This window comes from Schistocerca gregaria, chromosome 3 (genome assembly GCF_023897955.1).
Source record: "Schistocerca gregaria isolate iqSchGreg1 chromosome 3, iqSchGreg1.2, whole genome shotgun sequence".
Classification (NCBI taxonomy): domain Eukaryota; kingdom Metazoa; phylum Arthropoda; class Insecta; order Orthoptera; family Acrididae; genus Schistocerca; species Schistocerca gregaria.
In genome coordinates this window covers 641,792,725-641,864,813 of record NC_064922.1, presented here as the reverse complement: position 1 = coordinate 641,864,813, position 72,089 = coordinate 641,792,725, and the positions used below count along the sequence as shown (strand labels likewise).

The following is a 72,089-nucleotide window of genomic DNA, read 5'->3' as shown; positions in this document are numbered from 1 at the left end:
TAACTAAACTCCCTGTTATAATAAGAGGAGGAGGAATAATAATAAGAGGAACGAAGGCCACAGTGGTAATGGAAATACACGGGGAAACAGTAATCAAAACTGAAAAAATCAGCGAGGGAGCGACTAGAGGCAGAACAGACAAGTAGGTAAAGCTTCCCCACCCCTCACCTCGCGAATCAAACAAACGACAGAAGTAGGCAAAGCAGCAACTCGAACTGGTCACAACAAAATGATCCTGATTGGGTATCACAACAAAACCATTTAGTAATAAGAGAGGAGATGACAAACGAGCAGCCTCCACTGAACCGAGGAGACGCTACAAACCAAAGGCGACACGGCTTAGCCCTGTAGTACGAGGGGAGAAATGGTATGAGGGCAGTACACAAGACTACAATATAAAAGTACCGTGGTATAACAATGACTTGTATATCGAGATGAATTGCGTAATAACACAGACACATGCAATTTACAAATTGAAGATCTAGTGCAATCAGCTGTGAATGAAAACGTACAAGAATTTCCCACTTTCATATTAATTGATGCCGGAATTACGAGGAAGGTTATGGATAGCAATTTTTATGATAACATCAGTGAGAAAAAGTGTATACCAGTTTTACCCGTGCAGATCTGCATGATTTCAGGCGATGTTGGTGCTAACTCAGACATTGTAAAATGACAGGCTCAAGTTACGCTAGGTAATGCTGCCACAAGTAGCACATTCCTAGTGGTGAATGGCATAACTGCGAGATGCATAACTGGGGTAGAATTCTTCAGAGAAAAGAACGGTATAATTGACCTTTCTCATGGTGTGTGGATTTTAAATGTTGGTGGCGGAGATCGTTGTAGAACTGTTAAGGCGAAAGCACAACATGGCAGATACTTCCAAGGGAAATAGATAACGTTAATAATGAAGAAATTACTATATGTTAACGAACTATGGTCTCACTATACGGATGAAGCGAAATCACGTGAATATAACAGTAGCGATGTGGAAACTAACAAGAATTGCATTGGGGATAACATACCTCAACTGCAGTGCCTCAACGCATCACAATCTATTTAGTAAGTATATGGAAGTACATTCGGAAAATCCAGGAATAATCAGGGGATACCAGTATAATATGGAAGTGATACCGCACAAGACCTATTGTTCCTTAATCTACCCCATTCCGTGGACAAACCATGAGGCTGTAAAAAGAGATATAATGAAAATGGTTGACTGCAGGGTAATAGAACTGTCGATTCTTTAATTGTGTTCGTAATGTCATGTACGTGTTAGTGTAAACTAGTAGTAATAGTGGACATCCAGTTCCTATAACACCTGAAAAATGGTATGTAATGATACTTTAAAGAGTGAACAGAGATAAAACTATTAAAGACGTGTACAATGCTAAGTTGCAGTAAGTCTGTGGTATTGTACCAAGCAACCAATAGCACAAATAAGCTGTGAACAAGGATAGTGATTTACGCGAACTGATGTAAAATATTTGTACAAAGTTATTTGAACAAAGTTTATTATAGTGCAAGGAACATTTTACTTAAATATGTACTTTTGTCTGATTTCTATGTAAAATTGTATGTGTAGTACATAAGTGTATGAGGAAGCTGTATATCCACAGCAAAACTACTAATGGGTAGGAGAACTTTTAACCAAAACGGTGTAAGCTTATTGTTTTATGGAGTGGTAAATATAGCGTCAATATTAAATGAATGGCCAAATGTTTATTTGCAACATATACAAAAAAACAATTACAGCACTGAAATTAAGGCAGTAGTTAATACCTATGAGTTAATGACTGCAAGTTGTCAAGGAAGCTGAAGAAGCCAGAGGGCAAGGTGATCTTCGCAATAAAGCAATATAAAAATAAAAAGTACGTGTCTGCAAGTAGTAATTTGTAAATAGTCTTTCTAAGTATGTAGGGTAAAAGAAAATTTTAGCTAACAGATAATAAACACTTACGTGAACGCCTTTCTAGGTGACAATAGGTAAAACCACACAGATAGTAAAATTCACTTAGACCGAGTAGTATGTAGCGTGCTTGTGCTATCGGGAGATGTTTTGGTGCATACTGTACTATGTTATTCTTCTCGCAGGCTATTTTTACGGAGGTAATACTTTTTGCTTTTGAGAGACCAACCAGAATTGTAATACTCAAAGCAAAAGAATTCTTTAAGGTGTTTTTATGCATACATCACGAAAATAACAAACTAAAATTCAATAAAATGTGACGCAGCAAGTCTGTACGTATCACGCCGTCGGTCCGGTACGTATCCAGGGCGCGAATGTACCAATTCTAATTGTGGATAGACATATTAGTGTTAAAGTTTTGTTTTCTTGCAAAAAGTTTTAAAATATTTGAAAACTATTGATAGTGAAATGGAAGTAACTCGGGGATACTAATAAAACACGAAATTTGTCGGACTAATTTTTAAAACTAACACAAAAGATTTCAGTAAAAAAGGGAATTGTGCCAAGTCTGAACTCTAAGGGCGAGTCCAGTGACTGTACTGTTAAACGAAAGGACAATCATGAAACGCTAAAAAAAGGAAACCTAAGATGCTAGGACGGTTCTCATTAGTGACTGTGATAGTGAATTCAACGTGCTTGGACACAAAATAAGATCGGACATGACGCCTCGTATGCATTTGGCTATTTTCTGGTAAGTTCCTATGAGAGCAAACTGCTGAGGTCATCGGTCCCTGGCCTATACACTACTTAATCTAACTTAACGAACTTGCGCTAAGGACAACACATACACTCACACCAGAGGGAGGACTCGAACCTCCTACGGGGTAGGCGAGCGAACCGTTGCAAGGCGCCCATAACCGCGTGGCTACCTCGCGCGCCTTCGTATGCACGTAATTTCTGTGTGAAAGTAAAATTAATAATAATAACGAATACGTAATTAAATTCTCCAGTGCCAAAACACCGATCAACATTAATAAAAATGGACACGTAAAACAAATAGCCGCTTGGGATTAGCCGAGCGGCCTCAGACGCTGCAGTCATGGACTGTGCGGATGGTCCCAGCGGAGGTTCGAGTCCTCCCTCGGGCATGGGTGTGTGTGTGTTTCTCCTTAGGATAATTTAGGTTAAGTAGTGTGTAAGCTTAGGGACTGATGACCTTAGCAGTTAAGTCCCATAAGATTTCACACACATTTGATAATTTTTGAACAAAACAAATATCTTAAAATATTATGAACTAAGAAAGCGATGTACTAATTATATTATCATTCTTCCAATGGTGGAATAAGTCTTGTTTTGTAGAAAATTCACACTGCTGTATGAATTTTTCATGTATTCAACTACGGAAACGGCATCTCAACACGATGCAGAACAGTCCGTCACTCTGCCGGCCGAATGAAGCGTGGCTACGTCTCACGACAACCCAGCCAGAGGTCGCCCACCCGCTAACGAGCGGCATGCCGTCGTGGCGGGGCATAAAAACAAGAAGACGATACTCCACGACACTTTGTTCCTACCGACGAGGAAATACTGTTTGTAAAATATTAGTTACCTAAAAAATGAACTGAATATTGAATTGATAATCCATGCTGTCAAGTGTAACATTACACACGAACTATCTCGTTATAGTACGAAAAATATTAGAAGAATACAGCGAACTTATTAGTCATGCGACAAGCATCTTATTCTATTATTATTGCATTAAATATGTCCTTTATTAGAGACAGTTTATAAAAAATATTTCAATGCTATTCTGGGAGTCTGAGCGTTCACACTCAGATTTTGTAGTCCGTTTCCCTTGGTACCGCGCGCGAATAGATGAACGAATTAACAGCGAATGTTATCTGGCGATAGATACACGTACATAAAATTCGGACTACCCGAGCGCGTCAGTCAATTGCTGGAACATATGATCCAATGTGACAACCTGTCAATCTAAAACAGGTGCAGAACAAAAAGTAAATGTAATATCAATTCAACTGAACAAGCCCCGTTTTAATGAGTTACTCTTGGCTGAACCCTGGAAGTGAGGTCATCTGTAACCGTAACTCCCAGGATTTAGGGGGGCAATCAAATGTAAGAAATGGAATATTGTGACGTTCGTTTTCATTTATCTACACTTTGAAAATAAAACGTACACCCATCCAAGTGCAAGATAAACAGAGAATACACTATTCAATAATAGTAGAAAGACAAGGCACCGATATATGAAAAAACTATCAGCTGTTAAAAAACAGTAGAAGTTTCTCGAGGCAAGAAACTCCCTCCCGTTACTCACTCCCGTTTGTCCGTTCTTATAAAGCAAACGTAGGTATCAGTAACTAGAGGACTGTTCTTGAATAATAACTAGGCATATTTATCAACAGTGTCTATCGTTAAAGTAGTCACCTATAGAATCCTCATATTTGTTTCTAAGCTATTTATTTTCTGCTGTAAAGATGGTGTGTCAGGAAGAGCAACGTACGCTATTCAAAAGCAGTGAGACCGACCCGGAATGCGTCTTGGTGTTTGGGCACTGTACTCCGAATAGAATCTTTATCTTTACAGCCGGCCGGAGTGGCCTTGCGGTTCTAGGCGCTACAGTCTGGAACCACGAGACCGCTACGGTCGCAGGTTCGAGTTCTGCCGCGGGCATGGATGTGTGTGATGTCCTAGGTTAGTTAGGTTTAAGTAGTTCTAAGTTCTAGGGGACTGATGACACAGAAGTTGAGTCCCATAGTGCTCAGAGCCATTTGAACCTTTTTTTTAATCTTTACATACCAATGCCGATTGTTTTACTAGCACCATTTACGGTAGAAACTGAAGAAAAGCTTTTCATGGTCAATCTGCTTATCGAACAACGGTACGTTCATCAGCACCCACGGGTTGATACACTCACCAATCAGTAAGCGAAAACAATATGGTATTTCTTACGGGAATTCACTTTAATACTCAATGAGATAATTAACATGGTTGGATGTAATTCCAATACGTAGTTCTATAGCTCCTGTGATTTGTCTTTCTGACGGCAAACCTTTAATTCATGCACTGTATACTATTGAGCAGATTCAGACAACTTTATCATCTTCATATTAGTTCATTGCTGCCCGACGAAGGATACGTTACAGTGGCTTTACATTTCAAGAAGATAATGTCAGGCCGCACACGGCGGGAGTTGCTACAGCGCGTCTTCGTGCTTGATAAGCCCTACCTTGGTCAGCAAGGCCGCCGGATCTCTCCCTAACAGAGAGCTTTTACAGCGTTATGGGCAGGGCTCTCCAAGCGGCTCACGAAAAGATTTAACGTAACAATTCGACGGAATTCAGCATCATATCAGTCAGGAGACGTCTGTCAACTCTGTCAATCAATAACAAGCCGAATAACTTCTAGAATAATGGCCCGAAGTGGACGAAAACGTTATTGACTTGATCAATTTGTGAAACTCGTTCTCTTGAATATATCATCCAGTTTGTCTAAAACTGTACTCATTTCTTTGTCTGTGCTTGTACACCACATCTACCGATTTTCGTCCAATGCGGATAATTGCTTCACGGTGCGTAGTTTTTTCCTGTTCATTGAGAATAACATCCTTAGTGAAATCCGATGGATCTTTCAAAATTAAAAACTTAGCAGTCATTTGCGTAAGATAAATTGACCCCAACTCAATGTCTTCATTCAAGTCTTGTGCAATCGGATAAATGTTTTTTTTATTCTTCTGAATATATGTCCTTCATGTTGTGTGTGATATGTCATATTTTGCCAACTAATGCCCATAGCCTAGTATACTGCAGAGTTCGGCATATTAATCGACTTTAACGTCTCTTTTGATTTCCTTGTGAAGCTATAACAACGTAGATGGAAGCTTCTCACTTACAGTATCCCTGACCTCACAATCCCTGTCAGGGTCTGAGGCATGTCACAGGGTCATTATTCTTCATCTGCTGTAATATTACCTCATAGCTTAATGAGGCAGCTAAATGTGTACGGAAGAATTTAAAACTTAACTCACTTCACCTACTGCAACATACGATATAGCTTTTAATTGGAAACCCAATTCGCAACTTCGTATTCCTGCCACATATCGAACAGGGGACTACTCGATGCGCCACTGTGACCGTGGCTCGAGAGAATGCTATAGTAATTTTCCAATTACAGTAAGCGTTCAAAAACAGTACCGTCAAATTCAACGCAGTTAGTAAACCGCTTTTCAAATTACCGTACACAAGACAGAAGCGTATCTGCGGTAGTGTCAGCACAGGCGTTTCTGATGCGGTCGACGATGTCTTCACCCCTGTTAGCACTTGCTGGTAAACCTTATCTTTTAAATATCCCCACACAAAGCAATACGGCGACGTCATATCCTAAGTACCTCCCGTGCTTTAGCTGCGTAATGCGCTGGGCAACCGTGAAACCTAATAGGTTGTCGAACGTCCAGGGCAACGTCCTGCAGTAGTGCCGATACTTTCTGTTCCAAAAACTTTTGATATTTGCGTCCATGCAATGTGCTGTAGGTGAGTTTGTTCCCCATAATTCCACACTCTTGCGTTAATCGACCAAGGACGTTTATGGACGTGCGGTAAGCAGTGGGGACTGTCTACACCCCAGTAATCCGTGCTACACCGGTTAACGCTAACATTGTGTGTGAATGTAGATTCATCGGAAAATAGTACCTCGGCAAAGAACGTGGGGGTTGTTTGCGTGCCCATTCACAAAACACTACCCTGTTATTAAAATCGGCCCCATGAAGTTCTTGATGAAGCGGCACTTGGTATAGATGATATTTATGACGATGCAACATTGTGACAATGCTACATACGGATATACCGGATTCGCGGAGTAATTGCCGGGGGCTTATCCGTGGGTTGTGGTGCACTGCTGCTAGTACGGATACCTGTAACACGTCTGCTTCGTTTCCTTTTGTCGGTCTGTATCCTGCCATCAGATATAAAGGCGTTCACAACCTTCTAAAAGAACGAATGAGAACGAGCTTCCTCAGGAAAACGCTAGGCATGCAAGGTGACAGCAGCGTCAACATTTCTCCTACATTCTTCATAAGTAAGGATCATTTCCAGGTTTTCTCCTGTGGCTGCAACATTCATCAGTCACTGGCACGCCTCTTCTCCAAATGATTGGTAAGTATTCAAGTAATAAGCACAATGCAAGTATTGTAATGTTTAGAACCGCTATCTTTTCTGAGTCAGCACGGTAATTGAGTTCCTGTCGCAGTGTACTGCTTGTTATGATACGTCGTTCTTCTCTACACGGACACGGTGACGCTTTGAGTAGTCCCCAGCGCGATATGTCGATAGAATACAGCCTTGAGAATATTGTTACTCACAGCATGAACGTGGGTCCCACGTGCCACTGAATATTCAGGGGCCATTGAGCAGCAAATCGTAAATTACGATTGTGTACACATTCCTATTCCCCCGATTACAGCGCCACCTGTGGAGAAACAATGGAAATGCTTCAAATAAAACGTATGTAGATTTATCCGCAGAATCTTAATCCGCAATAAAAAACGGCGGTTCCTCTGAAGATTTCAAAGTTGCCCTACGCCACCCACGTACGGGGTTGAGGTGCGGGTCGATTGTAGTATTGTTGATACAGAAAAATTGGAACTATATTTTTTTCTTTTTTTCTGAAGTATAGTTTTTGAGAGATTTCAACTGCTTAAGCTGCAATGAACACCATATTGAACACCCTATATACAGTTACACATATCGAAACGCGGTTTTCGGCAAATGTTAAAGCGTCGAGAGGCACTTATACTTTTATTTGGTTAATGTCTTAAGCCCCGGTAACAACGTAGATATTGAATCAAGTACTTTTTTAATGTAACCCTATACTTCTTGTAACGGCACCAGATAGCTCTTGAGAAGGCAGTTATAGTGATGTAGGGTTTGTTAAGTTTGACTGTGAAAATTCGAGAAAAGTCCTAGAACGTGAGAGCACTATCGCCAGAAACACATTTGCCTGTTTACTTGTCTGCACTGCAAGTCGCTCGTTTCTGTTTCAACATTCGTTGCCTTCAGACATGTACATCAATGAGGAGAAGTTGGTACTACCACTTTCATACGGTGAGTGTAAAAGAAGTGATGTAAGAACAGGCAGCGGTATTGTGCTATCTATCCGGATCGCCAGTGTCCGACGCTGTAGGAAATTGCAAAAAATGACTCAAATGGCTCTAAGCACAATGCGAATTAATATCTGAGGTCATCAGTCCCATAGACTTAGATCTACTTAAACCTGACTAACCTAAGGACATCACACACATCCACGCCCAAGGCAGGATTCGAACCTGCGACCGTAGCAGCAGCTCGGTTCCGGACTGAAGCGCCTAGAACCGCTCGACCACTGAGGTCGGCAAGCAATTGCAAGAATGATTAAAACGTTAGTGCCGAGAACTGCCTGAACGTGAATAGAGGACAAGAAATAAAACTACAACTGACGGAGAACACTAAGAAGCAGTTCTGGCTACAGCGCTAATGAATCCACAGAGTGGTACGAGACATATTGCCAAGGAATGTGAAATCAGCCGTATGAGTGTCGTTCGCATCCTTCATCCACAGAGTTTCCATCCCCATCACACCATTATGTCACTTTCCCAGGCACTGGACGATTATATTTTCGAACGTCTTACAGAATTTTGTCAGTTTGCCCTTCAGCAACTGAGAGACGACCACACGTTTTTAGCCAAAGAAATAAGATTGACCAACCCTAGTAATCTAAATTTGCATTACATGCACTACTGTGCAGCCGAAAACCCGGAATAGCTTTGTCAGGTGCAACATCAATGGCCATGGAGCGTAAACGTATGATACGGAGTCGCAGCAAACTACATTGTGGGACCTTACTTCATCTCTGACGTTCTGAATGGACATCTGCACACACACTTTCTGATGAACATTCTGTCGGTTCTTCTAGAAGTGATTCCACTGGATAATCGACGGTGTTACTGGGTGCAACACGATGGTTGTCTGGCACACTCGCCACATGTTGCAACGCAAATGCTTTAAGAGATCTTTCCTGCACGCTGGGTAGGATTAAATACTGTTGCCAAATGCCCTGCGAGGTCCCCCGGTTTGATTCCTCTCGATTTCCTTATTTGGGGGAGGGGGGGGGGATGAGGGCACTCAAAGATGCAATCTATAACGAAACCTCAACTACAGCAGAAGATAAGGGCTGACGAATCGCCAGACCATGCTTTACCATGTCATCCACTGTAATTACATCTGTTCTTGTTCTATCGAACGATGATTGCAAATGTGCCTTTCAGTCCATGCTCAACAGCATGCTTGAATTAATGATAAAACTGTTTGTTTGAATACAAATATTATGTTATGTCATTTGGTTGGCTACCAAATCATTGTTAGTAAATCGTTCATTTCATTTATTTATTTACGAAATAGCATTGCAGAGTCAGATAAGTCGATATAATGTATTAGACGTAGCTGATAACACTGTCATTATGCGCTTGCGTTCAGCATGAAACGACGTTTCGTAAAGAAGGATTTTTATTTTTCGGTGTACAGGTGGTCTCCAAAGAACTTTTAATCAAATGGTTATTTCAAAGAATGTATCCCATTGATATAATTTAGAGCCCTGTAGGTAGAGACAGTTGTCCGATAGCACGTATTTTACTTCTAAGAAGCATATATTCATGCACTGGAAAAGATAGGCCAATTCTTAGTTCTAACGTTCAGATATTTAAAATAGCAGTTGTATTTTGCAGCATGTAAGACCTCATTATTTTTGAAGAATGAGGAGTTGATTTCTCTGTTTTAGTTCACTTTAATCTGGGAGGATATACAAATGTAAAATAGTTTTCCTAAGCCCCTTGTTATGCGCTAGATTCTAGACTGTGTCGTATTTCCATATGCAACATCGTAAGTGAATCTGCATCTGAGTGGTAAATTCGTTCAAGGGGAAATAAAACTCTATTCTCGTAGCGCAAACCTACCTTACAGTATGCAGCTAGGCATCATGTTTCGAGACGTCTGCGTGGCAGTGTTTCCACCGTAAATGCCGTTTCCTGCTACAGTGCTCTCACAATCTAGGCATTTCTCGAATTTTTCTACAATAGGTTTCTACGTCAACATTAACAAAAGATATATTACTGTAATTGTCTTCTCAAGAGCTATCGAAAGCAGTTATAGAAAGTATAAGGTTCCACTTAAAAAACGTACTTATTTCAATATCTCACTTGGTACCAGCGCTAAAAAAATCAACCAAACAAGAACATACGTAATCCTCGACGCTGCTACATTTACTGAAAACCGCATTTCATTATGTGTAATCGTTGACAAAATAAAATGGGTGTTGCGCCCTACGAGTATCACCTTATTCTTGATTGGAAATGGAAGGGAAAAGGTCGTATGATTTAGACAAAGTAAACAGTAATAAAACCGACAAACTGCAAGAACGGATTCCTGCATAGAAACGGAGGAATAGAGGTCCTATGAGCATGTTTCCAAGTGTCCAGAAAAGCATCGTTGCCACGGTAGATGGTGGAAACGAATGAAAATTCTTTTGACCACGTGTCGTGTGTTCCTTTTTCCCCTCAATTTCAGGTCAGGAATACGTCCCTGCAGTTTGTCGGTTTTATCAGAATGTACAATACGTGGTAGACATTGCTGCTACTGACATTGATAACATGTCGTTCAAATAAATTCAAACGTGGGCCAAGATTAATAAACTACAAAATATTTTACTATTCGTATTTTTGGAGCTGTGAAAGGGCTTATGTAATGTTGACCATGACGTTGGATGGGATGATTCGTTTCATGCATATTTTCTGAGTTATATACGGTAGCGTGATTGAATAAAACCGTCCCAGTTTTCATGCGAGGTTAGTCTAGTTATTATTCTCGCGTTCTGCCTCAGTTTCTTACGAAGGCGAAGCAGCTACACAGGACTGTAGTTCTAGCCTCCTCGTGGTGGTGAAATGTGTCAAAAGCTCTAGATAAGTCCAAAGCGTTACATCATGTTAATTTATAGTGCATTAAAGAATATGACTAGCAAAGAGTAAGTCATAAAACCTACCAGTTTTCGGGTCTATTATTACTTCCTATTTATTATTTCTTGGTTGTGGCGCTGCCACGACATATGGTGATTTCCCTGTCTTACCGTTGGCGTCAATGGAGCTGATTCTATCAAGTGTCGTACCACAGTGGTTGAGAAACTGGACACATTCAGGAGAAGGGTGGTTCAAACTCCCGGCCGCCCATTGAAACCTAGGCTTTCAGGTGTTCTTTAACAGCTTTCAAATGTCTTGAATATACTTTTTGTTATTTTCAAAATCGCTTGTGTTTGCACTCGCTTTTGGTTATAAATATTGACGAGATACGTTGTATCCATTTTTCAGTTTTCTATGAGTCATATAATGATAGAGCATTTGCCTCCAAAAATGACGGTATTTCGAAATGCGTAGGGCGATTTTTCAAATGAGACAAATTGTGGCCAAGAGATCTGGAAGTTGTTCAAGTGCATCAAGTGGCCGTTTCGTCTCATGCAAATTATTGGTTTCAACTGCTCCCGTAAACCAATTTCAGAAAATATGGGATGCTTCCACAAAGGACACGTCCGACATCATTTCCAGTCCTCGCTCAGTCCTACCGCGTGTTTTGTCTCTAATGACCTACTCCATGACACGTAAAAATTTAATCTCCCTTCTTTCTTGTGAGCTGATAAAAACACTGTCTCTGATTCCTGGGACAGAGCAAGGAATTCAGCCACTGAAAAACTAAACTAGAGATTACAAGTTTTCATAACAGTTATGCACTAATTTCCAACACTGAGACTGATATCCCAAAACACACGTACGTACTGAAAATGTAAATGTCTTACTTACAGATAGATGGGATTAGGTTTTAAATAAAAAGTGAAAGAAGACCAGTTTTTCAAAATTTACATTTCTTTAGGTTTAACTTCTCGACTCGTGTTACTTTATTAAAAACAAATTCATGGTATTGATACAGAAAGGGCACTTCCACAAATTTCTCTGACCCGGTAAAGTACTGTGACGCACGTCACATAATATTATTAACGTCATGGGAATTAAGCGTCACAAAATACTTAAAACAAAAGCTACTTTATAGCTTCAAGATTTAACTCTCTACTTTTATTTCATTAGCTCTTATTTCTCAAAATGAAGTTACTATTGCTGCGAATGACTTTATAAGGAGGTGACCCATCTGCAGTTAAAGTTGCAGCCTTTGAAAATGCATAACACAATTGGGCACATATAAATTTCCTAATCTAAAATTGCTTAATAAAAGGAAGAAGATAAACAAAAGAAAAAAGATGATTAAACTTCTCGTCGGTGGAAACAACAGGAAATTGCAGTGTTGTGAGTGGGTGAATAGGTGACTGACTGTGCCTTTAAGAGCAATCATCGACTCTATACTCATTGTTCACCCTTTCCCACACGGCCACTCTATCCTTCAGAGGTCTTCTTTTAGGCTATTTATGTTTGTGTTCACATCAGCAGGACTTTCGAATGAATTATAAGCCATGCAGCTGAATAATTTTTTGCGGTATGATACAATTCAAAACGTGTAGCTCACAAAGTCCTAGGTCGTAGTGTCTGCAATAACAAAGCGATCTCGTTTTTATTGTTTCACTGGTGATGTATGCAAAACCATAACAGACGAAACAATAAAGGCAAAATATATTCTTTACATCATCGTTGGTTTTTCTCTCTGCCCATAACGAGGGTAGCTCCATCTACTAGCCTCTTTCCAGCTGAAAACAAGCCTCTCTGAACAAAAAAAGTCAGAAGATATCTTACGGAATTGTTGCTTAGCACAGTTCAGTACGAATCTCGTGATTTATTTTCACACATATCCGCTTCCTTTTCAGTTTTACTATCCAGTTCTTACTTTAATCTTCACCTACATCGTCCCCTCGTATTTTGTCCCCCTTTTCCACTTCTGTTTCGTCCGTCCTCATATTTTTCTGTCACAAAACTGCCTCCTCTACTTAAACGCCGTCCAGGGCAAGAACCACAGCTGCCACACTCCATTTGCGCTACTCTTCAAGAGTATGTTTGTTGCACATAAAGGGAGTATGGTCTTCTGTAACAGGACATGAAGAGCCATGGTGATGCATCAGGCTTATAAAAGTGAACATAACTGAATACTGATGTGGGAATAAGAACGATTAAATTTTCCTATAATTTTTTAGTGGAATCCGTTTTGGCGACGGGAAACTACCAATCACTCCCAGGCAAAATTCCTGGCGCCTCCAGAGACACTGCGTCCGTCGCGCACGCTGTCGACATCCTCTGCGCGTTCGCCGTTGGCGACACCGTAGTTGACACCTCGGAAGAAACTGGGGTACAGCGAATGCGGCGAGTCGTGGAGCACCTGTTGCTGTTGGTACTGCTGCTGCTGCGGCCGCAGAAGGGAGCCGGCGGCGGCCAGACCAGCCACCAGCAGGGCCACCTTGGCCAGTAGGAGCGCCTTCTTGGCCAGTAGAGCGAGGCCTGCCAACATCACCGGTATCAGCGCCGCCACCGGCACCTTCAGTCCCAACAGGAATGGCAGCAGCGCCTGCCGCAGCATCAACTGACCTGCACAGAGTGTATCCCAGCCTGTCAGCTCTCATTGTCTCAAACCAAAGCTCATTCAAGAAAGTTGGAGAGTCTCTAATGAACGTCAATGTACAATGCCAGAACGAGATTTTCACTCTGCGGCGCATTGTGCACTGATATGAAACTTCCTGGCAGATTAAAACTGTGTGCCCGACCGAGACTCGAACTCGGGACCTATGCCTTTCGCGGGCAAGTGCTCTACCATCTGAGCTACCGAACCACGACTCACGCCCGGTACTCACAACTTAACTTGTGCCAGTATTTCGTCTCCTACCTTCCAACCCTTACAGAAGCTTCTGTAAAGTTTGAACAAGCAACAGTATCTCGTGTCCTACCTTCCAAACATTTATGGTCCAAATTTGGTGTGAATTGACTAGAGATCACATATTTCTCTTCCAGTGAACGAAACTTCTGTTAAAATTGAATGCATACTGATGTGGAATAAATGTTAGGCTTTTATGGGCAACAACAGATATATGAATTTATTTTAATTAGTTTTAAGTCAGAAACGTACTGGGACTGTTAGTTTGGTTTGGAATGGGTCCACAGCTTTCGTGCGATTATTAAACGTGGTAAGTATCACATTAACACTCTACCTTAAAACTCTTTGTTAGAGCTACTTACTAGTAGCAGAAAAGGAATCTAGACGAGTTGGAGGCGAGCCCGTTACTCACGTCGCCATATGAAGACCTCACAGAAAAAACGGGTTAGGTCCATTTAGTTAGAAAATAAGTTCATGGCAAATTCAGTTGTCCAGCCGTCTGTACTACAAGTCAGTTGAAATGTCCTTCAAATAATGTGGCAATGTACCGAAATACAAAGGCTTTTACTCTTAGTGGTAACTGAAAGAACGTTGTAAATCGGTCCTCTTGCCGAAAGACTGGGGCAAGTCCAAGGTTTGCTTCAACTGTTTGAAATACACCTGTTACGTCAGTTAGGCTGCGGCTGCAAAGATGATCGGTTGAATTTCTTACACTTTTTTGTTTCTTTACAGCAATAGGAGACTGTATACCAATTAGGTTCCTTCAAAAGTATACTGATACAATACCTCAATACTTAATAATCATATAAAAGCATTCGCTCGACGAAATATCCGTATCCGAAGACTGAAAACTTGCACATGTCAAACAAACAGTCAAGAAAGATAGTGTGAGTAATCCATTGAACTACAAGCCCGTTTCATTAACGTCGACATGGAGCAGCATTTTGGAACATATACTGTGTTCGAAGATTACCTCGAAGGGAACGGTCCATTCACACATAGTTAAAAAGGATTTAGAAAACATCATTCTTGTAAAACACAACTAGCTCTTTACTCACATGAAGTGTTGAGTGCTATTGAAAAGGGATTTCAAATTGGCTCCGTATTTCTAGATCTCCAGAAGACTTTTGACACTGTACCGCACAAGCGGCTTGTGAAATTGCGTGCTAATGGAAGATCGTCTCAGTAATGTAGTGATTTCCTGTCAGAGAGGTCACATGTAGTAGTAACTGACAGAAAGTCATCGAGTAAGGCGGGCGTGATTTCTAACGTTCTCCAAGGTTGTGTTACAGGTCTTTGCCGTTCCTTATTTTCGTACACGATTTGGTAGACAATTTAATCAGCCGTCTTAGTTTGTTTGCAGACGACGCTGTCGTTTATTGATTAGTGAAGTCACTAGAACATCAAAAGAAAGCGCAAAAATCTTTAGAAAAGATATCTGTATGGTGCAAAAATTGCCAATTGTGAGGTCTTCCACATGAGTGCTAAAAGAAATCCGTTAAACCTCGGTTGCACGATAAATCAGTCAAACCTAAAGTCCGCAAATTCAACTATAAACTTAGGAATTACAGTTACGAGCAACTTAAATAGGAAGGAACACATAGAAAATGTTGTATGGAAGACTAACCTACAACTGCATTTTATTGGCAGGACGCTTATAAAATGTAACAGATCTTCTAGAGAGACTACACTACGCTTGTCCGTCCTCTTTTAGAATATCGCTGTGTGGCGTGGGATCCTTACCAGATAGGACTGACGGAGTACATCGAGGAAGTTAATGGGAGGGTAGCACGTTTTCTATTATCGCGAAAGAGGGGAGAGAGTATCACTGAAATGATACAGGATTCGGGGTGGACATCATTAAAACAAAGGCGTTTTTCGTTGCGGCGGAATCTTCTCACGAAATTTCAATCAACAACTTTCTCTTCCGAATGCGAAAAAATTTTACTTACGCCGACCTACATAGGGAAAAACGACCATTATAATAAAATAAGGAAATCAGGGCTCGAGAAGAATGATATAGGTGTTTCTTTTTTTCGCCAGTTGTACGATACTGGAATAATAGAGAATTATTGTGAAGATTCGAGAGTAGGAAAAGGGAGAGAAGGAAACATAGTAGGTGAATACCGATTGCGGCTATGAAATGAAAGAGGAAGTCGCCTGGTAGAGTTTTGCACAGAGCACAACTTAAACATAGTTAACACTTGGTTCAGGAATCATGAAAGAAAGTTGTATACATGGAAGAATCCTGGAGATACTAGAAGGTATCAGATAGATTATATAATGGTAAGACCGAGATTTAGGAACCAGGTATTAAATTGTAAGACATTTCCAGGGGCAGATGTAGACTCTGACCACAATCTACTGGTTATGAACTGTAGATTAAAACTGAAGAAACTGCAAATAGGCGGGAATTTAAGGAGATGGAACCTGGATAAACTGAAAGAACCAGAGGTTGTACAGAGTTTCAGGGAGAGCATAAGGGAACAATTGACAGGAATGGGGGAAAGAAGTACAGTAGAAGAAGAATGGGTAGCTCTGAGGGATGAAGTAGTAAAGGCAGCAGAGGATCAAGTAGATAAAAAGACGAGGGCTAGTAGAACTCCTTGGGTAACAGAAAAATAATTTTACTTAATTGATGAAAGGAGAAAATATAAAAATGTAGTAAATGAAGCAGGCAAAAAGGAATACAAACGTCTCAAAAATGAGATCGACAGGAAGTGCAAAATGGCTAAGCAGGGATGGCTAGAGGACAAATGTAAGGATGTAGAGGCTTATCTCACTAGGGGTAAGATAGATACTGCCTACAGGAAAATTAAAGACACCTTTGGAGAAAAGAGAACAACTTGTATGAATATCAAGAGCTCAGATGGAAAGAAGGGAAAGCAGAAAGGTGGAAGGAGTATGTAGAGGGTCTATACAAGGGCGATGTACTTGAGGACAATGTTATGGAAATGGAAGAGGATGTAGATGAAGATGAAATGGGAGATACGATACTGCGTGAAGAGTTTGACAGAGCACTGAAAGACCTGGGTCGAAACAAGGCCCTGGGAGTAGACAACATTCCATTAGAACTACTGATGGCCTTGGGAGAGTCAGTCGTGACAAAACTCTACCATCTGGTGAGCAAGATGTATGACACAGTCAAAATACCCTCAGACTTCAAGAAGAATATAATAATTCCAATCCAAAAGAAAGCTGGTGTTGACAGATGTGTAAATTACCGAACTATCAGTTTAATAAGTCACAGCTGCAAAATACTAACACGAATTCTTTAGAGACGAATGAAAAAACTGGTAGAAGCCGACCTCGGGGAAGATCAGTTTGGATTCCGTAGAAATATGGGAACACGTGAGGCAATACTGACTTTACGATGCATCTTAGAAGTAAGATTAAGAAAAGGCAAACCTACGTTTCTAGCATTTGTAGACTTAGAGAAAGTTTTTGACAATGTTGACTGGAATACTTTCTTTCAAATCTAAAGATGTCAGGGGTAGAATACTGGGAGCGAATGGCTATTTACCAGATGGCAGTTATAAGAGTCGAGGGGCACGAAAGGGAAGCAGTCGTTGGGAAGGGAGTAAGACAGGGTTGTAGCCTCTCCTCGATGTTATTCAATCTGTATATTGAGCAAGCAGTAAAAGAAACAAAAGAAAAATTCGGAGTAGGTATTAAAATCCATAGAGAAGAAATAAAATCTTTGAGGTTCACTGATGACAGCAGAGGACTTGGAATAGCAGTGGAACGGAATGGACAGTGTCTAGTAAGTAGAGAATCATGAATAAATGTTCTGGTGGAAGAGAATAGATACCTGTAGGTTGAATTGACTATAAAGAAAGATGACAAGTTGATTATATTATATTACTATAATGTACAATGCCGTATCTCTGTAAAAGATAGATTAGCTGGTATTTGGAATGGCAACAGTCTGATATGAAGACATGAAGACACCATGAATACAACTAAAGTACCAAGACCACGGTATAATACGAACTGAATGAACACCGACAGAGTCATATCATTCCTAAATTATGTTCACCTAAAACTGAATCAACGGGTGTCTCTCTCATATGATGAAAACTTGAACAAATTGAAAATTTAGTTATAGAAGTTGCAAATGAAAAAGTAACAAAGAATATGCCACAGCCAGGTCTATAACTAAGCTGATCTGTTACGGAAAATAGTTCAAAAGAGTTACACAGGATGGCAAATGTATCGTCATATCTACTGCAACGGGAATTAAATACAGAAAACGTAATCTTTTGCTCAGGAGCAGTATACTGCAGCTGAAAGAAAATCGAGAAGAAATGAAATCAAAGTTTAGCAGCTAGTCAAAACTCACTGTAAAGAACGAAAGGAGCAAGAAAATCCAATAAGACATGAGACTAGAGTGTATACACGAACCATAATGAAGGTTGAAAAACATACACATATTTAATACAGAACCCCAAGGGAAGGATGTGTTTCTAGAGTAAGCATCAGATCAATCATAAAATGAGCCTGAACCATTAACAATCGACTAACTGTTAAACATTAGAGTCGCCTCTAGTTTCGGAGTCTGGTTCAGTAAACCCATAAATTTTTATCACGATAAACACGTTTGCTCATTCAGCTTATCAGTTACATCCATAGAAGAGGAATGCCGGTGCCTAAGAAACACAGCTTTAAAATGTTGTGAGAATTATCGGGTGGAAGTTTACTAAATGATACCTCGAATAAACTGAGAAAAAGCGTAAGCAAACGATCTGTAGACATACGTAAAATTAATGTAAAATTAATAATACACAGTCCAATACTTTAATATTACTCGCTAACCTTGGATGCGTATCACACAGGATTGACGTCAGAAATAGAGAAAGTCCAAAAAGAACAGTGAGTTTCGTTTCGGGTTCATTTGACAAGGGCGAAAAAATCAAGGAGGTGCTCAGTCAGTTCCATTGGCTGACGTTGCAAGAGAGGCGTTCTGCATCACAGCGTAATTTACTGTTAAAATTCGAAGTGAATATGTTCTTGGATAAGTCAACCAAGATACAGCTTACTCTTGCGTATACGTCACAGAAAGACCATGAACGTACATTTAAAGAGATTCGAGCTCACACGCAAGTTTACTAACAGCCATTCTTCCTATGAACCATAAGCGGTGAAATGAGAGTGGTGCACTTAATACTCTCCGCACACAACCTAAGATGGCTTGTGGTGCACAGATGTCCATGTAGGAGACCTTCATTCGGTGAAGCAACGTTAGCAATAATAACTAAATAATTACAATATATAAGTAGTAAAAAAAACACTGTCGCATTTCAGTTGGTTTCCATTAATTGAAACTCATGAGCATCTCAAAGGCTACTGAATACGTTGTGTTGATTCCGTCTACAATAAGCATTAATCAACAAGCCGAAGTTCTATACAGTTACATCAGAACAGACTACAAATGAAAGTGGTTCAGTTGTGCTTAGAATTTGTACTCGTCATTCTGCTAAGCAATCGTGCCATACAGGAGATGTGCGATGCAGATGAAAACAAGCAGCTGTTAGGTACACAAATACAACCGAATTATTGAAAACGCTTATTCCATTCATTAATGCTTTATTAGTCGATTCAAGTGAACACTGACGGCCTTTTACACTACTACAGCTATTCTTTTAATAACTACTATTCCATACGTTATCGGAGCGGAAATCGTTCCAAATCCTGTACTATAAATTATTACTGTTCTCGGTGCTATAATTGACAGTTTCTAGCAGATATGTATGCCAAATGGTAGTATGTGGATAGGAAAGGGAGGCCATGTGAACATTATCCTAGATACTCTGGAAGAATATCAGCCACAATTGGTAGATATGTGACTTACTACCTCGAAAATAAAAGTCCCTGGCAAAACGTATGTCACCTGCAGAAGATAACACACTACCTGCGGCCAATATCCCCTATAAGCTTGATAACGCCACCGATTCGGCAAATGAGAAGGCCCACAATTTCTTCAGGTATGCCATATCTAGCTGAAGAAATTCTGATGATGATTTTTTACCATGGAGCTACCAGACTGCTGGGATTTTGGTTGTTACGCTTCAGTCGTTCTTCCAAATAGTCCCTGATTTATTTTATGGTAATAATTTCGCTTAATTAGGCCATAAGACGCCTAATTGCTTGTTAAACAATGTGAGTTTTACACGGCTATTCTTAGAAGACTCACCATAAAGACGTAGAAGATAGGGCAACACTTTGTTACCGAAAATATGGAATTAAAGATCCTAGTTCTCATTAACGATAAACCAAATGAGTGGGTCAACGTCATGGTAAGAAAAACAAACACGCAACCACCAATAGCCTAAAATACCAATCTAGGGTGTGTCAATGTGTCAATGTGCATTTTACACGCCAAAAGTGAGAAGCTTCAAATGATTTTGCCTGTTTCTTCATCAAATCAGTGACATTCTCATCCATCACACTGAAACAGCGTTGAGTCATCCTCTCCATGGCCAATTTCTAGAAATTAGTGAACTAGGGACAGCTGTCATGCGTTTGGTCCCCTACCCTCCTTGGGTGTACGCTCTGTTGATTTTGGAGAAATGTCAGTTTCCCTGTCTGCAATGGCGTTATCCGTACTCTCAATATCTCAATACTTACTTGTTCTGACGCGTAACGTCAGTTGCCAATATGATCATAATATGTGATTTTGTGTCATTAGTGTCGGATTAGTGAGCCGCCCATGTAGGGATCACTTGCTGCGTTTTATCCTTGTAGTCGTCCATGTAATTTAGTACCCAGCCACTGTGTTCTGGTCAGTTTTGTGTGAATTCAGTACAGAATTTTAGAAAGCTTCTCCTTCTGTTAACTACGTAAGCACTGTGCCAATAAAAATCAGCTATACTCAGACCTCATTTAAATTACAAGACCCTTCAAATTTTCCTGTAACGTTTGCATGATTAGGCGACCGACTTCTCACAAATATAACCTGCGGCAGGCCTAAGCTTGTTGTTATCATGTGACGGTGTTATAATTGAGTATATAGATCGAACTCAACGAGCATTCGCCTATTCATGTTAACTCAGTTAATGGATTAGGGAGGGGTGGGTCGAATTCATCAATGATTATGAGTTTGCTATGTGTTTCTTCAGGATGATTTGTCTAACGGTCTCGTAGTATTCCAACGTAATAAAAATATAGGGGAAGGCAGAGAGTAGAATATATCGAACAAATAATTGAGGACATAGGATGCAAGTGCTCTTCTGAGACGACGAGTTTGGGGCGGGACAGGGAGCCGCGGCGGGCCGCATCAAATCAGTAAGGAGACTGATGGTTCTTATGCTGACAATGGATGTTTTAGCTCATCAGTGTAGTTCACCCAACTATATCGAAAACAATTTCAGTCAAATATTTACTATTACAACCGTCCTACAGTAGAATGAATCATTATTCCTCACCTAACCCCTCTTGATGCATTACCTTAGTGTTGGTAGGAAGCATATTCGAAGCTGAAGCTACTCTTGTTTATCACTTTTCCATTACCGGCCACTTTCTCTCTGAACCTCCGTACACATTACACCACTTCCACCCACTCATCCAACTCTCTCTCACGTATCCCGATCCTTCTTACCACTCACTTAGGTAGTCACCTCCTGCCCACGCCCTGTTGTAAAACAACGTGCATAACTGTCTTACAATCGTTAGCAACAGTCTCCTAAGGTTAGCGATATGTTCTCCTTCTCCGTAAATCTTTCAAGGAATCATCCTTCCTGTCCGTCCTGCATCATTTTATTTCGTTCGTCGATCGTTTTATATGACGACTACATGGAAACATGTTCAATGGTGAATAAATATTGTATTTTGTTATATTCTACCGCGAGGACTTCCTACTAAGTCCAATTGTACATGTTGTAAGAAAGCGAACATGGGCCTTAATTCCGTTGCAACATAGTATATGCATGTGTTCAATGAATGCTTGCGTTGTGTTATTACATGCAATACTCGCTTTAAATAAGAGTTTTTTGTAGCGAAAACTATCAAACCGACCGAAAGGGAGGCAAGTATTGGTACAGACAGCTAACTACGTCGTGCACACTTATGCAAGGATCGTACAAAGCAACGCCTGAAACGATACTAACTACGGCAATATTTAAGGACTGCGAAGTGTTATTATTATTATAATTATTATTATTATGGTGTCATCACTCTTATGACTGATATTGTGCGGTCCGTCACGAATTTCCCTCTTGCACCAACGCCTTCATAGGGTGTCGCATGCACACTACGTCCTCATTCGTTGGATGTAAACGTATTTCAGTCTCCGTCTTCTTCTATAGTTTTTACCTTCTACGGCTTCCTCTTTTGAAATGTGCTGCTACAGAAGAATGCTGAAGATTAGATGGGTAGGTTACGTAACTAATGAGGAGGTATTGAATAGACTTGGGGAGAAGAGAAGTTTGTGGCACAACTTGACTAGAAGAAGGGACCGATTGGTAGGACATGTTCTGAGGCATCAAGAGATCACAAATTTAGCATTGGAGGGCAGCGTGGTGGGTAAAAATCGTAGACGGAGACCAAGAGATGAATACAGTAAGCAGATTCAAAAGGATGTAGGTTGCAGTAAGTACTGGGAGATGAAGAAGATTACACAGGATAGAGTAGCATGGAGAGCTGCATCAAACCAGTCTCAGGACTGAAGACAACAACAACAACACGACTTCTTATGATATTATGGAAGTTATTCCCTGATCCTTGAACGTTTAGTCTATCATCCTGTCCTTTCTTCTTATTAGTGCTTTCCACATGTTCCTTCCTTCGCCGGTACTACCAAAAGCCTCGTCAGTTATTAACAGTACACCTAATTTTCAACATCCTTTCATAGCACCACATCTTAAAAGCTTTCATTCTCTTCATTTCCAGTTTTCTCACTGGTCATGGTTCGGTACCATACAATGCTGTGTTCCAAACCCACATTCTCAGACATTTCTCCTCCAGTTAAGGCCGATGTTTGATATAGTTGCCAGGATGACTCCTTTGCGGGTGCTAGTCTGCTTTTTATGCCCCTCTTGCTTCGTCCATCACGTGTCACTTATCTTGCATGGTAGTTCCATAACATTATCTACTTCGTGGTCACCAATTCCGAAGCTCAGTTTATCCCTTATGTTATTTCTGCCACTCATTTTTACTTTCCAGTTCTCCGTGCTAGGTGTGTGTCAGTACCACACCTCTCTCTCCTAAACTCCAAGATAAGTGTACTAAGTTTGAAAATTTCTCCAGGCGCTCCGTAGTTATACTTGCATGTTACCCTCTTTGCTCCTGCACCCCCGGCTAGTCAGTAGCAATCGTAGTGGCGTCCTCGTCCTTAGTATTTCCATTACAGATTGTAATTCGTATGCTTATCAAGTTTAGCTGAGACTGCACCAAGGTTATGAAAGTTGTGTTTCGCATGTTAGCATTATCTACCGTCACCCACGGTATATATGTCCTTAGGACTCCGAGCAAACAACCTAGGCAACCCGAAAGCCTTAAATCCGAAACCGATTTCCGTCCTGATTGACTGTTTTTGCACGTCTGCCCGTCACTCCCTTTTCCTAATGATGAAACGGTTGCACTGTGCTGCCTGGACTCATCAGCGGTGAACCTTCAGCCATCAAGAACTTCTTTCAGCGGGTTAAAAATATGATAATCTCAAGGTGCTACACTGTGGGAATAAATTGAGGGACAAGCAGACGTACTTCAGGTGTCCTTCCAAGCAACCATGCGCCTTTGCTTCGTTTCGGGTGTGAAATGTCTTGGAACCGGCCTTGCACACTCTTTCTTCAGCCTCAGTACTTCACGAACAATATCGTGGACCGATCTAATGTCACTCTGCTGCTGTACTTTCATGCAAACCTGAAAGGGTGCCGTCATTTTGTTTCATTGATTCCCAGCATACTGTTCGCGGGGCGTGCTTACCAGACACATCTGATAATAGTTCTAGGAATCCAACAGAATAAGAAAGAAGCTCAAACGTGGTCGAAGTTCTGTATTGTTTAACAACTCTTTCCAGTTATTTATTGAATAGGCTTTTTACGAGAGGCTTCCAATAAGTAATGCTGTACATTTGTGTCCTGAAACAGGTTGTTTATATTCAGGATTCCAATGCATCATGTTATTCCCCACTCTTTCGACTATTTTGGCCTTTTTTCCACTAATCTCCGTTCAATGCGACGGTCTTGCGACACCTTACTGCGAGGGCCTGTATGCTCACATGGTACCACTCTACTGGTCGACGTCGGTATCAGCTTCTCGCTGCATCAATAATCTCTCCATCATCACGCACTCCTTCCTGCGGAATGCACCCTTCATTGGGCCAAACACACGGAAGTCAGAAGATGCGAGAAGGGTTGTAGGGTGGATGAGGAAGAAGAGTCCAATGAAGTTTTGTGAATTCCTCTCGGATGCACAGATTTGTGTGAGGGCTTGCTTTGTAATAGAGATTAGAAGCTCGTTGTACTTCCGTGGCGACTAACACGCTGAAGTTTTTTCCTCAGTTTCATGTGGGTAGTATGATAATGAGTTGATCGTCGCAGAATGAGGGAGGAAATCAAACAGAAGAGCCCCTTCAGAGTCCCAGAAGATCGTTGCCATGGCTTTACCGGTTGAGGGTGCGGAGTTGAACTTTTTCTTCAGAGAAGAGGTGGTGTGGCGCCACCCCATGGAGTGCCGTTTTATTTCTGGTTCGAAGTTAAGAACCCATGTTTCATCACTTGTGGTGATGACCGACAAAAAAGTCACGAACAGCGTCATAAAGCGCAGTTAAATCCCCACAGGTGGTAAATTCGTTGCTCTTTATGGTCTTCTGTTAGGCGGCGAGGAACCCAGCTGGCGCACACCTTTGAGTACCCCATCCAGAGACGAATGTGTCAGCTCCGACGACAGAGACGTCCTGTTATGCAGTGAGGCGTTTGTGATCCGTCGATCACGTCGAATAAGAGTGTCCACACTGGCCGACATTACAGAAGCTACAGTTATGTGCAGCCGATTGACAGGCAGGAGATCGGACAGGTTTGCGGACGTTGTTGCGATGATGACTGCAAGCGCTCTTTTAATTGAGAACAATATTATCAGGCTTATTCTCAAATAGGGGAGAGACGATCGACAATATAGAAATAATTAATAGCATTGAAAAATTTTTAATTGATATTATCGATATGTAACCTCTCATCAGAATAACCCCCGCAGCGAAGTAGATCCTCAGGGGAATGAAAGAGTGTTTAGCAGAGGTACTATCGTTTCTAAATTCTACTATATAAACCGTGCGCAGTTATTGTTAGCTCTCTTCACTTGTTTCCTGTGATTTTAATAAGTCCATGTAGCTACGGCGTGAGGTATGCTACGGAATGGACCAGAGCATTTCGGTTAAAGTGCAAGAAAAGTGACTATATTTAATTTACACGGGACAGATTTACGTTGAAACTTACATTGAGGTCTAGCTAGATCTTTGCCGTAAGGTCACCGACTAAGTATAACTGAGGAGTTGCGTGCGCGAGAAAAAGTAGCGCTCAGTATTCAACTCTATTATATGCCGAATAACCGATAATAGTATCTGTGGACTATACAAAGAAACGTTAAATTGAATATAAGAACGGAATTGGGCACTTAGCTTTGTGAAAGTAAAAGCTTACGAATACTGAATGACTGCAACGAAGTATAGTAATAAACCAAAATCCTTGCTACAGTATTTTGAATGACGAACTATAAACATCACGGACATTTTATTTGACGTATTCCTGAGATTAATTGTAAAATCAACCCATATTTTCTCTGAAAAATGGTGCAAATGGCTCTAAGCTCTACGGGACATAACATCTGAGGTCATCAGCCCCATAGACTTACAACTACTTAACCTAACGTACTTAAGGAGATCAGACACATCCATGCCCGAGGCAGGATTCGAACCTGTGACCGTAACAGCAGCGCACTTCCGGACTGAAGCGCCTAGAACCACACGGCCACAGGCGGTCGGGCCATCTTTTCTCTGTAAACACTATGTCATCAAAAGTATCCGGACACCCCCTAAAAAATACGTTTTTCATATCAGGTGCACTGTGCTGCCACCTACTGCCAGGTACTCCATATCAGGGACCTCAGTAGTCATTAGACTGTGAGAGAGTAGAATGGGGTGCTCCGCGGAACTCACGGACTTCAAACGTGGTCAGGTGATTGGGTGTCACTTGTGTCATGTGACTGTACGGGATATTTTCACACTCCTAAACATCCCTAGGTCCACTGTTTCCGATGTGATAGTGAAGTGGAAACGTGAAGGGACACGTACAGCACAAAAGCGTACAGGTCGACCTCATCTGTTGACTGACCGAGATCGCCGACAGTTGAAGAGGTTCGTAAGTGCAATAGGCAGACATTTATCCAGACCATCACACAGGAATTCCAAACTGCATCTGGATCCACTGAAAGTATTATGACAGTTGGGCGGAAGGTGAGAAAAATTGAATTTCATGGTCAAGCGCTGCTCATAAACCAGACACCACGCCGGTAAGTACCAAACGACGCCTTACTTGGTGTAAGGAGCGTAAATATTAGACCATTTAACAGTGGAAAAACGCCATGTGAAGTGACGAATTTCGGAACACAATGCGGCGTTCCGATGGGAGGGTGTGGGTATGGCGAATGCTAAGTGAATGTAATCTGCCAGCGTCTGTGGTGCCAACAGTAAAATTCGAAGTCGGTGGTGTTATGATGTGGTCGTGTTTTACACGGAGGGGGCTTGCGCTCTTTCTTGTTCTGCGTGACACTATCACAGCACAGGCCTACACTGACGTTTTAAGCACCTTCTTCATTCCCACTGCTCAAGATTAATTCGGGGATGGCGATTACTTCTTTCAACTCGATCGAGCACCTGTTCATAATGCATGGCATGTGGCAGAGTGGTTGCACGACAATAGCATCCCTGTAATGGACTGACCTGCATAGAGTCCTGACCTGAATCCTATAGAACACTTTTGGGATATTTTAGAACTCCGACTTTATGCCAGGCCTCACCGACCGATATCGATATATCTCCTCAGTGCAGCACTCCGTGAAGAATGGGCTGCCATTCCCCAAGAAAGCTTCCAGCACCTGACTGAACGTATGCCTGCGAGAGTGGAAGCTCGGGGTCGGCCAACACCATACTGAATTCTAGCATTACAGATGGAGGGCGCCAAGAACTTGTAAGTCACTTTCAGCCAGGTGTCCCGATACTTTTGATCACGTAGTGTACAAAATGCAACGATTAGTGATCATTTAATTATTACTAAATAACGTTAATAAAAAAGTAAAGTGGTTTTCTTAATAGCGTGTGTATTAGTTAACGATATTCACAGGCAACATGCAAACTCTATCTCTGTATGACGGTAGGTTCGATTATGAAATATTACGAAGCATAAATTGTGACTTAAAAGCTATTTAGCATTTCATTTCCTATCGGACAGAAATAATACAAAATCAGAAACAATGCGGATAAGTTGTAACGTTGCAAATAGGAAGTTTAAATAATAACTAACATCCAAAGACTTTAACTATCTCGTCTTCGGTAACGCAGCAACAAATGAATGTTGATCGATTGTACAAAAAGTCAACATAAATTATTGTTACGAAAACACGAAATTTAGCCGCCATTACAATATCTTACGAAAGAGAATTCGACGATAGCAAATCGACTACATGATGGAATGCCCCTCCCAACGACTCATCGTGCTTTTGTTCACAGACAGGTCTCTGTAGATGTTCTGGTAGCGCCTATGAATGCCTGCAGTGTTCTGGATTTCCGCCAAAAGAAACAGAATGACAGCTCTATGCTAGTAACGTGCCCCTCTTACAGGCACACTTTCGAAGGCTACGTATAGCGCCGCCACCTGTAGGAACTTTATAAAACTATAGGACTGAAGCTGAAATATTCCACGATGTCCAACGACAAATCCCGCATTTTACCCAAAACAGGCTGAGAAATAATGTGTTTCATTATTTACTGAACGTCTCTCGTATATAACGTCCTCGTTACCTGATGAATCTGCTGAGTGTGAGCTTATCATAATTGTAGAATATACCGAAGAGGCTATCATTTTCGCTAGAAAGTTCTTCATACCAATTGATCTACTTCAATTCTCAGTACATCGTCTTCTGCTAAATGTAGGTTTAAATAATGGCTCTGAGCACTATGGGACTCAACTGCTGTGGTCATTAGTCCCCTAGAACTTAGAACTACTTAAACCTAACTAACCTATGGACATCACACACATCCATGCCCGAGGCAGGATTCGAACCTGCGACCGTAGCAGTCACACGGTTCCGGACTGCGCGCCTAGAACCGCGAGACCACCGCGGCCGGCGCTAAATGTAGGCTTGCTTACTATTCTGCCTCGGTATCTCTACCCACTAAAAGCTAGCTGTGGCGAAAGACAATTTCTAAGGTATGGTTGGACAACTGATAGAGAGCGAAAATGTTAGTAGGCATTATGAAAGGTGAAGCGAGTATCACACAGTCCGACAGAGCTCTCCAAATTTAAGAGATTACGTTGTTTTGGCCCTCCTCCTTTGAAATGTTGTTACTTTTCATGGTGACAGTACAGGAGAACAGTGACTGTGGGCAGTACACGTATTTCAAATCAGTAAGCTGTTGCTGTTTACAGCTACTGTTGCGTGAGAATGAATTCAGTTGGAATATTCTATTAAACTAGGCTGTACTTGTGAGATATGGCTACAATGCTGACTTTCTTAAAGGAATAGGTAACATTTTAATTCTCGTGTATCATATCAGGAAACTAACAGTGGAGCTGGAAGGCATCAATCATTAAAAGAAACTGAAGTGAGAAGATTTCATACATGGACGTCAAAGTTAGCGAATGGTTATTTTTACTTGCCCAGTGCCTTAAAAAAAGTTTATTCGCTTAATGTTGACACACATCAGTGCTCTTCTTTATCTGCTAAGATAATATTATGGCTCAAATGGTTCAAGTGGCTCTAAGCACTATGGGACTCAACTGCTGTGGTCATCAGTCCCCTAGAACTTAGAACTACTTAAACCTAACTAACCTAAGGACATCACACACATCCATGCCCGAGGCAGAATTCGAACCTGCGACCGTAGCAGCAGCGCTGCTCCGGACTGATGTGCCTAGAACCGCTCGACCACAGCGGCCTGCAGATAATATGAAAGTGCGATATTATTCATTGTTCAGTATTAACTGGTTCTTGAAACAAACAAATATATCAGTCCCAATATTAACTTCCACTTTCAAATTACTATGAAGGATGACAATAAATTATTGCTTAAAACAGAGTAGATACTCTGAACTGACGTAAAGAAAGATATAAGAAATGTACCAGAGCCAAACGTAATACTGCGTTATTCTGACGCAAGTGTTAGTGCTGTTCCTGCTGAAGACTAGCAATAATTTCAATTGCAGTCCAGGTTACGGCAGCATAACAGTCTACTGCATTACCTGCTGGTTAACGGTGCACGCAGCAGGTGGCAGCTGGCCTGCAGCGCTAACAGCGGGAAAGAGCTGAACTACTAGCGCAGTCCCAGCTGGTTACGCGCTTCACAGCGCGTGTCCCTAACGGAGCTCTGCGCTATACTACACGAAGCTTCGTCACGGTTACAAGCAGAGCTGCAATGGGGGGACAATTCTAATTACGAAAAATGCAGATATATGAGAACAAGTCAAATACGTATGACTTCGGTCTACGTCATAGACTCTCGATGAATTGTTTCTACTACTTTTCCCCTTAGACATTCGACCCACCTACAATCTTGTTGCTTTAGTTCAATGCAGTTCAACGCAGAAGTCAAATAACACTTATTTTAGTTAGTCATTTCTCACTTACGGCTTGTCATATTAATTCAAAGTAAAGTAGGTTATCACTACGAACATGTCGTATTCGTTATGGTCATTTGAGATTACGAAATGCACACAACTCATTCGAAGTTAAAGTAATTCCAAGGTTTCAGAAGATTTCTCTTGGCCATAACTCGAATACGGTAAATGGAAATCCTCTCCCACACGTTCCCACTTGGGAATGGCTCTGCCTCACCACAAATCTGCTGGTATATTTGCAAGAAGAATAAAATGGAAATAAAAACGAATTTATTCAGTAACCCGCTCAGCTCCCACGAGTTGTGAATGAAAGATGTGGAAAAATAAAGAATATAATATTGCGGTGGCGAGCATTAACTGTTGAGTGTGACTTTCAGATGACAGCAAACAACACCCAATTTCGTGTGATGTTTCGCAGATGTCATAACAACTCATTGAATCAGTCGTCAAAACTCAGTGACGTCTACGGCTTTTCAAACCTGATAGACTGGCGTAATCCTGTCGCAGGTCTGGATGTTTTATTACGGCTGCAGCTTATCTGAGCGCCTTTACCACCGAATATCACTCCTGAAATAAGATATAACCTCGGTGCACATACAAATGAATTGCTCATATCTACTAATAGTATGTAACCAAACCTTTGCGCTTACGAAGATATGGCCTATAAGGGTAATTTCAAATGAGTCGACATGCATTTTGACCAAGGAGAGGGTTTGGAGCGTTTAGAGATACGAAAAACGGAGTGAAATACTTTTTACTATACCACATCTTCAGTTCCATCATCGCAGGCGGCATAATTGTGTAATGCAGCTGGGCCGGGACTGTGTTGCTATATAGAAACCAATTAATACAGTGTGACGAATACCGGTTCACTCATATTGCATGTTAGCTAATTGCTGGAAAATAATTTAACTTAAAGTAATCCATTTTTAAGGAATTTGTTGAGATCTACGACTGTAGTATAAAATTTACAAAGTAATTTTTTGATTCAGTCATTTCTATTTAGAGACACTCATTTGTACGACACATTTTGGCAGCATAAGGTCCTTTACCATTATATGTACGTTAATTTCTGATTATACACTCCTTTGAAGTATGATGAGGTCTATTTGCTTGGTGTGCAAGTGAATTTAACTACCGAAGTTTGGACAGAAAGTTTTATTCATGTCAGTTTGCATCACTGAAGAAAATAATGCCGGTGATATCTTTACTTGCAATTTCGCTAGTTATTTAAAAAAATGAAGTTCGTCATGTTTTAAAGTAAGTAAGACGCGGTTAATAGGTCATATTATTGATTTGGATTTATACTATCTTCTTTTTCTTGAAATCAGAACTGTAGTATTGTCGTTGCTGGTGTTATCCAGAACGTCCCCAAGAGATTATTTGTGTTTTTAAATAATATTTCAGCTAAATTCAAAAGTTAATTCTGCATCAAGTTCTACTTGACATCCGTTCCCTACTAGTATTTAATATATTTATTTAACACACAAAATATACTAATAAACGGACCTGGCTCAGCACTCCAGTGCTTAGAATTAAAGAATTTATGTACCGTACGTTTATCTTAGAGAAAACAATTATAATCTTTTTGTACAGTAATTTGATTTCACCAAACTGGTAAAACAGAAGCATTGAATATTTCATATCGGCTTAACACACCATGATTAAGAACATTTCATTTAAGTTTTTTCTTGAATGAGTTATTTCGATAAGCCAGTTTCTGAATGCAGATTATTTGTCACTGGTAAAACACTAAAGCGCCTATTCTGTCGTTCGCCTTCCTGGCATTTGTGTTAAGTGATATAGGGTAACTACGAAAAAGCTAAATCCAGATGCCCATGAAGCTTTTGTATGTCCATCCTTTTAGCAGGACGTCTCTGGGAAGACAGCCGTTTACTGTCCTGACAAAAAATAAAAATACTTATAGCCGTCCTTATGATTTTTTTGCCGCTACCAGTTTCGACGCTTCATTGTGTCACCTTCAGGCTGTTTTGATGCGGTACAGGTTGATACGATCCCCATGCATAACCCATCAGTAGCCAGCATTACTGGATTCGCAGGTAATGTATCAGCTCTCCAACCATCAACTGATGAGTTGGTTGGAGTGCTGACACATTATCTGCGAATCAAGTTGTGCTGGCAACTGATGGGTTATGCATAGGGATCGTATCAACCTGTACCGCATCACAACAGCCTGAAGGTGACACAATGAAGCGTCGAAACTGGTAGCGACAAAATAAAATAAAATCTTAAAGACGGCTTTAGGTATTTTTACTATTTGTCATGACAGAAGACCATAGTGACTGTACCAAATTGTTCACTAACAACCAAAATACTGTCATAATGAGTATGTATAAAGTAGGGTTAATGATTTTTAGACCAACAGAACACAGTAAATTGTCGATGACTGCTGCACTGAAGCAAAAGTAGCGAAACTTTTTAAATATTTTATTCTTGTCAGACACATAAAATACAAAGTAAATCGGACCGGATATAAGCGCATGGGCGAAAAGCAGGCAACCTAGTAGCATTTGGATCTGCGTGAAGTAGTTCTGCACCGTTCCAGAACGCGAGACACAGCTGGCAGAGAGCAAGTGGTCCGTGATTTGCCTTTCTTCAGAGTGGGACAAATAGTGGAACACAATATCTCGGATCATGAATGCTTGACTAATCTTTTTGTCTAAGCTCCTTCTTACCATACTCGCAGCAACTTAACGACGAATGCCTGAAGAATACCGGGGTGGAGAGAGGGTGAGAAGCAAATTGCCAACTGATACATCTTGGTGAGTGTTGTAGGCTACACGTGCAGTAACAAGACCACACGTCTAATTTAGTGGCTTGTCGACGGTTTTGGAGGAGAGGGCACGGGTAATCTGCCACTAGTAGTACAATGATAATGGTGTGGTTCTTAAAGTTCGTAGCTGAATGATCTTTCTTCGTGATGCAACTAATGGCTACCAATTTTAGCCTTGCGTTTCAGCAGTCCTACGTTTTATGTTAACGTGAAATCAAGTGGGATATCTAAATATTTTAGTGTAGTATTCACCTCCATTCCTTGCCAAGGCACTGAATTTTCGATGGGTCTCTCCAATTTCAGATGGAAAGTACATTCATGAGTTTCAACTGGATTGCGGAGAAACTGATTAATAAAGGAATAAAAGAATGGATGAAGTGAGCTTCCCATTCTATAAAAAGCACAAGTACCTAAAGCCAGAATTTCCACGAGATCTCTGGTAGTGAATTGTTGGTATAACTCATCATCATTTAAGACTGATTATGCCTTTCAGCGTTCAGTCTGGAGCATAGCCCCCCTTATAAAATTCCTCCATGATCCCATATTCAGTGCTAACATTGGTGCCTCTTCTGATGTTAAACCGATTACTTCAAAATCATTCTTAACCGAATCCAGGTACCTTCTCCTTGGTCTGCCCCGACTCCTCTTACCCTCTACTGCTGAACCCGTGAGCCTCTTGGGTAACCTTGTTTCTCCCATGCGTGTAACATGACCTCACCATCTAAGCCTGATCGCCCTGACTACTACACCTATAGAGTTCATTCCCAGTTTTCCTTTGATTTCCTCATTGTGGACACCCTCCTGCCACTGTTCCCATCTACTAGTACCTGCAATCATCCTAGCTACTTTCATATCCGTAACCTCCGCCTTGTTGATAAGGTAACCTGAATCCACCCAGCTTTCGCTCCCATACAACAAAGTTGGTCGAAAGATTGAACGGTGCACAGATAACTTAGTCTTGGTACTGACTTCCTTCTTGCAAAAGAGAGCAGATCGTAGCTGAGCGCTCACTGCATTAGCTTTGCTACACCTCGCTTCTAGTTCTTCCATTATGTCGCCATCCTGTGAGAATATGCATCCTAAGTACTTGAAACCGTCTAACTGTCCTAACTTTGTTCATCCTTTTTGGCGCTCAATCCGTTTATATTTCTTTCCCACTGACATTACTTTCGTTGTGGAGATGCTAATCTTCATACCATAGTCCTTACATTTCTGATCTAGCTCTGAAATATTACTTTGCGAACTTTCAACCGAATCTGCCATCACAACTAAGTCATCCGCATATGCATGACTGCTTATTTTGTGTTCACATATCTTAATCTCACTCAGCCAGTCTATTGATCTCAACAAATGATCCATAAATAATATGAACAACAGTGGAGACAGGTTGCAGCCTTGTCTTACCCCTGAAACTACGTTGAACCATGAACTCAATTTACCGTAAACTCTAACTGCTGCCTGACTATCCATGTAAACACCTTTAATTGCTTGCAAAAGTTTGCCTCCTATTCCATAATCTCGTAGAACAGGCAATAACTTCCTCCTAGGAACCCGGTCATATGCCTTCTCTAGATCTATAAAGCATAGATACAGTTCCCTGTTCCACTCATAACACTTCTCCATTATTTGCCGTAAGCTAAAGATCTGGTCCTGACAACCTCTAAGAGGCCTAAACCCACACTGATTTTCATCCAATTGGTCCTCAACTAATACTCGCACTTTCCTTTCAACAATACCTGAGAAGATTTTACCCACAACGCTGATTAAAGAGATACCTCTGTAGTTGTTACAATCTCTTCCGTTTCCATGTTTAAAGATTGGTGTGATTACTGCTTTTGTCTAGTCTGATGGAACCTGTCCTGACTCCCAGGCCATTTCAATTATCCTGTGTAACCATTTAAGACCTGATATTCCACTGTATTTGATGAGTTCCGACTTAATTTCATCCACCCCAGCTGCTTTATTGCACTGCAATCTATTGACCATTTTCTCCACTTCCCCAAATATGCTTCTATTTCCATCATTATTCCTATCCCATTTTACCTCGAAACCTGAAACATTACTGATCGTATTTTCACTTACATTGAGCAACTCTTCAAAATATTCCTTCCATCTGCCCAAGGCATCCACAGGTTTCACCAGCAGTTTTCCTGACCTGTCCAAAATACTTATCATTTCCTTCTTACCTTTCTTTCGAAGACTGCTAATTACACTCCAGAATGGGTTTTCCAGCAGCTTGACCCATAGTCTCCAACCTGTTTCCTAAGTCTTCCCAAGATTTCTTCTTGGATGCTGCAATTATCTGTTTGGCTTTGTTTCTTTCTTCGACATAACTTTCTCTGTCTACCTGAGTTCTAGTATGTAGCCATTTTTGATACGCCTTGTTTTTCCTTTCACAGGCTTCCTTGACTGTCTCATTCCACCAAGCTGTTTGCTTCTTCCTGCTTTTACGCACTACTGTTCCAAGACATTCTTTAGGCACTTCTGGTACTGTGTCCCTGTACCTTGTCCATTCCTTTTCCAATGACTGTAATTGACTACATTCAACTAACTGGTACCCTTCTTAGATCGCTGTCATGTACTTGTGCCTGATTTCCTTATCCTGAAGTTTCGCCACTCTTATCCTCCTACATATGGACCTGACCTCCTGCACTTCGGCCTCACAATCCCAATTTCACTGGAGATTAAATAATGATCAGTGTCATCAAAGAATCCCCTGAATACACCTGTGTTTCTCACAGCCTTCCTGAATTCCTGATCTGTTATTATATAGTCAATGACAGATCTGGTTCCCCTGCCTTCCCACGTATGCCAGTGAATGTTCTTATGTTTAAAAAAGGAGTTTGTGGTGACTAAGCCCATACTGGCACAGAAATCCAAGAGTTGTTTGCCGTTCTTGTTGGCCTCCATATCCTCTCCAAATTTACCCATAACCTTTTCATACCCTTCCTGGCGTTAAAATCACCCACGAGCAGAACATTGTCCTTGTCCTTTACTCTAACAACTACATCACTGAGTGCCTCATAAACACTATCCATCTTATCTTGATCTGTCCCTTCACAATGTGGATGTACTGACACAATCCTAATTTTCTTGCTAGACGCTGTCAAATCTATCCACATCGGTCGTTCGTTTACATACCTTATTGCAACTACGCTGGGCTCCATTTCTTTCCTGATGTAAAGCCCTACCCCCCATTGTGCTATTCCTGATTTGACTCCTGACAGGTAGACCTTGTGTTCTCCCACTTCATTCTCACCCCTTACCCAAATGTCACTAACAGCTAAAACGTCCAGCCTCACCTTACTTGCAGCCTCTGCCAGCTGTGCCTTCTTCCCAGAGTAGCCCCATTGATATTAATAGCTCCCTATCTCATTACCATTTGTTTGCCAAGTCGTATCTTAGGAGTCCCTGGTTTGTCAGTTAGAGGTGGGACTATGTCACCTCCAAAGGTCTGAGGCATTTTGCTCTGATTGTTGCCAGCATCATACTTAAAGTACCAGGGAAGCAGGTTGCTAGCCTTACTTGCCCCGAGTCCCACTGGGTTTTACCCCTAACGGTTGGGGACTAACCGGTGGATATGGTAGTCTTTCCCGTATGAGCACAAAGATGACCACGACTCAGAATATGTCCGAGATGCCCAGACGTATTCCAAAGTAACTGGTATCTCGACTGTCGGGACCACTTACTTGGCCACTCATACGTTGCCCGTGGTTAATGAACTAGGACATGACTAAAGGAACCCACACCATAAACCACATGCTATAGCTATTAAAAAAAAGAAAGCAGTGGCCAATGTGTTTCCTCGTGGTAACATATTCACCAAACATTGTTGTATATTATGTATTACCTGAAAATCTGCTTTGTACCTTCTATTTCTGATTAATTTTTCAATAGACGTTCAGAGCTAGTATCATAAGCAGCTTTAAGCGTAGCGCCTTGCATCGCGCCTGTAGAGGTCGGACAATAGCAGATAACTTCATACGGACAATGGGTCACAGCTTTTGTAATAGGTGTGCACTTACCATAGAGTAGATCCAATCAATAATGATTGTGGGCGAACAGAGTCAGAATCTTACCGGCTATTAAATTCTCATTGCCCAAAATTACATACTCTGGGAACGAAACTTTATCATTTGTGAACATTGCCCCCTTTTATTAACTATCTCTGATTTAATATAATTAGTTCATAGTGTTAATGGATGTATGAATATCAAGTAATATAATGAATAAATATTTCTATGTCTATTAACTAAGTAAACTGTAGCATGGGAAATGTGTCTGTACAAGAAGAGTTAATCATACACTTAGGGAAAATATGTAAATGGTAAATCGTCACTTAATGGTGCTTGGGATACAGGAAGCATACTATAAAAATTTAGTTATTTAAAGAAAAAGTAATCTGATATTTGTGGGTTTTCTAAATATGTCATTTGCTGAACTGTTCAGTAAAGCTATTAAGTTTCGTTTAATGCCACGTAAAATATATGGGACAGCGTGTTTTAATTCTGATATTCAATTGATTACCAAGAGTCTCTTCCAGTCATAAGCCAATGCATTCACATGTGTTTAGTAGTCTAAAAGAATTTTTGTGTGGAGTCTAAAGGCAGTTAAGAGCTCAGGCACCATGGTGATAGGGCGCGTGTATTAGATGTGAATAAGTGGAATAATTTTGCAGAGTTATGAATGAAATTTGAACTTGAAGTAGTGTAAAGAAATTATGAAAGAGTGACTAAAAACAAACGAAATTCTGGTTTTACTGCGTAAACCGTGACTTTTGAATCAACTGAAATCTGTGTGACGTATTGTGATAGCTGCGACCAAGAACTGAATTAGTTGAGCGGGAATTCTGTCAGACATAATACATTTCGTATTCTTTCTGGGAACAAGTTTGGTTAATTGCCCCTAGCTCGCTATAATTTACATAAATGTGGTAATATAAATGTCATCTATAGCTATCACAACTTCCTGGGTTGAGCATTGACATGCTGATTTTAAAAAACACAAAAAAATTATTTAAGGCGCTGTGGTTCTGAAACGAAACAAAAAAAATTATTCTACAATTTTCTATTAAAAAGAAATCAGTTAGGAAAACGAACAATATTTCGGTCAGACACTACAGAAGAAAGGAAGAGTTGCAAGGTTATAATGAATATGATGAAGTGTGGTTGGATGCACGAGAATTAGTAATGGTCAGAAATAAAATATAAGAAGAATTTTGATAATCTCATGAATTAGATAGAAGATACGGATAATAATCTTAGAGGGTATTGCACTCTTTGCAATGCTAGGTGACTGACCATCAGCAGTCACTCGAGTTACTGTCTATATTACTTAATTTTCCTTTCATGTGATTAACCTTCTTTTATCATTCTGAACTATATCTGTCTCCCTAATATTCTTTAATAGCAAGAGAATATTAGAAGTATTAGGGGGTGTTGTTTTTTAAAGTCATTTTAAGAATACAAAGAGTACTCAGATAAGACGCAAAATGATAAATGTATTTTGTAGAATATAAATAACTAATGCAGTTGATCAAAAAGTGATTAGTAATGAAACAAGTGATAGAATAAGGGATTTTTTGTTAAGATGTGTGTTATCACAATGAAAGATAAGCCATGAGTATTGAAATAATGGTACGAAGATTACTTGGATGTGACATATAAAGAAGTGTAGTAAATAGTATGTGGAGATTAGTGATGGAATAAGATAAATAACTGCAGAAGGGTGCTTTGTCATGTTGAAAAAGGATAACAGATATTGAAGAAGATGTAAAGAGTACTAGATATGCTTTAAGATATTTATAATTAGTACCAAACATAAAAGGGCATTTTGTTATGATGAAAAATAATTAATTAATTTTGATAAGGTGACATAAAGCTTACCAGATGTAACTAACAAGAGGAACTAATTATTATATTTAACCTAATGTACCCTAGACCTTGCCACTGGGGGTTGGCTTGCGTACCTAAGCGATAAAGATAGCTGTACCGCAGGTGCAGCCACAGTGGAGAGGTATCTACTGGGGGGGTCAGACAAATGTGTGGTTTCTAAAGAGTCAGCAGCCTCCATTAGTTGCACCGGTAAAAGTCTGGATGATTGACTGATCTGACCTTGTCATTAACGAAAATGGCCTTGCTGTGCTGGTACTGTGAAAGGCTGAAAGCAAGGAGAAACTGCAACTCTACTCTTTCCAGAGGGCTTGCAGCTCTACTATCTGATTAAGTGATGATGGCATCATCATGGGTAAAATATTCCAAAGGTACGATAGTTCCCCATTCGGATCCGCACTACTCAATAGGATATCTTCATCAGGTGAAGTAAACCTGGCGTTCTAAGAATCGGAATGTGGGATGTCACGTCCCTTCATCCTGGCAGGCTGGAAAACTTGAAAAGCGCAATGGAGATGCTGAAGTTACATATAGTGGGAATTAGTGAAGTTATGTGGCAGGAGGAACAGGACTTCTCATCAGGTGAGTACAGGGCCAGAATTACAGAAACAACTAAGGATAATGGAGGAGTAGTCTTAATAATCAATAAGAAAATAGGAATGCAAGTGAGCTACAGTGAACAGTACAGTAACTGCATTACTGTAGCCAAGATAGACACAAAGAGAACGCCCATCACAGCTGTACAACTTTATGTGCAACTAACTCAGTAGATGATTGAGAGACTGATTGAGAGACTGTGTGAGGAGATGAAAGAAGTTACCCAGACAGATAAGAGAGACGAGAATTTAAGTGTGGTTGGGGATTGGAATTCGATGGTAGGAAAAGGAAGGGAAGAAAATTTGTAGATGAATATAGATGGAATGAATGGAAATAAAGAGGAAGATGTCTCGTAGAATTTTGCACGGAGCGCAATCATTGCTAACGCTTTGTTTAAGAACCATGGAAGAGTGCTGTACATGTGGAAATGACCTAGAGATATTGTATATCGCATCCATATTTTAAATTAGAAGACATTTCCAGGGTCAGATGTGTTCTCTGAACACAGTTTAATGCCTATGAACTGTGTATTAAAATGAAAGATATATCAAAAAATTAGGACATTAAGGAGATGGGACCTAGATAACTTAAAAAAATAGAGGTTACTGAGAGTTTCAGAGGGAGCATTAGGTAAAGCTTGATTAGAATAGGGAAAAGAAATACAGTAGAAGATGTATGGGTAGTTCTGAAGACGAAATAGTTAAGGCAGCAGAGTGAAACAGGTAAAAGATGATGCCTAGTAGAAATCCTGGAATAGCCCAGGAGATACAGAATGTAACTGATTAAATGAGGAAATATAAAAATGCAGCAAGTGAAGCAGGCGAAAGGGGATTCAAAGTTCTAAATATGAGGTCGAAAAGAAGTGAAAAATGGCGAAGCAGGAATAGCAAGACAAAAAGTATAAGGATATAGAAGCATATTTCACGAGGGTAAATACAGATACTGCCTACGAGAAAATTGAAGAGGCCTTTGGAGAAAAGAGGAACAACAGCATAAATATCAAGAGCTCTAATGGAAAACCAGTCGAAAGCACAGAAGGGAAAGCTGAAAGGGGGAAGAAGTATCTAGGTCTATACAAGGGAGATCAACTTGAAAGACAGTATTACAGAAATGAAAAAAGGACTTCGATGAAGATAAGATGGGAGATATGATATTTCCAGAGAAATTTGATTAAGGACTGTCAGATTTAGGTCGAAACAAGGCCCTGGGAGTAGGTGACATCAGAACTTCTGATAGCCGAGAAAGATAGCCAACATTGAACTCCTCCACCTGTTGTGCAGGCCTCATCCTTCAAGAATAATGTAATAATTTCAATTACAAAGAAAGCCTATGCCAACAAGTGTACATATTACAGCACTATTAGTTTAACAAGTCATGGTTGCAAAACAGTAACACGAATTCGTTATGGCAGAATGGAAAAACTGGTAGAAGCTGGCCCCCGGACGATTGTTTTGAATTCCGGAGGATGAAGGAACACGAAAAGCAGTACTGATCCTACTACTAATCTTAGAAGGTAGGTTAAAGGAAGACAACGCTACGTTTACAGGATTTGTAGACTCAGAGGAAGCTTTTGCCAATGGTGACTGGAATACATTCTTTGAAATTCTGAAGGTAGCGGGGGTAAAATACAGGGAGCGAAAGACTGTTTGCAATTTGTACAGAAATTCGCCAGTTTTTGATGCCGGGGACACAATAAACATATTACGAAAACTAAGTTATTTCAAGATTGTATTAATGATATTTGTGGCTTCTCTGAATGTGTTCGTTTATGAAATTGGTTAGTAAAGGTATCACGTTACATTTCGTACAATGTAAAATATATGAGATAGCGCGGTTTAGATCTGATCTTTCACTGCCTGCAACATATCTCAGGCAATAGGAAGACAATACATTCTGTGGTCTAGAAGAACTGCTGTGTAGAGTCTAAAGGCAGTTCAGAGATCAGGAAGCATGTTGTTAGGGTGTGTGAAAAAGTATTATCAGCTCTGTAAAGTGTAATTAAATTTGAATTTCGAATGCTGCGAAGTAATCGCGAAAGAGTGAGTAAAAACTAACGAAATTCTGGTTTTTTTTCTGCGTAAACTTTGAATTTTGAGTGATCTAAAATCTGTCTGGTGTGTGCTGCTAGTTAACACCGAGAACTGAACCTTACAAGGGATCGCAATGTGGAAAATATGAGTGAGCATTCTGCCATCTTCTCCATGACCTCCCCTCTGCCCTTTCCTCCATTTCATCTCTCTGCCTGCCTCCTCCAGCCCCACTCTCCTTCCGTTTTCTCCTCCGTTTTCTCCTCCCCCCCCCACTTCTCTCTCTCTATCTCTCTGTCAATTTACTCCTCCCTTACATCAGTCTGCACCTTCCTCCGCTGTCCATCTCATTCTCCTCCCTTTTAATATCTCTAATTCACCCTCCCTTTGTCCATCTCTTCCCTCTCCTTCTTTCTTTTCTCCTCCCTCTCCACCTCTTTCTATCCAACTCATTCTCCACCTCTCCCTGTCATCCCCTCTCTTCCTCTTCTCTGTCCATCTCCTGCTCATCCCTCTCTTTATCCATGTCCTCAAGATCACTTTCAGTGTCCATTTACTCCTTCACCTCTGTCTTTTAATTTCCTTCTCCCTCCGTCTGTGTCTATATCTTCCTTTCCCTGTCTCTGTGCATCTTTTCTTTCCTTTCTGCATCCATCTTCTCTCTCCTCTCTTTGTCCATTTCCCCTTTCCCCTCCCTCTGTCCATATCCTCCTCCTCCTCCATATCTACGCCCATCTCCTCCTTCCATCTTGCTGTCTCTCCATCTCCTCTTCCCTGCTCCTCTCTCCACGTTATCATCCTTACCACAGGAGGAGACTGTCATCTTTTATCCTCACAGTTTTATTTCCAGATTGTAACTGCAATGTGTACCAAATTTTGTCTAAATAATTCCAGGGTTTTAGGATAAGCTTTTTATTCATGACTTTGCCCGCATGTGCACGTGTCGGATATATTTAGCACGTTTAAGATATTTCACAAGTATTTGAACTCATATTTCACCTGTACCCCAGCGAATTTTGCCATGCAGTTTCATTTTGATGTGGCTCAAAGTTCATTACGTCATATCTCGTGAACCGAGTACTGTAGAATGATATAATTTTGCAAGTACATAAAGTGGTATATGTGAATACTGTATGAAAACTGCGTCCTGAGTATAGTTAGTAGTAAAGGAGTAATAAATTAAAACTTCATGTGACAATTTTATTGCATGAAAGCGAAAAAGTAATTAACCTGAACTTTTTCCCTTTTATCACTTTGTGGGGATCGCCTGCTAGAAAATGTTTCTTAAAGCTCTGAAACCGTGTGTAGATTTTGCTGCAAGTCCAAAACCAAGTGCTCTCATTCATCCTGTTGTTTGGTATGCAGTACTTAATCCCCCCCCACCCCCCCAGCGATTCTTTCTATACAAGAAGTAATATGAGTATCGGTACTGACTGAAGTCGGTCCTGTAGCTTTGGAGATGTTGAAAAACCCATACATACATACATCCTCTTGTAAAATATGTATAGATTGACGGATCCGAAAAGTATTATCTGCGGCGTTCTGCATCTACAACCACATCTATATTCCGCAAGCCACCTTAGAGTGTGGCAGAGAATATTTTTAGTCCCAGTGTGCTTTCCGCCATTTTCTGTTCCGTTAACAAATGGCGACTAAGAAAACAATTGTTGGTAAAGCTCCGAACGACACCTAATACCTCTGACTCCCTCGTCGTGTTCATTTCACGAGATATATCTGGTTTTAAATAATAAGTTTTCCCGACTCTTCTTGGAACGTATGTTTTCGAAATTTCAACAGAAAATCTCCGTAACGCTCTCCCAGAAAGTAAGCTATTCCGTGAGGAAACACGCCGCTCTTCATTGGATATTCAGTATCTCGTTTGTATGAATACTCCCAAAATTATCTTCACCTTTACTGATTCAATACCGTTAAGAACAACGTGTTAAATCATGCCTGCAAGTTCGATATACAGTCACTGATCCGCTTCTTGGTAAGCTCATATTATTTTCGCTAAATGACAGTGTGGAACTGTATCGAATCACTTCCGGAAATCAAGGAACAGAGCATTAATCTCACAGAACGTCTGTATACGAAGTACATGTTTACTTTTGTAGAGGAGATTTCGTTCTGCAAGAATGCCACCATGCGTGAGCATAAAACGTGTTCCACATCTAAACAACAGGTTGACGTCCACAATATAGGCCTAACAATTTTGTTCCTGCCTCTGACAGCCTTTCTTGAAAACGAGAATGACCTACTGTTTTTCCAGTGGCTACAAACCCTGCGTTCCTCCACTGACCTTCGATAAACTATTGTTAAAAGCGGTTCTACGTAACCTTTGTAGAATCTTACAGGAATCCCATTCGATCCTGTAGCTTTTCCATTGTGGAACTATTGCAATTTATTTTGTATTCGGCTATCATTACCTCAATATCTGCCCTTCGACCAATCGAGTGATAATTGAAAAGAGGGTTTGGGTTATGGTCTTCCACAGTGAAACAGTTAAGGGCGAAAGAACTCATTATTTCGGCCTTCTCCCTGTCATTATCTATTTTCGTAGCAGCATGCTGACTGAGCGACTGAATAGATGATTTCGATCCATTTATTGACTCAGTAGGAGTTTTAGTCATAACTTTACTTCGAAATCCATTGAGTGCTTAACCCATTGTTTTGCTATAATTGATTTTAGCTTTATTCTGATTCTGTTTGTCTACTAGGCTTGGACTTCGAACTAATCGAAGGTGAAGCTCTCTTTGCTTTCGCAGCAAGTTTCTAACACTGCTATTGAACCACGCTGAGTCTTTTCCCTCCGTGTCAACCTTGCTCGGCACGTACTTGCATGGGGTGTTACCATTTGTGCTTCATATTTTCGTCGTCAGAGCTGGATATTTGATGTTGACTTCTTATATACTCTGTAATTTGTCTCCTGTTATCCTTTATAACCAAATATATTTTCCTACCTTTCACTACGCTCCTTGTGACACCCATAGTCTTTGATGCCATTGCACTCTTATGATCACAGACTCTCTCTTCGGCGTCAAACGATTCGAAAAGTTCGATTCAGTTAGTTACTCAACCATGAAATATTTAGAACAATCTCACACAACTTTTTATCTCTGGCAGCAGTTGCAGATTCGTGGCTCTCCCATTTTATGGACGGCAAGTTGAAGTCATCTCTTATTACAGTAGCTTTATCTGGAATTTTAGTCCTGATATAGTGATAAAAGAGAGAGCACTTCATTGGATGTCGTCCTATAAGCTTCCAACATATTTAAATTTATTAATCGTTGCACTTTATTAATTCTGATGCTGTGGTATTGTCGCTCTAGTGCTTCTATACATCGACGAGCTGCACGGTAATACAGGTAATACCACCCCTTAGCAAATAGTTTGCAGCACTTCAGTCCGCAGAAAAATTATAGTTACGAGTGATGCAGGTCGTCTTTTCCTTTTGATAGTCGTAGCTTTTGATTTTTATTCGTTGAAATCGAGTTTATTCTTGTTGGTTCTAGTTACGAATTATTCCTTGTCGGCATTGCAAATTTTTCCAGTTTCAAGAGAACTTTTTCCTTTAGTTAGTAGAAGTAGATGGTCCTCAAAAACCGCTACGAGAGAAAAGCTAACTAACGAGTTATGTAATACATTCCATATACCTGGATTGCAACAAGACCCTTGTGGACGTCGATTGTTTGCTGTTATCTCTTCTAGAAAGTTGTTAACATTTAACGTTTAGATTCTGAAGCTAAAGAAGCTGTGTGACAAGTCTTATAGAAACACTGGACATTCTGATTCACATTTTTAAAATTCTTACTCACCAAACTGCGTCGAAGGCTGCTTGTTTTAGGTGGTTTTCAATAGACGGTGTTTGAATGCAGATCGCGCTGCAATGCGGGCTATATTCATTGCAGTGCGCTGAAATAACGTAGGTATGTTAATTAATGGGTGCACCTGGGGAGTATGCTTAAAAAATTATAATTCCACTTCCTCTCACCAGCTGAAAATCTGGCACTGTAAGCAGTCAGAATGTGAAATGTTCCCGTTTTCACAATAGTGTGCTGTTTGTGGCTAGGCGATACGTGTTGATTTCCTTTGTGACGTAACTTTAATGTAGAGGGTTAAGAAGGTTGAAGTTTTCCGTACGAAACGCAATGCTATTGAGAAGAAAGACCGTTCACTGCTTCTAAAGTTGTTTTATCAGAACGGCAGCAATAGCAGCACTGGATTGCGGGATTGCGGGAATATCTCCGATTGATACAGCTGTGAAGAGGCCCCCTGTCAGTAAACGGATGCAGGAACATGATCTAGTAATTTGAAGTAACAGGTGAATTTGGTGGTGCAGCTGCGAGAAGGAGACGGCCCACTCGCGTTGCAGATTTTGATAAAGTAGTTATGACTATAGCCGACGATTCAGAATATGCCTCAAATTCTGCACCCAATGCACGACGCGTGTCACGGGAAGTGTGTGCCCCTAATCAAAGTTCAAATGATATTGCAGCTCTTTTTACATTGGTATCCTTGCAAGACTCTGAATGTGCACCAGATGAAGCACCAAGACAGGCTACAACCCGTGACATTGCCATTCGTTTTTTGGTACGCAAAGAAATGAATGGCATGTGGCAAGGTAATATTCTTTGAATGGGCGAGACATGTTTTAATCGGCATTGTGCCATGACTGCACAGAACTGCTGTTCCGCCAGAAACTTAACTACACTCAGCTTACGTGACTGTGGGGTGTGATTTCACAAGTTCGTACATTCTCAGTCAGTTTTTCTTCGGGAGATGACACCCCGCTGTCCTGTTACGTGTACAGTGACATCTGCACTTAATAACGATCTCATTGTGCAACACGTGATTCTAGTTTTACAAAAACGCAACTGTGTCCACACCACTATTTTCATGCAACATGGAGAAACTCTATATATAGCATGCCAATTAAAGATTTGCTTTGAGAAACATTCGTATTGACCGCAACAAATCTATGCAATTTCAAGAGGTGTAACTTTCCAAATCCCTTGGCCTACATCTGTGTACCTTCTGGTTTTGAGGGTATCTGAATAATCGTGTCTTTCACGGCTGATCCAGACTCTTCCTGATCTGAAAGGTTGTATACGGCGACATACCGCTCTGATTACACTGGATATGCTGCGAGCAATTGCCGACCAAGCCATGTTACGGATGTAGCATGTTGCTGAGTACGAAGATCATAATGAACACATGTTTTAATTTGTGACTGCCTCCTAATAAACGTGCCAGGACCACCATCATTATGTGTTTGATCGTTCCCCTTTACGCACACCACATTCAAACTGTTTATAGAGACGTATTTTTACCTACTGTCAGGAAGTCTATTATTTTTTCAGCATACACCGTTTAATGAACATGCCTACAACGTTTGAGCGTCCTTCAATGTACGCAGCCCGCACAGGAGCACCCAGGAGTTGAGTTGCTTTGGGGAAGGAGACCACACAGCGAGGTCATAGCTCTCATCGGATTAGGGAAGGATGGGGAAGTAAGTCGGCCGTGCCCATTCAAAGGAACCATCCCGGCATTTGTCTGGAGCGATTTACGGAAATCACGGAAAACATAAATCAGGATGGCCGGACGCGGGATTGAACCGTCGTCCTCCCTAATGCGAGTCCAGTGTGTAACCACTGCGCCACCTCGCTCTGTAGCACTCACGAGATCGCCAGTTTAACTATAACCACGCGGTACAACAAAACTCACCATGATCACATTTTTCTTGTGGGAGTGCTAATGACAAACCTTTTGACTGTCTAAAACTTGTCAGTCGTGCCTTATTGTAATGTGAAACCAGTTTGATTTTTATGTAGATCTCTGGAGTAGATGAAATTAATTATTAAATTGGTTAAAAGTTTTTACAGGATCTTCGTTTTTGTAAATAAAAGGCATTGTGCGGAACTTGGTGATTCCTACGCTGCATTCTCTTACATAGTTTTGGAAAGCATCCAGTTTGAAGGCAACGACTGTAGGCTATTGTAACATACTGCAGCAACGTGTTGAATACCGTAGGTGGAATTGTACTATGAAGGCCATTTTCTCTTGGTGTCTTTATAGAGACCATTTGTTCCAGTATTTCACAAATTTTCTAATGTGTGAAACCCTTATCTCCATTTTCCTGACAGATGTTACGGTAAAGCGCTATCTTGTTTCTGATATTCATTATCTTCGACTTCTTTATCCACTAGTATGAAATAGTCCAACATGTAGTTCAACATATCCTCTAAAATTAATGTAATCGTACTACCTCGTTCTTGAAGCGTCCTAATGAAAGAACCCTTCCTTATTTATCCTCGTGCTAACTGATAAACAGCATTCCATGGAGAGTCGCTTTCATGATTGTAGCTTTTATTTACGAAATGTCTATGCATATTTTTTGCTCTGTTTAAGATACACTTCCCTACGATAAGGTCGTGATGTTATTCTTCACTGATACAGTTGTCTTTCAGCATTACCTGTTGTACTCTGGATTGTGAATTCGGCTGTCCACCACGGCACCCACTTCGCGATGGTTCTTTTGCTATGAAGGCCTTCTTGCCATGCGGTGTCCATAGCAGATTTATAGCCTGTCAAGATAGTGTCGATGTCCGTTTCATTTGCCACCTACCTATTCAGTTCAGTGTCCATATTTTTAAAGTCATTCTGGCAGTTCGATTTACTTGTTTTGTTCCAGTTCTTGTTTAGCAAACTTTTCAAAATAATTTATTTTTTCTCATTGACTGCGTATTTAATACCATCGAAACCACTGACTGATATAGTGAGCTGCAACTTTATTAAATGTGGTAATTCTGTAATTGCTTCATCACAGCATTTCCAGTTATGCAATGATCGAACGAGACAGTCGTTAGAGGTGGGTCTACAGGGTGCTCCACAAATCTTCCGACGAACTTCCGGTGCTTGTAGATGCTATCTTGGAGAACGAATCGAGGATAGGAACCAGTTTATAGAAAAATCATACAACGACGCTACAGAGCGAAGTTACAGGCGCCAGTGCCTGCCCCTAGGCCATCTTTTCTGCAGCAAATGTGACTTCGTATGCTGACGGGCCGTAGGCGGGACGTCTCACAATATTGTTTGTTATTCAGTGTTTGTGAAAGATTGCCACGACCGCCATTCAGAAGGAGCTAGCTACTGCGTAGAAGGTCTTGTTTCTTATAAATACGAAGCTCTGTTGCTATGCTGGATGACAGATTTGGGCATTTGTTACAATCCGTAGTTTATTTTTCACTTGGAAACTCCTAAAGTTTCCAACGCTTTTCGGTATACATCAGAAAAATTAACTGCAAATGAAAAGCACTGTCCGAAACCATCATTCACCGAAGCAGCAGAACATCGATTTCGCAGGAAACAATGTAGCAGTTAGCTCCATCTTCTTCACTGGCGATCGTGGCAGTCAGTGGTGATCACTGACTAACAAACAACATTGCGAGACATTCAGTCTACGGCCCGTCACCGCACAAAGTCAAGCCTGCTGACGAAAATATGGCCTACTGTCTCGTCCTGGTGCCTTTAACTTCGACGCTCTGTAGCGTTGTTGGCTGACGTTTACTCACACAGGTTTTTATCCTCGATTTGTTCCTCAAGGCAACCTGTACCACCCCCCAAACTCAGTTGCAACATTTCTGGGACACCCTGTATATTACTTATCCCAGTAATACTTTCGTATGTAGTCACTTCACACTGTTCTATCGTGATAAAAAGTCTACTAACACTCAGATATGCTTACATGTCTTTCGCCCTGCCATTAGTGGTTTTATCGTGCCCCATTGTTATTCGAGCATTACTGTCAATGCTTCCGCTGCAGTTCCACTCGTGAAACGTAACACGTTATCTAGTTAATGGAAGTCAGTAATTACGAGTCCTGTTATGTCCATATATATTCTATCTTCATATATGACCCCAGGATCAAATGACCCCAGGATCACTACGTCTTCGTCTGTAAATTGTTGCAGCAGTATGGTACCTATTAATGTCTTCGTCACGATCACTGCTGCTTGTTATCGCGCATTCCCCTGACTGCTCTATAGTTTCTTTCTATTCCAACCACATTACTGTTTAAACATTAGGGTTACTGGAGAAATGTTTCTTCATAGTGGGTTGCAGGATAAGTTGCGTAAGACTGTACGTAGCTACTCGATAATACTGCAGGTTTAGTTGCATGTATTTAATGAGTTGTTGTGGATTCTGTGTACCAGTTAAATAGATTAGAGTTGTCTGTGGGCCCCTGGTTAATATTTTGTGTTCTGCTGGTATTTTATGACAGACGCTATCATGTCACAATTTTGCATCCTGTTTTCATTTATATTTCTAGGGATAATATTTGTAATCTGTTCCGTACGTTTGTGTCTTTTGGCTTAATGAGGATTTTGTCAACGACATGTCTCAAGGTTTCATTATTCCCTTTATATATTTTGGCGATGGGTAACAGCTTTTTAAATTTCCTGGTTGCCTTAACGAACGATTTTAATTCTTCCGCTGATAAAGGGTCTACTTCAAGTTATTCTGCACGGTGTGACACGTCCCCCATGGAACTATCCGAAATTACAGAAGTGCATTCAGATTTTTTATCATCACAGTCGTCTTGAGATTCTGCAGCTGTGGACTGGAGAGGTCTATGATATGACTCTATGGAACATAAGGAGGGATCTGCTTCACATAAGCTTGTTTCAGATTGCGAATGACTGTTAGATGCTGAAGGGAAACTGAGGGAGATGTCAAATCAAGCACAAATGTATCTTTTGCAGTCAGATATAATTTATTACATATTGCGTGACAATTTAGTGTATCACACGAATTTTCTGGCTGGATTGATGATTTCTTTCAGGGAGGACGTAGCATGTTGTCCTGGATGGAGAGACATCGATAGATATAGAGGTGTTTTCAAGCGTGCCTCAAAGATGTGTGCTGGTACCCCTGCTGTTATTGTTTTATGTGAACGACATGGCGGATTCTTTTAATGGTGACCTCAGACTTTTTGCAAATGACTAAGTTTACTATAATTACATACCGTCTGGAAAGCTCCACAGATATTCAGTCAGATTCACATAAAACTTCAAAGTGGTGCACAGACTGAACACTTGCTTCAGAAAAATAGAAACGTGCACTTCACAAGTCACAAAAGCTTAGTTTGTGACTGCAGTACCAATGATTCACAGACGGCATTCGAAAATTCATAAAAATGCTTACGTCTAATAATTTCTAGACATATGAAATTAGAGCGATTAAATATGCTCAGTCGTAGGCAAAGTAAGTGTGAGCTTCAGATCAGTGGTAACATATTGGCAGAATGACGGTCCACAAAGAAGGTTGCCTACAAAACACTTAACAAATCTATCCCAGAATACCGTACAAGTCTGTGGGACCCATACCAAATATGGATACAAGAGGATATTGAACTTACAAAAGAAGGCCAGGGCCGGCCGGTGTGGCCGAGCGGTTATAGGTGCTAAAGTCAGGAACCGTGCCACCGCTACGGTCGCAGGTTCGAATCCGGCCTCAGGCATGGATGTATGTGATGTCCTTAGGTTAGTTACGTTTAAGTAGTTCTAAGTTCTAGGGGACTGATGGCCTCCGATGTTAAGTTCCATAGTGCTCAGAGCCATTTGAACCAAAGAAGGCCAGGACGAATGGTAACGGGATTGTTTGAACCATGGCGGATCATGACGGACATTCAAAGGAACCTGAATTGGCAGCGTATCGCTGGAAACCCTTCTAAACACGCCCAAGAACCATCATCACGTGAGAGTATACTATAACCCATCACGTATCATTCCCGTAGGAACCACAAACAGAACTTCAGAATAATTACAGCATGGGCAGACGCATTTAAGCAGTTACTCCTCCCATGCTCCATGATCGATTGGAATGGGAGGTAGGCCCAATAAGTGACACACCGCAGGGAGTAGTCTGCCGTGCACTTCGCTGTGGTCTGTAGAGTGTAGAAATAGATGTTTACTTATAAAGGAGGAGGAGGAGATTAGTGTTTAACGTCCCGTCGACAACGAGGTCATTAGAGACGGAGCACAAGCTCAGATTAGGGAAGGATGGGGAAGGAAATCGGCCGTGCCCTTTCGAAGGAACCGTCCCGGCATTTGCCTGAAGTGATCTAGGGAAATCACGGAAAACCTAAATCAGGATGGCCGGACGCGGGATTGAACCGTCGTCCTCCCGAATGCGAGTCCAGTGTGCTAACCACTGCGCCACCTCGCTCGGTTTTACTTATAAAGAAGATGACATGTCCCTACATTGTGTTGGCTGTCTTATACCGGGCGAAAGCATCAGTCTATGAAGTTCAGTTGTTCTAAAAATAAAAACAATTTCGTTTGGTACAATAATCAGTGCCCCAAGATTGGAAAATATATGTAAACACAGCAAGAAATATACGCTTGAACATTAATACAGATTTTAGCCGAACCTGCAGGTTTCGCTATTGAATTTGACCAGGAACGGCATCTGTGTGATGTTCTCAATATGTTGCAAGTATCAACCGTTGTCAAAACATTCTTTTGTGTAGTTGAGAGTGCATTATGTAGAAGTGGATTCTAGCGTGGGCAAACTGTTCATGTTCGTGCCGTTGGTGCTTCCGTAACCAAGGTAGACGAAGTGTTTGGCCTTTCAACAGATACCAAATCAAAGATATATACTGCTTACAACGAAATCTGAGAAACATCATCCCGCAAAATGAACGAGAAGTGTGTGTTGAGTGATTGCAACGGACGGTCATTGAAGAGGCCTGAGAAGAAAAATAAGAGGACGATACATACAAAAGTCACTGCAGAACTTGCTGTCGCACTCGCGAGCTCAGTCAGCAGCAACCCAGAACGAAAGGCCCACCAATGTAGGAAATGACAGAGTGGGCTGGAATTTCAAAACCACTCACTACTGGTGAAAATGGTATTGAATGGAAAAGGTAGTGTGAACTCATAAAAACTCGACTCTGGAGCAATGGAAAAATGTCATTTGATTGAACGAGTCTTGTATTATCCAATGTCTGACCGATCTTACCTCCCAAGAGTAAACCATGGTGGAGTCTGGTAATGATTTGGATAGCCGTATGCTGTTATTCCATTATCACCAAATACAATGTAACGATTCCGCCTGAAAATGTCCGTCCTGTGGTGCAAAGTATGTTTCCCAATGGCGACAGAGCCCTTGTTCATACAGCTCGCATCGTCCTGCACTAATTTTGTGAACACGAAGATGAATTGTCGCGTCTTCCCTGGCCAACAATCTTAACATTATTGAGCCTTTGTTGTCTACTTTAGAGGTCAAGGGTGGGTGTTTTCTATCCACCTCTATCGTGGCTGCCGAAACTTGCTACTCTTTTTGAGAACGGATGGTACGATATTACGTTGAAAACTATACAGGACCTGTATGTATCTATTCCAAGACGCCCAATAGATGTTTTTAATGTCAATGGTTTTTGTGCACAATATTAGGCAAGGAATTACGTTGGTTTTGGTGTTTCCTGTCTTTTATTTAAGCAGATTCACGTTCAATCTAGTGTTTAACTCCACAGTAACAAGTATGGTTCCACAAATACGTTACACTAACGTCAAATAGAACTTATTAGGTTGGAGGAGTGCTTGGAGGGGGGGGGGGGGGGGGGGGTAGGGAGGGTGGCGGCGCAGAATTACTTGTAAACCTCCATCACGATGTACTTTACAATGAAATAAATACCCTTAGCTGCATACAGGCGTTGATGGAAGTCAACGGGAAAAGTTGAAAATATTTGCCCCGGTGAGGACTCGAACCCGGGACCACTTGCTTACATGGCAGACGCTCTATCTTTTTTTTATTTTGTTCGTTGTTGATCGTTGTGTTTGGTTGCTGCGAACATCACATGACATTCATTTAAGTTCGTTGTTGAATCTTTCACTCAGTTTTTAATTACAGAGGCGAACCAACTCTCTGACCGGACACGCTGAGCTACCGTGCCGGCGTCCATTTGAGCCACCGAGGACACAAAGGACAGTGCGACTGCAGGGGCTTATCTCTGGCACGCCTCCCGTGAGACCCACATTCGCAAATTATTGTCCAGCACTATATTCATAGTGCTCCTGCCCATTATACTCATTACTCGCGGCTTTCCTGACGATTCCCGTAAGAGTTCGGGCACTGTTTGTTCATCCGCACAGAAGAAGATGGTCAAATGGCTGGCGAGCCTCTTCTGTTCTTTCGTACATGTGCAAAAGAATTGGAAACATCGCATTAATAAAGTTCCTTGGCTTTGCTAACGCTTTGACAAACTGCGGAATGGGTTCCATTGGAAACCTGTTGCATGAGCGAGCACCATACACGACCACTGAGCAGCCGACAACGACCGTAGAGTCTGCCCCACGAACATCTGTAAATGTTCTGAACAAACTGAGGTTGTGATCTCGAGAAACGGGCAAGTACGAGTACCCTCATATCCATGCAGTATCTGCTCTGCTAATATTAGCCAGAGAGCTATGGATGGCGTTGAAAATTGCAGGTCGTTCCTAATACTTGGTTGCTGAAGAAACCGGGGCACACATAACACGACAGCAGTTGCGGGATGCTGTCCATCGTGCAATGATTTATACAGTAAAATGGATCAACTGGCTCTTTTGTTTTCCGATGTATGCCTCTATACCTACATTACAACACATTCAGCATCCTTTTTCCGTGTATCGAGAAATCATAAGTTAAGAAAGGTGTTCCATAAAAACACTGGCTTCGGTACTCATAGCATGAAGATGATTTAGATCACATGAACATAAAATTCATTCACATACCATTGTAATCACCACCGACTGTCCTAAAATGTACCGTCCTTAAACACTACAATTACGTCAAATGAGGAGGTCATTTGTTTACACGATTTTCTTCCTCTTTAGAATGTTGCATAAAATCTCTGTCTCCTTATTAAATATCGCAAATGTTGTCTCTTGGTATAATATGGAGTACTGTCATTGGTTGCCTGCAAGTGTCGGACTTACATGACAACACACTGTGCTGAGCACGAGCTGTTCAGATGGGAACGGAATATGCACCCTCTCTCCAATTGGCTCCGGTGACTTCGTACTTGCAAAAAATGTCTATGTACACACAGTAAATACTTCACCGTTATAGAAACCAGTTAACAGAGTCTCTTTACACTCACGAAGTAATGAGTGCTATCGACAGAGGATGTCAAATTCATTCCTTATTTTTAGGTTTCCAGAAGGTTTACGACACCGTTCCTCACAAGTGCCGTCTAATCAAACTGCGTGCCTATGGAGTGTCACTTCAGTTGTGTGGCTGCATTCGTGATTTCCTGTCAGAAAAGTCACAGTTCGTAGTAACACACGGAAAGTCATCGAGTAATAAAGAAGTAATATCCGGCGTTCCCCAAGGAAGTGCTATAGGCCATCTGTTGTTTCTGATCTATATTAACAACGTAGGAGCCAATCTGAGTAGTCCTCTTAAATTGTTTGCAGATGATGCTGATATTTATCGTCTTGTATAGTAGTCAGATGATCAAAACGAATTGCAAAATCATTAGACAAGATATCTGTATGGTGCGAAAAGTGGCAGTTGACGCTGAATAAAGGCCGCTTGTTGTGGCCGTGAGGTTCTAGGCGCTTCAGTCTGGAACCGCGTGACAGCTACGGTCGCAGGTTCGAATCCTGCCTCGGGCATGGATGTGTGTGATGTCCTTAGGTTAGTTAGGTTTAATTAGTTCTAAGTTCTAGGAGACTGATGACCTCAGAAGTTAAGTCGCATATTGCTCAGAGCCATTTGAACCATTTTTTGAACGCTGAATAAAGAAAAGTGCAAAGTTATTCACCTGAGTACTAAAGTAAATCGTCTAAATTTCGATTACGCAGTACGTCTCACAAATCTGAAGGCTGCAAATTCGACTAAACACTTAAGGATTACAATTAAAAATAACATAAATTGGAACGACCACATAGATAATGTTGCGGGTAGGACAAACCAAAGATTGTGATTCATTAGCAGAACACTTAGAACGTACTACAGATTTACTAAAGAGACTGCTTACACCACACTTGTCTGCCCTATTCTGGATATTGCTGTGATGTGAGGGATCCGCATTAGGTGGAACCGACGGATGACAACGAAAAAGTACGAACAAGGACAGCTCGTTTTGTATTATCGCGAAATAGGGGAGATAGTGCCACAGACATGATACGTGAATCGGAGTGGCAACCATTAAGACAACGGCGTATTTCGTTGCGGCAGAATCTTCTCATGAAATTCCAACCACTCAGATTGCGAAAATATTCTGTTGGCACCCACCTACATAGGGAAAAATGATCGTCACGATAAAATAAGCGAAATCAGGGCTCACACACAACAAATTAATTGCTGTATTTTCCCGTGTGCCGTTAGAGAGTGGAACGGTAGAGAGGCAGATTGAAGGTGTTTCACTGAACCATCTGCCCGGCACTTTATTGTGAATAGCAGGGTAATGACGTAAACGTACATGTACACGTATAGGCGTAAATGTTCAAGATGAAATACTTCTAGCATGTAATATAGGAGAACAAAAATGTCTGCTTTTCTGTATTTTTCCCACGCGGAAATTGTGGAGAAGCCTCCAAAAGACGAAGCCCGTCAATAAAGCTTGTGCCCTCAGTGCAACTGATTTTTCCTACTGCCAGGTTGGAAGATTTATGGTTGGCTCTCCTGTCACCACAGATCTCGGAATTCAATTCTTCTTTTAGATGAGTGAAACAGGAAACGTACCCAGCCCGATGCTGCGGACATCGAAGTCGTGCGGGTGCTGGCGGCGCACCATGACGAACTCCACGACGCCGGCCGCGTTCACGGGGTCCACGGCGTAGGCGGCGGCGGCGGCGGCGTGCGGCGGGCTGTAGCGCAGCGCGAGCCCCGGCAGCAGGTCGGCCATGTCCCAGGAGAGCGCGCGCCGCCCCAGCACGGCGGCCGACGCGTCCAGCAGCGACTGCACGCCGCCCGCCCCCGCGTCCTCCAGCAGGGTGCGCGCCGCGCCGCCCCCGCCGCCCCCGGACAGCGTCACGCCATCCGCCAGCTGCACGCGCTCCTCCGCGTCCGCGGCCGACAGCGCGGCCAGCGCGCCGCGTCCCACGCACGGAAGTATTCCCCTCACTCCGGCAGCGGCCGGCCACCCGCCCTCTGGCGAACACACGAGTTTCAAGTCCAGTACTAGTATTACGATATTACAGTAATTCGAATTACAATGCAATATCCCTTCGCACATGCATTCATGTACGAGGGAACATTGCAACGTAATTCGGAATAACACAGGACTCCAATATCGTATTCAACTCAGGAATATACATAATGATCCTGCGAAAACATGTTGCAGACACATGGTTGACGACGTATAAAAGTTCGGGTCTGGCCGTGAGTCGTGCTCGGATACTCAAAAGGTCAAGCGACCGTTCGCGATAAGCGAGAAATGTTGGTTCGAGTCCGGTCCGGCACAGATTTTCGTTCTCGTCATTCCATTATACAACTGATGGTTGCCGGCCGCGGTGGTCTCGCGATTCTAGGCGCGCAGTCCGGAACCGTGCGACTGCTACGGTCGCTGGTTTCAATCCTGCCTCGGGCATGGATGTGTGTGATGTCCTTAGGTTAGTTAGGTTTAAGTAGTTCTATGTTCTAGGGGACTAATGACCACAGCAGTTGAGTCCCATAGTGCTCAGAGCCAAATGATGGTTGTCCATATTCCAACTGCGAATAGATTTCAGATACCAATATTATCTCCTATAGTGAGGCGCCTTGAGAAGGTCCCTGTGAACTGGCAGCGCTGTTGCCAGCTTCCAACTGTCTAGAGCTGTGACGATACTGTTGCGTACCCATAGAATTGTTAAGAAAATCGCGTTACGTTGTTGGTTGAGATTGACGCGCGAAGCTGCCACGTCTAGCCCATTGCTACTGTCAGGGATCAACTTATGCCGACTCTACATGCCGGCCGCGGTGGTCTCGCGGTTCTAGGCGCGCAGTCTGAAACTGCGCGACTGCTACGCTCGCAGGTTCGAATCCTGCCTCGGGCATGGGTGTGTGTGATGTTTTAGGTTAGTTAGGTTTAACTAGTTCTACGTTCTAGGGGGCTGATGACCTAAGATGTTAAGTCCCATATTGCTCAGACCCATTTGAACCATTTTTTGAACCGACTCTACAAGAAATTGTAAATAGCCGGGTCAGTTCTAGTGGCCGATTCCACCAGTGGACTACGAATGATCAAAGAGGCAATTTCTCAAAACAACTAACCACATTCGCAAACAAACCAATGTAACACAAGACAAAATTACAGTCTCTTTTCACGTGAATAAGTACTTGGCCACGAATTATACGGAAAAGAAATGGAGATAACGAAAACAAACAGTGATACATATCTGAAATAAATTATTACTCTAATTTATGCGAGTAAGTAAAGTACAGAGAATCTATAAGTCCACTATAGAATAGCGCATAGTGGAGTCGTAATATTATGAAGCATCGCTAATTTTTAGTAATAATTACTGAATGTAACGGGACTACTGGGAAAGGGTGGTGGTTTTTCACGAATAGAAACTGAAATGTAACACAACGGGAAAAGGAAATAAATAACAACATACACGAAACATAATAAAGAACAGTAGCATGAAATGTAGAGAGAGACAGAAATCGTAAAGGAAAAGCCAGTACACAAGTTACAAAACTTCCAAAAAATTTACAAACAGTGGAATAGTTAACTAGAATTCAACATACATGTCAAATTCTAATTACCGATTCCAACCATTCCATAGTTCATTATTTAGATTGTTTTTCCGGCATCTGTATACACTGAAATATAATAGTATCCTGCATTTGTAATTGCTCTGTTACTCACGCGAAAGTATAACAAGTATTGGAATCGGTAACTACACTTATCCCGTATAGGTAAATTCTAGTTACCGATACCAGTATTAGTTACATTTTGTCAATTTTCGTTATTTGTGTACTGACTTCTTTTGTGGTATTACTGTGTGAGTTTTTCCACGTTTCATGTTACTGTTTCGTATATGTTATTATATATTTCATTTCTCGGTGTCGTGTTACATTTTAGTTTCTCCCCTCCGAAAATACTCACTTCCCAGCAGTAGTTCTGTTAGATTCAACAATTATTATTATAATTTACTACCGCACCACGCGCTATACTACAGCGGAATTTAAATTTGTACTGTTCTTATTTATTTTCTTTACCTTCACTTCATTTCGATTTAATTCGTGGCTAAGTAAATAATCACGTGAATTGTCACTTACGCTTTGATGTATGATACATTCCTTTGTTTACGAATATAATCCACTGCTTTCAAAGATTCTCTTATGTAGCGTCCTTGACTCTGGTATGACGTAATCGCTCAAAGCCGACGAGTGGAATAGGGCACTAGAATTCATACGTATGCCTTAATAGATAACAAGTATTGTGTTACCAGTAGAGAAGCAGTGACAGCAGAACATTCGCCATGGAGAACCCTGTGACTTCGGATGTGTACTGCTCACTGGATGTCCTTCAGTAATTAAATCCATCAGGTACGTTTCATTCTTAGGGCTGTACAAGTCGACTTTTGGTGATGTGACTCTGAAGCGGAAATCCGAACAAGAACGAGTGCTAAGCCGAGACCAGTCAGACGTCATGTACCGACGGAGAACCGCCGAGTGTTGCAGAGGATGGTGTATGAAATCGCATGAAGTCGACGGAAGGAATCATTAGTGAATTCCAAAGTGCTACCTGCTGTCCAGCTACCACAAAGACTGTGGGTTGAGAATTAAAAAGAATAGGGTGCACTGCGAGTTAAAAAGAATAAGGTACAATTGTCAAACTGTTCGGCACAAGCCACTTGTTTCTGTAATAATTGCTAAGTAACGTTTGAGTGGATGACACGAAACGAGTGACTCGGAATGATCAGTATGGCTTACCCTGTGGTAATACGGTGGAAGAGTTTGACAAATGCCGTTATGTGTGGTGCAAGCAATGAACTACAGAGGAAGTGACGTTCGGATTGTACGTATTTTTCGTGTTTAGGGTATACTCCCCTTATTGTGCTTACGAGAACTCTAAATGCGGAAGGATACGAACACACAATAGAGTACTGTGCACTAAGTACAACAGAGGAACGGTATGGAGACGACGGTTGTTCTTAACACCATGACAATGCACCTTGTTACATAGCAGCATGTTTGAGGCAATGGCTAGCGGACAAAATCATGCCTAAAGTGGAATGCCTTCTAAGAGTTCCGACCTGAACACAAAGGCGTGACTTACGACGTCGACTTCGCTCTAGATACTCGCGTCCAACAACACATGTTGTCTGGTGTCAACTCCTGTAGAAGAATGGAATCCGGCTCATCCACAGACATTAAGGCACGTCATGGGAAGTGTCTCCACCTAACCGTCATGAAGGCCAAGTGTTGGCAAACGCCATATTAATATATACTATTATATATGGGGGTACTTTTGTTCAAACTGTCTACTTATAAAGGGGAGCATTATAATTTGTTCCATTACGCTCACTAAATGGTTGCCAGGAACCAGCCGATAATCATATGGGGCACAGGTGACACGGCTACCGAGTTCATGTACGTAAGAGACCACCATATTGGGACACAGTCTATCAACCGACGGTTATCTCAGATGTATCAGCCAGTTGTGGGTGGGGGGCGAGTTTTTTCATGCCTCCTGCCTGTTGTGCCACAGTGGCATACTACGCAGTTTCTGTGAAAAATAACTGAAAATAACATACAAACATCAAAAAATGTTTTGCATCACCCCGGGTCCCAGAACTCCTGAAGAGAGACTTTGACTGTGGACACAGTCCCTTTGACTGTTCAGAGAAGCTACTAAACCTGCCCAAATATGGAAACATGCATGAGCTGCGCCAATTAGACGGAGGGTGTCCGTCAGCCGATAAGTTCCAGTCATTCCACCAGAAAGGAGGTACACGGCTTGTGTCGTCTGTAGTTCAACCATGCCTAGACGATCAATACCGCGGTTCGCTCGCGTCCGCATTGTTACTTTGTGCCAGGAAGGGCTCTCAACAAGGGAAGTGTCCAGGCGTCTCAGAGTGAACCAAAGCGATGGTGTTCGGACATGGAGAAGATACAGAGAGACAGGAACTGTCGACGACATGCTTCGCTCAGGCCACATAGGAGCTACAGTTCTACTGCAGTGCATGACAGCTCCCTATGGAATATGGCTTGGAGGAACCCTGACAGCAACGCCACCATGTTGAATAATACTTTTCGTGCAGCCACAGGATGTCGTGTTACGACTCAAACTGCACGCAGTAGGCTGCATGATAGGCAACTTCACTCCTGGCGCCTATGGCGAGGTCCTCCTTTGAACCACGACACCATGCAGCGCTCTACAGATGGGCCCAACAACATGCCGAATGGACCGCTCCGGATTTGCATCAAGTTCTCTCTACTCCGTGAGTGTCAGCTATGCCTTCAACCAGACACTCGTCGGAGACTTGTTTGGAGTCAACCCGGTCAGGCTGAACGTCTTGGACACGCTGTCCAGCGACTGCAACAAGGTGGAGGTGCCTTGCTGTTATGAGGTGACATTATGTGGGCTGACATACGCCGCTGGTCGTCATGAAAGACGCCGTAACGGCTGCACGATACATGAATACCATCCTCTGACTGATAGTGCAACCATATCGGCAGCATACTGTCGAGGCATTCGTCTTCATGGACGACAAATCGAGCCGCCACCGTACACGACTTGTGAATGACTTCCTTCAGGATAACGGCATCCCTCGACTAGAGTGGCCAGCATGTTCTCCAGACATGAACCGTGTCGAACATGCCTGGCACAGACTGAATATGGCTGTTTGTGGATGACGAGTCCCACCAGGCACTCTGTAGGATATATGCCGAATCGCCGTTGAGGGCCGGCCGCTGTGGCCGAGTAGTTCTAGGAGCTTCAGTCAGAAACCGCGTGACCGCTACGGTCGCAGTTTCGAATCCTGCCTTGGTCATGGATGTGTGTTATGTCCTTAGGTTAAGTCTGTGTGATACATTTACTACTTTTTAGGACTTGTGGAATGACGTTTGTGTCAACCAATCCCAATTCTGCAATACTTATATCGGCCGGTATTTTGGAGAACAGTGTTCTAGGCTGAGAAAAATAAGTTTCTCCTGCTTTAACACAACACGTCCGTATAATACTTACATTGTCTTCATTGGAGTCAGAGTTAAGAATCTCCACGTAGTTTATAGGTAGATACTTAAATCTGTATGCAGGTGGAACATAGGCGATAAGTTTCCCTCTCTCTGGAGTATCTGGAAGACTTACTTGTACTTTTCGGCCGGCCGGAGTGGCCGTGCGGTTCTATGCGCTGCAGTCTGGAGCCGAGCGACCGCTACGGTCGCAGGTTCGAATCCTGCCTCGGGCATGGATGTGTGTGATGTACTTAGGTTAGTTAGGTTTAATTAGTTCTAAGTTCTACGCGACTGATGACCTCAGAAGTTAAGTCGCATAGTGTTCAGAGGCATTTGAACCATTTTTGAAAGAAAAGTCTGACAGCCATTTGACAAAGCACGACGGAACTTCAGTTTGGAACACATTCTAGCTGGTGTAACAGAGTTAAACTACAATATTAGGTGGAATATTTCGTTCAATGTTGGCATTTCTTTTAAATTTCAAGGATTCGAAGCAGCAGGAACTAAGTATTAGTAGTTGCGTTTTTCTGTTTATAAATGACTTTCTTGAATCGTTTTGAAAGTTTTCAAAAGTTGCATACCTGGCTATATGATTCTTAGAAATGTAACACACCAGTCGTGGAGGGACAATGGTATGTTGAATACAAATGCTACCTGCCTAGAGGTCGTTCATAGCTTCAAGTAATACTCAATATCATTACATCATTTCAGGACAAATTCATTCTGATATCTCAGCTGTATGAGAAATAGCCAAGTATTGATACATTTTATTATGAAGATATCAAAATAGGGTCCTCTTTTTGCTAACAAGGGAGGAGCCAAAGAAAACGAGGCGTTTTCCCCTGCTGACAAGGAGTCGGTAAGCTGCCTCGGATAATGACTATTTTGAATTAGTTGATCAATTATCAGAGTGATTAAGGGGCTTTTAGGTGTGACAAGTTGTTTGGGTTACATATTTTCTTATACTTGGCTATACAGCGTATTAATACCACCCTCTCCACTATGCTAAGGACATTAACGTTAGAAACTTTCACTCTGCTTTAGAAAGCGTACGGGAACGAAGCATGGAGTCTTCAGCTCCGCTATGAAAATAGGAAAGGCAAAAACAAAGTGAAAAAGTATGCGTTTATTATTTCCCCTTAAAGGAAATAGACTATGAATTTCATCTAACAAGTATCGCATATCACCACAATTATTATCTTCAAGTGCCTAAGCAACTGCCGGAGGCATTGTCACCAAAGAAATATTTTACCACAACTCTCCCGGTCTGTCACCACTATACTCAGTAAAAAATAAAGTGATAATTATGGAGATCCAATTCTGTTTCGTTTGAGTATGATAAATTCTGTAAATGTGTAGCCAAATACAAAATATATAACTGAATAAATTTAGTTATTGCTGGCCCGCTAGTAAGATTTATCTACAATTTCTTACCTTGAGAACCAGCGAGGCACATGTGAACAGCGTCTGTGAAACCAGCAGGCAGATATTTGCTGCGATGGTGCTGAATGGAAGCGATGTCCTCTTCATCTTGCAACAAGACAGCCTCTGCTATTACCAGAAGGCAAATCAATGCTCCACATAAGAGCCGCATCCCGAGGCTATGAGGACCGCTCCAAACGACAGCAATTAGTTACGTGAGGTTTCCCCGTAACTGTATCAACAGTGTCGCGTTGCTTAATTTGTTCCGTCACCTTCTCGTGGTAGACAACAATTTGTTACACTCCACCTGTTAATGTCACCAAAATAATAAGGACAATCGCAACAAGATACTCCAAAGTTTAAATAAATGCCTGGATAATGCACATCGTCCACTGAACGAGACAAGTGTAACAAGTTTCTGCGTCTGCAGCGCTGACAGAAATGAAATGAAAGCTGGGGGAAACTGCCTTCTATATACAGAGCATCAACGGACCAAATCTCAGGAGAACTGCAAATTTATACACTCTCGCTGCTAGATACAAGCGAAAGTTAATTAGCGGAAGACTGGCTGCGTTCCCAGCACCGAAACGGGTCACGCATTGTCTGAGGCAGAGGCGGCCGGCTGTCAAAGCAGTGAGGCGGAGAAGCTCAGCAGTCCTGCCACTGCCAACTTTCTCAGGGCAGCAGGGATGAAACCACTCAGGTACTGGGGTATAACTGTACAACACACTGTTAGGAGGTTCTGTAGTAACATCGACAAGTTAGGCACGTGCAGGACCCTTAAAACCAGAACTCAACCGTCGTTTGCAAGCTAAGTGGTGAGTAATATCGCTAAAGGGGCGCCTTACAAACAGCTTCAGCAATGGTGATATTTTACTAAAAGGGAGCTCAATAACAAAAAGCCGAGCGATCTGAAGCGTCTTGTCATGGCTCGAGCGGCTCCCACGTCAGAGGTTCGAGTCCTCCGTCGGGCATGGTTGTGTGAGCTGTCCATAGCGTAAGTTAGTTTAAAGTTAGATTAGGTAGTGTGTAAGCTTAGGAACTGATGACCTCGCAGGTTGTTCGCATAAGATCTTACCACAGATGTCCAAATAACAAAAAAGTACGTGTAGATTTAATTTCCGTTTTCCATTGGCCAAAGTTTTACTGATACATGAGTCATTTCTCCAAAAATAGCATAATTTTAATTTAACTCCTAAGGAAATACATAATTTTTCGCTGAAGGTAACTCACGTCCAGTTTTACGACGGTGTTAGTGCTATGTTTTCAGATCTTATCAGTTCTCATATGTTATGGATACTGTCAATTAAGCAATCCAAAATGGTCAAATTCTTAATTACCAAAATCTCAACAAACAATTCATTGCTACTACATACTGCGCTTCATTGTGCACTATACTTTCTCTTATTGAAGAGACAATACCATAGTATGTTGATTCGGTTTTTTTCATTCTGTGATTTGTCTATTCTTTAGTTGAAAATACGGAAGTGTAAGAGGTTAAATTAAGTAACAAGTTCTACATATCACTGACATAGATGAAATGAGCCATTCTTTAAGAACTTATGGAAGCCGTTTAAGAGACGTCAAAAATACAAACACAAACCCACGACTGGGACGGAGCACCTACAGTGTGATGCTACAATACAAGATGATATTTTAGAATGAACGATAATAGGACAATGATACAGTACTCTTGAGTAAATAAAATTATTTATTAACGTCTATGGGAGGATGTAAGGCAACGAAAAAGTATGATAAAAGATCAATTGAAAACGATGAGAGAATGGACAGGATAAAACAGAATCTAATGTTGGGTGAACGTCACATTTCATCCGTTAAGATATGAGACGGAGAAAAAAATGGTGTAAGTCTTCCAAAACGTATTCATATGTTGACATACTTCATAAATCTTTTTAATGAAAATATCAATACAATGAAGGAAATTCATGGTGAGTTGCATAGTAACGACGTAGAAAAGAAAGGTGTATCAGAAAGTTCGTTTTACAGCAGACGTGGATAAAGTTGGAGACAAGGTAAATCAAAGGTTTCGTAAATATGTTACAGCATTTGGCAATATAAAAATGGCTTTCAATTAAAGATTATTTTAACCACTTAAATAAAATTTCAAACGAAATGAGATGCACTTGTTATTTCAAACAGCATAATATACAGTTTACTGTCCTGATAAGTCGTGATAACGTCGTAAAGGCAACAAAGGATTTACAATAAAATTTTTAGGCAGTAAAAGATCTATTTCAAGAGGTCAAATATGAGCTTGCGTAAAAAAAAGGAATTTTTATTATACGTAACGCAAACACCCGTCTATTGAGGTAACCCCAGAAAAAGAAATCGCTAGTACTCAGATCGAGGGATTTGATTGGCCACGAGATGCCCTGAAACGTCGAACACCATACGCAAATTTGGCATCATGCCTCGATGCGCCGTTCCCCATCTCCCTGGAAACAAACTGATGTAAAATCAACGCCTTGTCTCTGTGATTCACGAATCAGGATAGCTGTCTCGAGGGCTTTGTAATATTCCGAGTTTACTATGACAGTAGTGTACAATAATCCTGGAAGCCGAAAACGCGTACGAAACCGTGACCTTCTCAGTATCGTGCAATTCTTGTGGCTTCACATTCCAGTTTCGTTATGTCTTACTTTTTCATGTGGCCTGTCAATTCGAAGTGTATCTCACCCGACATAAATAACTTAGGAAGAATGGCCCTCTTCTCGTCCAATAGGGCGATAATGTTCGTACTGACTTGTTCCTGCGAGTCATACTCAGTCCCGGATAACTTATCACCTGGATTTTATACGGATAATAAGGCAAACCTTCTTAGGAAACGTGTTCAACACTTCCACCTGAACATAAAACTGCAGCACGTTTGTTTACTGAAGGCCTACGATTTCCGTCAATAGCATCGTGGACCCTCTCAATGATTTCTGCCATCCATACCTTATCCCCTTCTTATTCTTGTCACTTGCGGTAGCACGAAACTAATCATCCAACCTCTGAACTGTGTGCCATTCAGGCACTCCGCCATGTCTCTCAGTGTTTAATTGCTGTCGGAAGTTCTGGAGTGTAGCTCTCACGCTGTCACCACATTAGAGATATGTTTTAATCACAAAAGCACAATGCTTTCCGATCCATCTATCCACTGTAACGAAAATTGCATCCTTCCTCCTACACGCTACTCTGCTGTGTTTTGTATTCGCTGAAGCCTACATTTGAGCTAATAAACCGTAGAATGAAGTACATTATTTCTGTCACCCCAGTGTAATTTGCTTCGAATATCAGATTCTTGACGAAGCACAGGCGTGACGCTGTTTACTTCCACAATCTTGCTTCCTCTGAATCGCTGTTGGGTGTGGAGTTGCCCTGTACGCTGCAATACGCCCAAACTGCTCGTCAGTGCGTACGACGATTACGGCCATGCTTCACCAAACTTCTTGGGCATGATGGTAGCTTGCACCAGTAACAGCTATTTTTCGGTGTGCCACCATTTGACGCCCTGCACAGTGTGATTGTGTAGGGGAAAAACTTGAAACTACTGTACTTTTACCTTTAGTAACTGTCTACTGTGTGTGTGCCAAAACCTCTCGCTAGCAATGTGAAAGCAAATATTTTTAAATTTCTATTTCAGAGTCTGATTTAGAATCGCCTTTTTTACCCCACATTTAAGCACAAATATAACTCTGTAGATTACTTTTGATGTGTGTGACACCAATTAGTCAATCTAAGTCTTATCTGACCATCACTAAGTGAGTGTAAGGTAGGATTAACAATTACACTCAGGATCGCTTTCTCTCGAAACTATCGCACACAATCGCTAACTGTTGCGCAACGAAAACTGTTCAATATTATAAAACGTATCCACTGAATTCATATGAAATTTTCAAATGAAAATTGTTTCTAATATTCTCTCAAAGGTTTGTTAAGAGATGTAGAGTAGATTCTTATTTTGAACAACGGATAACACGGGTTTGCTCTGTCTGCACTACAAAAATGATGAACTGAAATAAATCACTGTGTGGCAGTTCAGCATTATAATTCGTCTACCAGGCTGCGAGGCGTGACAGTGCAACAATTCACCAAACACTTTTTAAATTGAAACAGTGAGGATAAATTTCAATGGAGTGTTTTGTAAATTAATAAGAGGGTATTTTGCAGTTAGACTGAAACTTTTTAATAACACAAAAAGATAAACCGAACTAACATGAACCATTCGTCTTTCTCAATATTATCTTTCTCAGCATTATCGTACACCATACTGAATATCTCTAACAGAGACTTTTTCAAATCATGTAAAATTTACTCTTTTACACTCCTAAAGAAATATCTACATGATGGGAAATAATTAGAATACTGAACATGTGACTGATAATTCTCCTTGGATACCAGAACGTAGATAGCGTTAAAGACAAAATCTTTACACTGCAATGATTGTTAAACTAGTGTTTGCAGCAAACAAACTGCGAAAATTACCTTTTTCCAAATGAGTCGTCTCTCTAAACAATAATGTAAAATCAATCCCTGTCTTCAACAAATAAAGATCTCTATGCGGCACATCCACCATCTTAGCTCCTTAACTCTGCCATGATGCAGCACCGACAAATGATTCCGACTCACTCGCTCGTCAGAGCACTACTCAGCCAAACTCATGCAGCTAATGGAAAGGTATCTCATGTGTTTGGCATCCAAATATACACAAAGCAGCATGCATTTCAAATAAACTGTACGCATCTGTCATAACCATTTCACCTTCTATCTTTTTTTTTTTTTAATAGTGAGTCTTTTAACTGCTTTCATGCGGCCTGCCACGAGTTCCTGTCCTGTGCCAATGCCTTTGTCTTCGTCTCATCACTTGCAACCTACGTCCCCAGTTACTTTCTGGATGCACTTCAATCTCTGTCTTCCTCTACAGTTTTGGCCTCTACAGCTCCCTCTAGTACCATAGAGGTCACTTCCTCATGTCTTAACAGATGTCCTATCATACTGTCGCTTCTACTTATCAATATTTTTCACATACTCCTTTCCTCTCCGATTTTGCGGAGAACCTCCTCATTCCTTATCTTATCAGTCCACCTGATTTTTAACACTCGTCTGTAGCACAACATCTCCAATGCTTCGATTCTCTTCTGTTCCGGTTTTCCCACAGTCCATGTTTCACTACCATACAATGCTGGACTCTAAGAAATTTCTTCCTCAGAGTAACGCCAGTATTTGACATTAGTAGACTTCTCTTGACCAGGAATTCCCCTTTTGCCATTGCTAGTCTACTTTTGATGTCCTTTATTCGTCTGACATAGGTTATTTGACTGCTTAGGTACCAGAATTCCTTAACTTCATCTACTTCGTGACCATGTGATGTTACGTTTCTCGCTGTTCTCATTTCCGCTTCCTTTCATTACTTTCGTCTTTCTCGATTTACTCTCAGTCCATATTCTGTACTCATTACATTGTTCACTCCATTCATCAGATCATGTAATTCTTCTTCACTTTCACTCATGGTAACAATGTCATCAGCGATTCGTACCATTGATATCCTTTCACCTAGAATTTTAATTCCACTACCTAACCTTGCTTTTATTTTCATCATTCTTTCTTCGACGGAAAAATTGAACAGTATGGGTGAAAGAATACATCCTTGTCTTAACCAATTTTAATCCGAGTACTTGCTCCCGGTTCGTCCACTCTTATTATTCCCTCTTGGCTCTTGTACAAATTGCATATTATCCCTCTCACCCTATAGTTTACTCCTGTTTTTCTCAGAATTTCGAACATCTTGCGTCACTTTACATTGTCGAATGCCTTTCCCAGGTCGACAAATCATTTGAACGTGTCCTGATTTCTCTTTAGTCTTGCTTCTACTATCAACTGCAACGTCAGAATTGCCTCTTTCATGGCTTTATCTTTTCTAAAGCTAAGCTGATCGTCATCTACTACATCCTCAAATTTCCTTTTGCATTCTCTTGTATATTATTCTTGTCAAAATCGTGGATGCATGATCTGTTGAACTGATTGTGCGATAATTCTCGCTCTTGCCATCTCTTACAGTATCTGGAATTGTGTGGCTGATAATTTTCCGAAAGTCATCTGCTATGTCGCCAGACTTATGCATTCTAAACACCAACAAAAATAGTCATTTTGTGGTCACTTCCCCAACGTTTTTAGCGATACTGATGGAATGTTATCAATGGAACCCCTATCTCTTCTAAATGGACTCCTGTTTCTTCTTCTATTACATGAGACAAATCTCCCCGCTGCATTTATCAGTGAAATTCTCATTGCACCCTTAATGTTACCACCTTTGCTTTTAATTTCAGCGAATGTTATTTTGACTTTCCAATACTCTGAGTCAGTCTTCCCAACAATCATTCCGTTTTCGATTTCTTCACATTTCTCATGCAGACATTTCGTCTCATCTTCCCTGCATTTCCTATTTGTTCATTCTTCAGCGACATGTATTTCTGTATTCCTCAATTTCTCTCAGCATTTTTTTACTTCCTTCTTTCGCCGATCAAATGAAATATTTCTTCTGTTACCCATGGTTTCTTCGCAGTTACCCACTTTATACCAATATTTTTCTTTCCAACTTAGTTCACACAAGAAATCATATAACTTTGCTAAGAAACGCTTTTCTGAGACTGATATCTTAAATACACTTCTGTGATACTGAGAAGGGGTAAACTGGGCCAATAGTTAAATTACTGAAGACTAATGGATCACACAGATATCCACATGTTAGCCCTGTGCTGAGCCATATTTGTAATTTTTTCCTTAGGTATGATCAGTTTCCTGATCGACGAAAGAACCCAGCATTAAGCAGCTTTATAAAAAAGGAAAAAGAGATAATTTAGACAGTGTTAGACCTATTTCTGTGGCATCAGTGTCTGCTAAAGTAATTGAAAAGGTTGTGTATGGCAGGATAATTGATCATTATATTTCACATAATTTACTGTCAAATATACAGTTTGGTCTTAGGAGTACTAACAACTAAAGATACTGTATTCTCTTTTCTCTGTGAGGTACTAGATGGATTAAACAAAAGGTTTCGAATGCTAGGCCTCTTTTTTGACTTAACTAAGGAGTTTTATTGTGTTGATCACAAAATACTGCTCCACATGTTGGACCATTATGGAATACGGAGTGTAGCTTACTTTATTACAGACAGAAAAAGGTCGTTTTCCACAGGACTGAGAATGGATGTGAGTGGGGTCGAGTGGGGCACAGTCAAATCGGGGCTCCCCAGGGATCAGTGCTGGGGCCACTCCTGTTCCTTATTACTACAAATGATATGCTCTCTAGTATTACAGGTGATTCTTCTTCTGGCTTAACCACAAGCGCTGGAACGAAGAAGAAGAAAGCAAGAGAAGAGAAGGCGGGGAAACGACGTCGGCCAACAGTGCGCTGATTAGGACCGCACCACGACAGGAGTAGCCTCTACAAGAGGAGAACACAAGCACCATTCCAGCCAGCCTCGATAGGCTCAGTATGGGGACAGTTGCAGACTGGCTCTTGCAGAACAGTTATTAGTGATCCATATCCACTGTTTGTTTGAACATTGTCTATAGCGAAGAACCTTACTGTTTGCATGTCGTCCATCGATTGCGACACTTATTATAAATACAAGTTTAGTACTTCCATTCTTCTTATTTGTGTTAAAAACTATTAATGTGATTTTGCTTTAATTGTTGTATAGCATCCCGAGAACGCAGCATCCTTTAGGCACCCTATAATGAGTGGGCGACGAGTATCTGCTCAATCAAGTGCAAGACAGCCACGTAATTTTTGCTGGGGTCTTTATTCTCTCTTGTCTTTACTTTTCAGGGGCTTTTCTTTGCTTTAGCAGTTTATTGTCGTTTCCGCTGATAATTGATTTCAGGTGCGCGTTGCAGATATTTTCTTTGCTTTTTTGTCTGTTTGTTACATTTGTGTGTTCCAATATGCCCACCTCACCTGCTCAGGCATCCAAGCTGCATGCATTAGATGCCACACAGCTGATGCAGGTGTTTCAGTTCCAGATTCAGCAGATTTATACATTACTCAAAATGAGGCAGCAGCTACTTGCCAATGCTGCATGCACAATGGAACAAGCACCGCCTGCTACACCTGCTGTACCACCGTTTCGACAGTTTAGTGACCAAGAAGAGGAATGGTTGAAGTGGTTGTCACAATTAGAAGCCCATGTCATCTTCCACAATGTACCAGATACTATGAAACCTCCGTATCTACTATCAACAGTAGGAAGTGCAGTGTTTAGGCTCCTCCAAAGCTGTTCCCTAATGCCTCTCCGAGAGAACTTGCTTGTTTCGACGTGGCAGCAGCTAGGTATCAATTCTTTAATTGCGAAAAACGGTCAGAACAAACTTAACGCGAGTGCTTAACAAATCTACAGGGTATGACAAAGAAATGCAAACTTAAGTCTGCTTGTGGTGCTTTGAACACAGATGTTATGTTGCTTGATTTGATCGTGTACAATGTACCTGATGTCAAACTGAGAGAACAGATTTTGAAACAGTCCGATCCATTATTCCAGCAGGTAGTACAAGTATTAGATCAGTACAGTTCTAGTGCCTTGTCGGCTCAAAAATATGGGCAGCCAGCTGTTTGTCAGGTCGAGTCCCTCGCTGGCGATTGCCCCATCTGCACCAGCCGCGTGCGCTAGCCTCGCCGAGTAAACGACGCTGCATGTCGCATAAGCAGTTCGTTACACAGGCGAACAGAATTAAGTCTTGCCCTCAGTGTTATTCACAGCAAAATGCCAATACTGCCCCTCCCGACAAGCTCAGTGTTACGCTTGTGGTAGGAAAGGACATGTACAATCTGTATGTTTGCAATGGAACAAACATAATAATTCGGTCAACTCACAAAAATCTAGTCATAAGGCCCATGTCATTAACCAGTATATTCAAAGTCTGTAACGGGCATTAGCAACACTAGCAAGCGTGCAATTTCTGGTGTGATATGCCAATCAAACAAACTTTTTGTTCATTTACTTTTTTTGTGGGAAACGTGGGAAATTTCACGGGTGCCTCTGCCACATTGCTAAATCGTCGCACATATGAAGTTTTAGGCTACCCACGCCCGTCTAAAACTAGCAGACAACTGACGGCCTATAATGGACAACACATTCCCATTCTCGCAACATGTACTTTGTCCACCATGTATTGCTCGCATATGCGAACAGTGACTTTTACGGTGCTACAATCACCCAAGTGTGGGAACATATTTGGTCTCGATTCTTTTGATTTGTTTTCCTGTAACATTCAGGATAAAGTGTTGTCAGTGTACGCATTCGACGCAGAAGACAGTGTATCTAGCTTGCCAAATTAAATCCTGGAACTCTTTTTCTGAAAGTTTAGGTAAAGATAACTCTTTTGTGGCAAATATTACGCTGAAAGACAACCCTCAGCAGAAATTTTGCCGAGCCAGAACTGTTCCCATTGTATTACGGCACAAAATCGCCGCTGAACTTAAAAAAAAATTGCAAGGTATCGGAGTTACTGCACTCACGTCAGCTAGTCAGTGGGCAAGTCCACTGGTTTTTCTCCCCAAACCTTCAGGT

General features: G+C 41.4%; 1 protein-coding gene across 1 annotated transcript; it reads right to left on the bottom strand.

The window, feature by feature from the left end:
• Nucleotides 1–12,401: 12,401 nt before the first annotated feature.
• On the bottom strand, nucleotides 12,402–62,982 carry LOC126354598 (uncharacterized). Its single transcript, XM_050004350.1, has 3 exons — nucleotides 62,531–62,982; nucleotides 55,670–56,077; nucleotides 12,402–13,520 (listed from the first exon to the last, which is right to left on the bottom strand). Exons 1-3 carry the CDS (start codon nucleotides 62,688–62,690, stop codon nucleotides 13,165–13,167), a joined length of 924 nt encoding a protein of 307 aa, XP_049860307.1. The 5' UTR covers nucleotides 62,691–62,982; the 3' UTR covers nucleotides 12,402–13,164.
• Nucleotides 62,983–72,089: the final 9,107 nt, after the last annotated feature.

Bases quoted from the DNA above. Each gene is read 5' to 3' on its own strand.
- LOC126354598 (XM_050004350.1), bottom strand. From the start codon at position 62,690: ATGCGGCTCTTATGTGGAGCATTGATTTGCCTTCTGGTAATAGCAGAG. The intron at 56,078-62,530 runs GTAAGAAATTGT...TGTGTTCGCCAG, and splicing joins GTGCCTCGCTGGTTCTCAAG to AGGGCGGGTGGCCGGCCGCT. The intron at 13,521-55,669 runs GTACGTTTCCTG...CACTCTGTGCAG, and splicing joins TGTCCGCAGCATCGGGCTGG to GTCAGTTGATGCTGCGGCAG.